The sequence below is a fragment of the Lathyrus oleraceus genome, chromosome 4 (genome assembly GCF_024323335.1).
Source record: "Lathyrus oleraceus cultivar Zhongwan6 chromosome 4, CAAS_Psat_ZW6_1.0, whole genome shotgun sequence".
NCBI classification, from domain to species: domain Eukaryota; kingdom Viridiplantae; phylum Streptophyta; class Magnoliopsida; order Fabales; family Fabaceae; genus Lathyrus; species Lathyrus oleraceus.
In genome coordinates, this window is record NC_066582.1 from 65,555,623 (window position 1) to 65,627,711 (window position 72,089).

A 72,089-nucleotide genomic window follows, 5' to 3' on the forward strand; every position below is an offset into this window, starting at 1 on the left:
AAAGCTTTGGATGTACTTCTTCCAAGACAGTCTGTCTGGAGGATCCCTGGAGTGGTACACCAAGCTGAAATCTTCTGATGTTAAAAGCTGGCAGGATCTTGGTGATGCATTCTTTAAACAATACCGGTTCAACGCTGACATGGCTCCTAGTCGTACCCAGCTGCAGGGTATGTCTCAGAAGCCAAGCGAGGGGTTTAAAGAATACGCACAGAGATGGAGAGAGTTGGCTGCCAGAGTTCAACCTCCACTAGTGGATCGGGAGATGTCTGATCTGTTCATGGGTACCCTGCAGGGGACCTTTGCTGAAAGGATGGTGGGATGCCCAGTTACCAACTTTGGTGACATTGTGGTGGCAGGGGAGAGAATTGAAAGTTGGCTGAGAATGGGGAAAATACAGGGTGGTAATGCTTCGTCATCAGGATCAAAGAAGCCCTTCGGAAATGGCCAAAGGAAGAATGAGGGTGAATCAAGTGCTGTGTATGCCCAGAGAGGACACGGTAGGGATCGTTACTACCAGCACACTGCTGCGGTAACCACCCTTGCTGGTAATCAGTCAGTACGACAGCAACATCAGCCACCTCAACAGAGAGCACAGAGAGCCGGGTACCAAGTGAGGGGAAAAGGGATTGATCGTCAGTTCGATAAGCCGCCCGTAACATATGTTGTTCTGTTCAAGAAGTTGATGGATCTTGGGTTGGTTCAGCCAAGGACGATGGTTCCGTTAAGATCAGATCAGAGGCCTCCTAATTATGATGAGAACGCCCAGTGTGAATTCCATTCTGGTACATCAGGGCATAACATTGAGGGTTGTAGAGCTTTTAAGCATGTTGTCCAGGATCTGGTAGACTCCAAAGCCATCAATTTTGCACCATCACCGAATGTTAATGCTAATCCCATGCCGGCGCATGGTCAGGCGATGGTGGGTGCAATTGCTGAAAATTCGGATCACGCCTTTGCGGTAGGTGAACAGACTGACAGTGACTGCGAGTTTGATGGTTGGATAAAACCGTGCGTACCAGGGATGGAGATCCAGAACTGGAAGGCCTGAAAAGATCATCACGGTCACTCTGCTCGAAGAGTAATATTTTCCTGTTTTCAGTTTTATCTGCATGAAAGCCATACGTTTTGCCCGAAACGTAATGGTCCATTGTAAGGGCCACCTCATGTGTTTCATTTTGCAACATTTTGCATCATTAATAAATGGATGTTTTTCACATTAAAAGCGGTGTTCCATGTTTTTCATTTATTTTTGCAGTTTTAAAATAAATAAAAATGGCAATGTTTGTTTTCATTTTTCTCCCCTTTTTTGATTTGTCTCGTTCCGACTTCGAAAAATAATTCTCCGGATCTCATTGATAACAATTTGGTTACACCTCATATGACTTCGACAATCCGATCTATCATGCCGAAGAAGAAGGCGGAGAAGATTGTGATCTGCTGGAACTAGCCATGGTGTTGAAACAAGAGAAGAAGGTGATTCAGCTGCACGAAGGGCAAGTTGAGCTTGTTAACCTGTATACTGCCGAGGTCAGAAAGGAAATGAAAATTGGGGCCGCTTCAAAGGCAAGTCGAGAGCAGAATGGTAGCCTGTTGAAAGAGCATGTGGATACTTTCGCCTGGTCGTGTCAGGAAATGCCAGGGTCAGATACCAATGTTGTTATAGGCGAGCTACCATTGGGAGAAGACTGTCCTCTAAAGAAGCAGAACGCCGGTGCTACGTATCAAGAGTGACTTTGTTTCATGATATGATTCATCATGAAATCGAATGCTATGTTGATGACACGATAGCAAAGTCCCAAACAGAAGAGGGGCGTCTGGCGGATCTGGCCAAGCTGAGTAGACCAGTTGAGACAATTCAAACTGAGGTTGAATTCAAATAAGTGCACTATCAGAGTGCGGGCCGGTAAGCTGCTGGGGGTTTATTGTAAGTAAGAGAGGAATCGAGGTTGATCCTGTTTTTAAAAAAAAAAAAAAAGGAAAAACAAGAAGTGCCTGAACCGAGAACAAAAAAGAGGTTCGTGCTCTATTAGGTAGATGAACTACATGTCATGGTTCACATCTCCTCTAACAGCCACGGGTGAACCTATACTCAAGCTGTTGAAAAAAAAAGAGATGAAACGGTCAGGTGAAATAATGATTGCCAAGGGGCATTGAGAAATAAAAGAATGTGTTGTAGGAGCCTCCGATTCTGTTGCCTCCCTATGGAGAGAGACTGTTAATCTGGTACTTGACAGCCCTCGAGGGGTCTATGAGGTGCGTATTGGGGCAGCATGACGAGTCTTGTCGAAAAAAGCATGCAATTTACCTTTGCAAAAAGTTTACCGACTGTGAAACAATACATTCACTGTTCGAGAAAACTTGATGTACTTTGGCATAGGCTGCTCGCCGACCGAGACAGTATATGCTGGTTCATACCACTTTGTGGATGTCCAAGATGGATCCGATCAGGTATGTATTTGGGAAGCCAACATTGACCGAACGGGTTGCGAGAGGGCAAATGATTTTGATTGAATACGATATTCAGTATACCTCCCAGGAAGCAATCGAGGGGAGTGTATTGTCTGATTACCTCGCCCAGCAACCCGTAGAGGATTATCAACCGATGAAGTTTGAGTTCCCTGATGAGGACATCTCGAGGTGTTCAAATCGAAAGATTGTGAGGAACCGATCCTGGAGGAGGGGCCTGACCCTGAATCCGAACGGATTCTGATGTCTGATGGGGTTGTTTATGCGAATGGTAACAAAGTTGGTATCGTGTTGATTGCGCTGAAAGGACCCCACATGCCTTGTGCTGCTAGGCTAACATTTGAATGCACCGACAATGCGGCAAGTATGAAGCTGGTATCCTGGGTATCGAACTTCGGTGCGTGTGCCTACTGGGGCAAAGCCTTTTTAAGTTGGTATAGGGAATGGAAGCCGTGCTACCGGTTGAGGTTCAAGTTCCCTCTTTGAGAGTCCTGATGGACGTGAAATTGCAAGAGGCTGAGTGGGTACGGACTCGGTATGAAGAGTTAAGCCTGATCGAGGAAAAGAGGCTGGCAGCCATTTGTCATGGCCAGTTGTATCAGCAGCGGATGAAACGTGCTTTTGACAGAAAGGTACGACCTCGGGTATATCACGTGGGTGGTATGGTGCTGAAAAGGATCCTTCCTCCTCAAAATGATCGTAGGGGCAAATGGACACCTAATTATGAAGGTTCATTCGTGGTCAAGAAGGTTTTCTCTGGCGGAGCCTTGTTATTAACGACCATGGATGGCGAAGATTTTCCATCCCCTGTGAATGCAGACGCAGTTAAAAAATACTTCGTATAAAGAGACCCACTGGACGAAAAGAATAAAATAGTCCAGGCAAAAAAGGGCATCCCGGCGAACCAAAAAATAGAAAGAAAAGGTTCGGGCAAAAATTAGGGATAAAAATAAAAAATGTACACCCGGCAAGTCGAAAACCTGAAAGTTCGGCTTGGGCAAAAAAGGGTATCCCGGTGGACTGAAAACCTGAAAGGGCGGTCCAGGCAAAAGAGGGATTGAAATGAACAGCTGCGTCTGGCATGATCGTTTGCTCTGGTTAAGGCATCATGGATAATACCCGGTAGGGATCAATCAGAAACGTCTTGTTCAGAAGGCAGAAAGCACGGAAAGTCTGAGGACATATGGGGTGTAACCGAGTTGGAACTCGATGAGATCGTGGTTTCACATTGCCATTAGGATAGATTTTTCCTTTTGTGCGCAATTACCTCTTTTCAGGAATTTCTTCCTTTGTATTGCTCAATTTGAGCCACACCTTTTTCAGTCAATAAAATGCATGTTCAGTCAAGTAATTTTGTTTTTGTTTTTCATTACCGCTTTGATTGCAAAAACATCTGATTGTTTGTGATAAAGAATCTTGCATTTTAAGACATACAGGTCCCTTCCAATGCATGTTTATAAGATTGAAAGCTTGAAATCTTATTCGGAAGGTTGAGTGACCCAAGTGTTGAAATCTTGACACGCCTGAGGCACGGTTTTATCTAACGATCTCTTTTGCAGGTGTTGTTAGATATTTTCACTCACTTGCAGGTTGTGATGTGGAAGATTTTGACATCGCAATCCCCGCGGAGTCCAATCAGGGACGAATGAATAAAAGAACGGTGGAAAAGAAGACGGATAGACGTACGACGATCCTGGATATTAATCAAGGAGACTCTTCAAAGTCTAAGATTGAAAAGTCTGTATAAATCCCAGGAGTTCGCTCTCCGTCGAGTACGGAGCGGTCGGGAATACAAGGTGATGAATCAGAAAAGTCCAGACGAGTCTGGAAGTTCTCAAAATTGGAAAGCTGACAGTGGATTTGGACGATGAATACCAAAGGTTCGACGAGTCGACGGGTGTTCGGTACCGGACTTTCCTCACCTCTTCAAGCAGAGTCGTGAGGACTAATTCCCCAGCATATGCAAGGTCTGTGGATTCCCTAGCAGGGCCAGGATGGTTATCACCAGCAGGTTTTAGATTGATGCTTCCCCAGTCGCCAGGCCTGAAGGTTGTTATTTCCCAGCGGAGGTATCTGTGGGTGGTGGTCTCTCAGGCAGAGTTGGGATTGTTGTATCCCCAGCAAGTCAGAGACCGTTGTTTCCCTACAGAGTGCATTGGTGGTTCTTATCCCCAGCGAGGTCCCCCAAGCGGATCGGGTGCAGAGGAGGTTTCCCTAGCAAGGGTTGCCTTTTTCCCAGCAGCAGTGCTATTCCCCAGCAGGGTGGAGATTGATGTGTTGGCAAGTTCCTCAGCAGAGTGCCTCGAGCTCCTCAGAAGAGTCCCTTGAGGGGGATACCTTTTTATGCATGCATCATTTAGGAGATCATAGCATATTGCATAATAAATTGCGTAGCATTTCCATAATTATGGAGCATTGCGCTAAAAATCATCATACATCATTATTGCAAGCATCAGCTAGTCTCAAGCCGTGGTTATCGTTTGAGAGGTGGTTTTTTCCGAAGGCAAAGATGTACTCCGAGGAGTTTTGGTATCATGATCTTGAATCAAAAGTATTCCCCAGTAGTACGATACTGGAGGAAACTTTTCCGTCGGACAGAGATGGAAATGAAGATCGCGATCAGCGCGACTCAAGCCGTGGTTACCATCCAAGAATGGGTTTTGCCGGTCAGTGAAGATGATACTCTAAGGAGTTTGGCATTGTGACGTTGGGTCAACGGTATTCCCCAGTAGTGCGATACTGGAGGAAGATTTATGTCGTGCGAGACAGAAGTTTGAAGATGTTACTCTGAGGAGTTTAGCATTGTGACGTTGGGTCAATGGTATTCCCCCCGGTAGTGCGATATTGGAGGGAGATTTCTGTCGTGCGAGATGGAAGTTGGAATGTGTTACTCTGAGGAGTTCAGCATCGTGATTTTGGGGCAACAATATTTCCCAGTTATTCCCCGGAAAGCGTCTGCCTGGTGTTGACTGTAACACCCTTCTACCCAAACGACATATTTAAATATATTATCAGAGTACAACATGTAGAAGAGTTTACATTTCTTACAACACAACACTTATTGCATTACAACATAAAACATATTATTATATTTTATTAAAACTTCGCAGCGGACAACAACACAAATATTATTATTCATCATATAACAATTCATAATAATGTTTCAACATTATCTCAACAAAACATCTCAACATTTTAGTCATCATAAACAACGTAAATAACAACCAATTATCTATCGAATCCCATAACCCCGGTGTCACATGACCAGAGCATTTGACTCGACTCTGTAGACTAACTCTACACTTATTCTTCAAACCTCAACAATAGCTACTCCTCTTTATCTGCACATTGCTCATCATAGATGAACATAAACACATGCAGAAGGGGTGAGAATTACATTATTAAATAATAATATAACGACAAAATATAGACATAAATATAATTCACATATGCCAACACAGCTCATCATAATCATCATAATCAACATACTCATGAACATCAACAAAACAACACATCAAATGCAATGCACACACCCATGCATGACTCAACACGACTCGGTATACCCATTTTGTGACCAACTACAGGATCACCACTCCCAGATTCCTCACCATAGAATCCGAGTTCCCCACAAGGAACCAAGCCTCTCAACAAGCCCGGAGTCAACAACATCATTGGAACTCAGTCCGTTCATCACTAGGCATCGGCCTTTCATGAATGCATGCACACCAAACATGCATCATAATCAACATAGCAACCACAGCATCATATAGTCATGTTATCATCATCATTAATAGCATGACATACAACTCAACAAAACAACAACAACATTACAACGATATCACATCGTCACATAACACATTTATAAGTACACACGTAAATTCAACATTTCATCATCATAAACACCTCATACACAATCATATAATCACTGTTAATTGTTTATAATACAATTACAGCGACTTACTAAGAGTCTCGCAACTCAACGTACTCAAAAACTCACCAACATTGACTTCACAGCACAGTTCGCACCGCCAACATAGGGACGCGCCGCGAACTCCTCCAATACAGCACAGTTCGCGCCGCGAACGAAGGGTCGCGTCGCGAACAATTATTTCGCTTCAGTACGCGCCGCGAAGCAGGGTTCGCGCAGCGAACGATGAGTTACAGAACTCCTCTGAATCCTGCCCAGTTCGCGCCGCGAACTGGGCTTCGCGCCGCGAATCGCGCGCGAACAGAAGCCCTCTGCTGCAGAATCAACGCAGCTTTGCTTCTCTACTCGCCACAACTCATACCCCACAGCTAACAACCCAATATCAACATTTAACAGTCATATATACACAACATACTTCGATTACAGTGCATATAACGCAACAAAACTCACAGATCGGAGAATTTTCCATCAAAACCCCAACTTTCCCAATCTCCCTAAAATCCCCAAAATTCATCAACAATCCAACATATATCATGAAATTGCTCGCATATTATCGTTTAATAAGGTTCAGACCCCTTACCTCTTTGGATTGAAGGAAACTTTGAGCACTCTTTGGCCTTTTCCTCTTCCTTCTCTTTCTCTTCAGCGTTTCTCCCTCTTTCTCTGACTCTGAGGCAAAACACGTGAAAACAACCTGAGTTCTCACTTTGGCCTCTTTTATCCCATTTCCACTTTTACCCTTCCACTCTTCATATTCCATTTATTTTATTTATTTAATTATTATTAAAATCAATAACATCTATAATAATAATAATAATAATTCCCAATAATTCAACTTTATTTAATTAAATTAATAAAATAATATTAACTCAATTAAATAATTCTCTTATTTTAATCGGGGTGTTACAACTCTCCCCCACTAAAAGAGTTTTCGTCCTCGAAAACATACCTCAAGCAAATAGAGCCGGATACGACTCCTTCATCTGATCTTCACGCTCCCAAGTCAAGCTCTCACCAGCTGGACCTCCCCAAACAACTTTCACTAGAGCAATCTTCTTACCTCTCAGGGTCTTCTCTTCTCGGTCATCTATCCGAATTGGCAACACCTCAACGGTCAAATTATCCCTCACCTGGATATCATCCAACTGAACAACATGCGAAGGATCCGCAATATATTTTCTCAACTGAGATACATGAAACACATCATGCAGATTAGAAAGCGACGGCGGTAAAGCTATCCGATACGCCACTTCCCCAACCCTCTTCAAAATCTGATACGGACCCACAAACCTCGGAGTAAGCTTTTTAGACTTTAAAGCTCTACCCACACCTGTCGTCGGAGTAACTCTCAAGAACACATGATCTCCCTCTTGGAACTCAAGTGCCTTTTTCCTGTTATCATGATAACTCTTCTGACGACTCTGAGAAATCTTCATTTTCTCCTGAATCATCTTAACCCTTTCAGTCGTCTGCTGCACAATCTCAGGTCCGAGTACAACACTCTCACCTGATTCATACCAACACAATGGAGTTCTACACCTCCTACCATACAATGCTTCATATGGAGCCATACCGATACTAGCATGAAAACTATTATTATAAGTAAACTCCACCAACGGCAAATAACTATCCCAAGAACCACTCTGCTCCAACACACAAGCTCTCAACAAATCCTCCAAGGATTGGATAGTTCTTTCAGTCTGACCATCAGTCTGAGGATGATAAGCTGAACTCAACCTCAACTTAGTCCCTAACGCTTTCTGCAAACTTTCCCAAAATCTAGAAGTAAATCTGGGATCTCTATCAGACACAATACTGGATGGAATACCATGTAGCCTCACTATCTCCTCAATATACAACTCCGCCAACTTCTCTAAAGAGTGATTAATCTTCATCGGCAAGAAATGCGCCGACTTAGTCAATCGATCCACAATCACCCAAATAGAATCATTACCTTTCACCGTCCTCGGCAATCCCGTCACAAAATCCATGGAAATGCTATCCCACTTCCATTCAGGAATCTTCAAAGGTTGCATCATACCTGCCGGTTTCTGATGTTCAATCTTTGACTTCTGACAAGTCAAACAGGCATACACAAACTTAGCAACATCTCTTTTCATACCAGCCCACCAAAACAACTTCTTCAAATCTTGATACATTTTAGTTGCACCTGGATGGATACTCAATCCACTCCTATGGCCCTCTTCAAGAATACTCTTTTTCAATTCAGACACCTCAGGAACACAAACTCTACCTTTAAATCGCAGGATGCCATTCTCATCAATCTCAAAATTACCACCATTACCCTGGTTAACCATAGTAATATGATCAACTAGAGCGATGTCAACTTGCTGACCATTCCGAATATCTTCCAGAATTCCACTAGTCAACTTCAGCATACCCAACTTTACACTATCAGCGGAAACTTCACAACCCAAACTCATATCACGGAACTGTTCAATTAACTCAAGTTCCCGAACCATCATCATAGACATATGTAGAGACTTTCTACTCAGCGCATCTGCAACTACATTAGCCTTACCGGGATGATAACTCAATTCAAAGTCAAAATCCTTCAGTAATTCTAACCACCTCCTCTGCCTCATATTTAACTCTTTCTGATCAAACAGATACTTCAGACTCTTGTGATCACTGAACACTTCGAATCTGGAACCATACAGATAATGCCTCCACATTTTCAACACAAATACAACAGCTGCAAGTTCTAGATCATGCGTAGGATAATTCCTCTCATGAACTTTCAACTGTCTAGAAGCATAAGCTACAACTTTACCATTCTGCATCAAAACACCACCAAGACCCATCAAAGAAGCATCACAATAAACAACGAAGGACTCACCAGGATTAGGCAAGATCAACATTGGAGCACCGGTCAACCGCCTCTTCAACTCAACAAAACTCGCTTCACAAGCTGCATCCCACACATACACCTGACCCTTCTTAGTCAACTGCGTCAACGGCAATGCCAACTTAGAGAAGCCCTCAATAAATCTGCGATAATAACCAGCTAACCCCAGAAAACTGCGTATCTCAGTAGCAGACTTCGGAGTCTCCCACTGTAATACATCAACAACTTTAGCAGGATCAACAGAAATCCCACCACTCGAAATCACATGGCCAAGGAAACTCACTTCTTTCAACCAGAACTCACATTTAGATAACTTTGCATATAATTTCTTTTCCCTTAACACCTGCAAAACAATCCTCAGATGTCCTGCATGCTCTTCTTCCGTCTTAGAATATATCAATATATCATCTATGAACACCACAACAAAATTATCAAGGTACGGATGAAATATACGATTCATATATTCCATAAACACACCTGGAGCATTAGACACACCGAACGGCATCACAGTGTATTCATAATGACCATACCTCGTACGGAAAGCAGTCTTCGCAATATCATCTGACTTCACTCGGATCTGATGATAACCCGACCGCAAATCAATCTTACTGAAAACATGAGCTCCAACCAACTGGTCCATCAAATCATCAATCCTCGGCAATGGATACCGATTCTTGATAGTCACCTTATTCAACTGCCGATAATCGACACACAACCTCATCGTACCTTCTTTCTTCTTCACTAACAATACTGGTGCACCCCAAGGAGAAACACTTGGACGCACAAACTTCTTCTCAAGCAATTCTTCAAGTTGCTTCTTCAATTCAACTAATTCAGTTGCCGACATTCTATAAGGAGACATCGACACTGGACTCGTACCTGGTACTAAGTCAATGGCAAATTCGACTTCCCGTTCTGGAGGTAATTCACTTACATCCTCCGGAAACACATCTTGAAATTCACAGACAACAGGCAAATCTACACCCACCACTTTCTTATCCGCTTGCAGAGACGCAAATAAAGCGAATATCTGAGCTTCATCTTTCACAAATTCCCCCACCTGCCTAGCAGATAGAAATCTTGCCTCATCATTCTCACCAACTTCAGAAAACCGCACCGTCTTACTATAGCAGTTGATAAACACGCCATAGAATTCTAGCCAATTCATTCCCAGAATAATATCAATTTGGTGCAAGGGTAAGCACACCAAATCAACCACGAACTCTCTCTCAAAGATCGTCAAATGACAACCTCGACAGACAACAGAAGTCTTCACAGAATCATTAGCAGGAGTATCTATCACCATACTTCCGCCTAGGGACGACATAATCACACCAATCCTGGTCGCACACTCATACGAAATAAACGAATGGGTAGCACCAGTGTCAACAATAGCAAGCAATTCAACATTATTAATCAAGCAAGTACCTTTAATCAGATTATCTTCTTTAGGAGCTTCAGTCCCACTCAGAGCAAACACCCTACCAGTAGTATGAGCTGCAGTAGCCGCCTTCTTCGGTTTCGAGCACTGCGAACTGATATGGCCTTTCTCGCCACAATTAAAACATGTCGGACCAGCATCCTTACATTCCGTAACTCTATGACCCGCCTGACCGCATCGGAAACATCTCAGCACTTTCTTGGTACAGCTATCAGCACGGTGGCCTGGCTCGCCACACTTGAAACATTTACCAGCTATGGGAGATCCTCCCCCACTTGGCTTCTTCGCATCTACCACTTTCTGCTTACCTTTACCATTCGGAGATGCATAAGGACTACCACGATCCTTATTCTTCTTCTCACTAAGACTCTTGTAGTGAGCAGTCCTAGCCTTGCTATCTTCATCAAATATCCTGCACTTGTTAACCAGTGTAGGAAACCTACGAATCTCCTGGTAACCAATGCCTTGTTTGATCTCGGGACGCAACCCGTTCTCAAACTTGACACACTTGGATTCCTCAGCATCAGCATTATTATAATGAGGACAATACTGCACCAGCTCCTCAAACTTCGAAGCGTAATCAGCAACAGACATGTTACCCTGCTTCAGTCCCAGAAATTCCATCTCCTTCTTACATCGCACATCAGCAGGAAAATATTTCTCCAGAAAGGCCGTCTTGAACCTTTCCCAAGTCATCTCAGCACCTGGTACTTCAATCCTCTGTCGAGTGTTATCCCACCAGTTTTCAGCCTCTTCAGATAACATATGCGTACCAAACTGCACCTTCTGTGCTTCAGTACACGTCATCACCCGGAAAATCTTCTCAATTTCCTTCAGCCAAATCTGAGCACCATCTGGATCATAGCGCCCTTTGAATGTAGGAGGGTTATTCTTCAGAAACCTTCCCAAATTCTTAAACTCGTCGACCGGCGGATTCTGCTGCGCCTGCATAGCCTGCGCCATAGCAGCCAAAGCCTCAGCAATCGCACGGTCATTTTCTCCAGCCATACTCTGCACAACACCACTACAACCGTTAAATATCGACAGTGTCATTTACACTAATCGACCAACAGGGAAAACATCACATTATGACTCGACTGGACTGACTATGCTCTGATACCACTAATGTAACACCCTTCTACCCAAACGACATATTTAAATATATTATCAGAGTACAACATGTAGAAGAGTTTACATTTCTTACAACACAACACTTATTGCATTACAACATAAAACATATTATTATATTTTATTAAAACTTCGCAGCGGACAACAACACAAATATTATTATTCATCATATAACAATTCATAATAATGTTTCAACATTATCTCAACAAAACATCTCAACATTTTAGTCATCATAAACAACGTAAATAACAACCAATTATCTATCGAATCCCATAACCCCGGTGTCACATGACCAGAGCATTTGACTCGACTCTGTAGACTAACTCTACACTTATTCTTCAAACCTCAACAATAGCTACTCCTCTTTATCTGCACATTGCTCATCATAGATGAACATAAACACATGCAGAAGGGGTGAGAATTACATTATTAAATAATAATATAACGACAAAATATAGACATAAATATAATTCACATATGCCAACACAGCTCATCATAATCATCATAATCAACATACTCATGAACATCAACAAAACAACACATCAAATGCAATGCACACACCCATGCATGACTCAACACGACTCGGTATACCCATTTTGTGACCAACTACAGGATCACCACTCCCAGATTCCTCACCATAGAATCCGAGTTCCCCACAAGGAACCAAGCCTCTCAACAAGCCCGGAGTCAACAACATCATTGGAACTCAGTCCGTTCATCACTAGGCATCGGCCTTTCATGAATGCATGCACACCAAACATGCATCATAATCAACATAGCAACCACAGCATCATATAGTCATGTTATCATCATCATTAATAGCATGACATACAACTCAACAAAACAACAACAACATTACAACGATATCACATCGTCACATAACACATTTATAAGTACACACGTAAATTCAACATTTCATCATCATAAACACCTCATACACAATCATATAATCACTGTTAATTGTTTATAATACAATTACAGCGACTTACTAAGAGTCTCGCAACTCAACGTACTCAAAAACTCACCAACATTGACTTCACAGCACAGTTCGCACCGCCAACATAGGGACGCGCCGCGAACTCCTCCAATACAGCACAGTTCGCGCCGCGAACGAAGGGTCGCGTCGCGAACAATTATTTCGCTTCAGTACGCGCCGCGAAGCAGGGTTCGCGCAGCGAACGATGAGTTACAGAACTCCTCTGAATCCTGCCCAGTTCGCGCCGCGAACTGGGCTTCGCGCCGCGAATCGCGCGCGAACAGAAGCCCTCTGCTGCAGAATCAGCGCAGCTTTGCTTCTCTACTCGCCACAACTCATACCCCACAGCTAACAACCCAATATCAACATTTAACAGTCATATATACACAACATACTTCGATTACAGTGCATATAACGCAACAAAACTCACAGATCGGAGAATTTTCCATCAAAACCCCAACTTTCCCAATCTCCCTAAAATCCCCAAAATTCATCAACAATCCAACATATATCATGAAATTGCTCGCATATTATCGTTTAATAAGGTTCAGACCCCTTACCTCTTTGGATTGAAGGAAACTCTGAGCACTCTTTGGCCTTTTCCTCTTCCTTCTCTTTCTCTTCAGCGTTTCTCCCTCTTTCTCTGACTCTGAGGCAAAACACGTGAAAACAACCTGAGTTCTCACTTTGGCCTCTTTTATCCCATTTCCACTTTTACCCTTCCACTCTTCATATTCCATTTATTTTATTTATTTAATTATTATTAAAATCAATAACATCTATAATAATAATAATAATAATTCCCAATAATTCAACTTTATTTAATTAAATTAATAAAATAATATTAACTCAATTAAATAATTCTCTTATTTTAATCGGGGTGTTACATTGACATATGTCGATGTCATCCCTGCGATACCAGTAAGTGTCATGATGATCCCTGTAATATCCTTTCTTGGTGTCAAGTAAACAGCATTGTTCGATGTCCAGTAAACGTCGAGTTTCCTCCCAGTCATTGGTATATGTCTGGTCGAGTTTTCTTTGGTGTCAAGTAAACATCGTTGTTTGATGTCCAGTAAACGTCGAGTTTCCTCCCAGTCATCAGTATATGTCTGGTCGAGTATTCTTTGGTGTCAAGTAAACATCATTGTTCGATGTCCAGTAAACGTCGAGTTTCCTCCCAGTCATCAGTTAATGTCTGGTCGAGTATTCTTTGGTGTCAAGTAAACATCATTGTTCGATGTCCAGTAAACGTCGAGTTTCCTCCCAGTCATCAGTTAATGTCTGGTCGAGTATTCTTTGGTGTCAAGTAAACATCATTGTTCGATGTCCAGTAAACGTCGAGTTTCCTCCCAGTCATCAGTTAATGTCTGGTTGAGTTTTCTTTGGTGTCAAGTAAACATCATTGTTCGATGTCCAGTAAACGTCGAGTTTCCTCCTAGTCATCAGTTAATGTCTGGTCGAGTTTTCTTTGGTGTCAAGTAAACATCATTGTTCGATGTCCAGTAAACATCGAGTTTCCTCCCAGTCATTGGTTAATGTCTGGTCGAGTTTTCTTTGGTGTCAGTAAACATCATTGTTCGATGTCCAGTAAACGTCGAGTTTCTTCCCAGTCATCAGTCAATGTCTGGTCGAGTGTCCTCTGATATGTCGCCAATCGGAGTGGCGTTTTGGTGTTACTTCCGGCGTTGCCAGCGGAATTATCACAAGAAACTGGAGAACGAGGTTCAAATGGAGAAAAGGAGACACGAGATGTTTTCTGGAGAACGGGGTTCACAATGGCGATCACAAGTTATCGTCAGGTGACTGGGGTTCAAATGGAGGATGGGGTTCATTATTTTGGCAAACAAGATGTCGGGGTTCAAATGCAATGATCCGGGATCATTCGCGCGAAAGAAAATTTGTTCGGGGTTCAAGAAAAGCAAAAGAGATTATCAATCAGAAAATTTCGGGGTTCAAGAAAAGCATTAAAAAGAGGTGATAATCCCCAGCGGATATGTGGTGTTCAGGCCATGGTTATCCCTGCGTTACCATTTATTTTGGTATACAGGTCGACGTTTCTGTTTCGGTATTCAGGCCGACTTTCTCCGTACCAGACGGATTTTTCTTCAAGATTGTTTCTTTGCCAATTCTGACAGGCACTGTTAATTATTTTCCCATCAGAGTGCAAATTGTTCGTCTGTTCTTGGTATTCAATCACTCTTCATCCTGATCATCTGAAACCGAGGTTATTCATATTGACAGGTTCACAGTGGATTGAATAGGGGCAGCTGTAACACCTCAAAATTTGCCCTCCTCTCTTGGGACTAGCTTAGCATATTGCATTGCATTTCTTAGGTCTTTAGTCATTGCATATTTGCATATCATGTGGAAACAACAATCAAGTCATCCTCCTAAGTCTTGATCAAGAAGATAAAAAGGTTAAGATGCAAGCTGAGGGTTTCATTGAACTGATCACTAACCATCTGGGGGTTGGTGCTTCAAATTAGGGTTTCTTGATTCTTCAAGGAGATTGAGCTTTATCTTGGTTGAAAGGGTACATCATCATCCTCATGGTCTTGTCATCACCAAGAGGATTCCTTATGCTTGATCAGATACCTTGAGATTAGGGTTTTGACCACTGGTCAACCCTAATCATCTACATTGTGCCAATCAGGGCTTGTCAAGGAGATGAGGTTCTCGTTGAGATGGGGATCATCACATGGTTTGGTTGAGCTTATGGAAGCTAGGGTTTCATGTTTGAGCCATTTCATCAGGAGTTTCCAATTGAATTGAAGCAGAAAATGCACTGTTACATTGGTTTTTCATGCACATGAGGGTGGATTGCAAATTGGTCATAAAACTTGGTTTTCACTTAAACACTTGCAATTACACTAAACATGATTAGCAACATGCTTAACATCACATATATAAACTAAATCACAACTGTTTCATTGCTAACCATAACAGAATTGAGATCTAGATCTAGAAATCCCAAAATTCTTCAACTTCTTCTCTCACTTTTTCTCCAAAAATCTCCAAAAACCTTGCATTGATCTTCATGTATCCTTCATCCATGAGCATTTTGGAAGCTAATTGAAGCAGGATCTCATCATTTTCGTGCCAATTCAAGGACTGTTACAAGAGTGTTCAACAATGGCAAATGGAGATTTCATCGTGTTCAAGCACTGTTGAGCTAAAGCCTTGCATTCATTCATCTTCCACATCATCATAGAACTTCTGTTTTGCACTTCCATGGCCTGAAACACGCGGATCAACTTCTGCCAATTCTTGAAGGTGAGTTTTCGACTTTGATAATTCATGCAATTGATATATGTGTTTGATAGATCTTTCTTAGTAGAGTGGACTGCACTTTGTTTCATTGAATTTGGTTGAGAAATGAGGAAGTTACATGGATTAGAAGTTTGATGAGTGAAAATGTTTCCATTCGAATCTTTGAAATTAGGAAGAGTTAGGATAAATTGATCATGGATTCGTGTTGTGCTTGAGAAGACCTTTCCAATGATGTGTGGTTTGTTAATTTTGGTGAACATTTGTTCTTGAGCTATGAATTTGTGAAGAACGCGTATGAACTTAGGGATTTTTTCCAGAAACCTTGTTTTGATCCATATTTTCGCGTTTGGCATGGCTGTTGGTGTTATGAGGCCATGTATTGGACCACGTGTCCTGGCCAGTAGGTAGCGCGCGCAGCATTTCAAAACCGCACCGGCTTCGATCCCTGCCTATGACCATTCCATTTTTACCTAAGCATTTTTTTTCTTCACATATGTTACATGTTTACATGACTTCATTCACATTTTTTTAATTTTTCCTCCAATTGAAAAAATCATAACTCTCCAACAATTAATCCAAATTGACTGGAATTTTTTGTGCCATAATCCTTGTGATCTCTAGTATTTTATGATGATTTTTGCAAAAATTGTGCACGTGTGATTTTTTGAATGGCCTAGGGTTTGTTCACATGTATTCTTCCATGCACCTTGCTTGATGTTTTGATCATGAAATGATGATGCTTAATCCAAAATTCTTGAAATTTTGCATGTGTAAAATATAAATCTCAATGAACATTTTGGTATAGAGTTTGTGATTTTTGCTTTCCTGGTTGATGAGATATGAGCTGTTGAATCTAGGTGTGACAATTTGTGTCACACCATTTCTTGTCTAACTTCCTGATTCTATTTTCCATGCCATATTAACTTGAAATGAGCTGAATTTATGCATGTTGATACTTCTGGATGTTAAGATCAGTTGTGAATTTTTATGGAATTTTTGGATGCATTTCCAATTTGTTTGAGAATTTCCTTTCTGTTTGACCAATTGTGGACTTTTTGTGAGTCATGATCTTATATGATTTTTGAAATTCTTGATATGTATTGGACGGACTTGAAATTTTGTGGAGTGATTATAGACACATTGAAGTTTGTCATGGATTTGATTTGGTGCATTTATCATGTTCCTATTCTGTTTTATGCTTGCTTGAAGTTGATGCATGATTTTGTGCCTTGTATGAGCTTATTTTGCCTTGCTTTGACTTATGGATTTTAATTGACTTGCTTCCAATTGTCCAAATGACTTGAAATTTGGTGTGATGGTGATGTAATGAGTGCTGTTTAGCCATGATATTTCCTGGGATTTATTGAATTATTTTGGATTGAGTTTGGATTGATTCATTCTGTTTGGTCCAATGAGCTTTGAAATTGAATGTTTTGCCTTAGATGCTTTGTAAAATGAAATTGGTGTATGATATGAATGTGAGACCAATTGGAAATTGTTCTTATTTGATTGAACTTGATTTGTGCCAATTTTCATGTTCTGTTTTGAAATATTTCTCCTTCTTTGACCCTAGGCTTTGTCCTAGGGGTTTGCTTCTCATGTTTGAGTTGTGTTTTCAGGACAAAAGGCATATGGCATGGAGGAATTAATTCACTTGGCTTGAGTTGCTTGTTTTGATTGATGTTGATTAACATTAAGTTTGTTTTGTAGGTGGCTTCTAATTCATTTGTGTTGAGCATTGGCTTATGCTTTGCTTGATGCATTGCTTGTGTACAGTTAACTGTTGACTTTTAGTTTGTCTGTTTGACTGTTTGAGCTGTACTGATTATGTTAGATTGATTTCAGGTACATTAGTTGCTATAGTTCATTGTGAACTTGCTTGTGCTGTTGCTTGGTTGCTTAACCAATTGAGGTAGAATCACTAACTTCATGTAGTCTGGAAGACCTGGCCTATTACTTGGCCAGGCACCTGTCTGAAGTCCTCCTTAAGAGGCGATGCTTGTGCTTGTTTATCTTTGTCCCCAAGCAGGAAAAGACCTTTGATAAGGCAATTGGAAGACACAAGAGATGTGCAATCCATCTCCTACTATTCTGTTGAGTCATCCCTTGGCTCACATTACATGTTGATGCCTTTAGGGTATTAACCCAAGATCCTTGTACAGTTGTACAGTCGAGTCAGTCATAAGTGTAGAAGGGTTCCCACTTTCTGAACCCACACTTCCTTTGTCTGAAGCTCTCCCTGGCCAGGGATAAGAGCTGTGAGGCACACCCCTCACTTCCTATTTCATCTGCTTCACCCTAACTCTCAATGTTAGGGTTAAGAGCTAACATCACCCTGATACAGTTGGCTTGCTTTTGCAGCCTAACCCCTGTGTGAGCCCACCTCTGTCTGTATGTAGTGTGTGCTAACTATGAATGTTTGCTTTGTTTGGATTATGCTTGCATGCTTTGCTTTGCCTGTTTAGGATTAGCTTGCAGCCTGTGCAAGTAGATAGAAAACTCAACCTAGGACCATTGTGGAATACATGATAACTATTAGGCTCGAGTCAGTCTCCCTTCTAGTTTGTCATTTCCTAGTCTCTAGTTAGGAGAAAGTTTCTCCCGTTCAGGGGAACTACGTCGCCCTGATCCTCATACCAGATGAGGTACGTAGGCAGGAGGTCACACGAGATCTCTCCGGGCACCCTTTTTCTTTTTGTGTGTGTTTGCTTGACAGTTACTAGGCTCGAGTGCCTGACTCCTTAGTAACTTGTTTGTTTATTAACCCTCTCGTGTGTCGGGATATGGATGTAAGACCAGCGATTGGCTGTCCGTATCCTGAGTGTGTTTGTTTGGTTCGGAATCTGATGTAAGTCCAGCGATTGGCGTTCGGATTCCAGGTTTTCCTGTTTGTGTGGAGTCTGATGTAAGCCCAGTGATTGGCAGTCGGTTTCCTATGTGTGTTTTGTTTGGCGTGCGTGAGCCGAACTACGGCAGCTATGATTCTCATTCCAGATGAGATACGTAGGCATAGGATTAGATATCCTAGTGAGCCCTCTCTCCTCTTCCTCCACTTGTGTTGTCTTCAGTGTGTGCGTGTGATGTTTGTTTTAGCAACCTTTTTCTATCTTTTTGAGCGTGGATCCCGTCGAGTACGACGGATGCGTAGGGGTGCTAATACCTTCGCTTCGCATAACCGACTCCCGATCCCATTCTCTTTGGTCGCGAGACCATGCTTTTCCCAGGTTTACTTCGAGCGTTTCCTTTCCCTCTTTTGGGATAAATAACGCACGGTGGCGGCTCTGTGTTGTTTTGTTTTAGCCCGCCGGTTGTTTTTCGCGGATGCGACAACAGGTACTTTAGTAGCTTTAACTCATTTCTTGAGTTGCTTTGCTTGTGGTTGGCATACCACTTAGGTAATCCCTCTATTCTCCATGTAGTCTAGAAGCCCTGTCGTTTATATTTGGCAGGCATTTGGCTGAGGTCCTCCTTAAGAGGCAATGACTGTGTTTGTTTACTTTTATGCCATGTACTTCAAGTCCTCCTAAGTGAAGAGGCAATTGGCATATAGAAGGGATTTGCAATCAATCCCCTGCTATTCAGTTGAGTCTTTCATCTTGCTCGCACTACGTGCTGATGCATTTTGAATAAACACCCGAGATCCTTGTATATAGAGTCAGTCAAGTGGAGTAGAGTCCCACATTCTGGACTCCCACGTTTTCATTGATTGAAGCTCACCCAGGCCCGGGTTAAGAGCTATGAGGTCTTATCCTCATTACCTTTTCATCTGCTCACCCTGACGGTCAATGTCAGTGGTTAAGAGCCCTCAGATACCCTTCTAGTTGGCTTGTTTGTCGAGGTTGATATGATCCCTTGACTAAAGCTCAGCCTTGTATGAGCCAATTGTTTGCATATCGTGTGTGATACATGTTCACCTGTTTGCTTACTTGCTGTTTAGGCTAGCTTGCTTCCTGTGCGAGTTAGGATTAGAGACCTCAACATAGGGATCGTTTGCATGACAACTTCTAGGCTCGAGTCGTAGTCTCCCTAGTAGTCTGTTATCTCCCTAGTCTCTGGTTAGGATAGTTTTTTCCCTGTTAACGGGAACTACGTCGCCCTGATCCTCATACCAGATGAGGTACATAGGCAGGAGATTGAGCTGATCTCTCCGGGCAACCTTTTGCTTTTTCAACCCTTCTTCTTTCCACCCTCTTGTGTGTGTGCTTGGAGTCTGACGTAAGTCCAGCGATTGGCAGTCGACTTCCTGTGTGCGGGTGTTTGTTTGCCTGGAGTCTAACGTAAGTCCAGCGATTGGCAGTCGGTTTCCTGTGTGCGTATGTTTCTTTTGTTTCGAGTCTGATGTAAGTCCAGCGATTGGCATTCGGTTTCCTTGTTTGCTTGTGTGTCTGGAGTTAGATGTAAGACCATCGATTGGCATTCCATTTCCTGTTGTGCGTTTCGTTTGACGTCTCAGGGTCTCCTTTTAGCGTCTTGTTTCGGCGTGCGTTAGCCGAGCTACGAGTGCTCTGATTCTTTCTCTGGTTCAACCAGATACGTATGCATAGGATGCGACATCCTAGCGAGCACGTTTCCCATTCCCCCGAACTACGTTGACTCTGATGTTTGTGTCTGACAAACTACGTAGGCCCCAGATGCGACATCTTGCCGAGTCCGCTTTCTCCGTCTTCTCTCATCTGTGTTCTACTCCAGTTTTGTGTAGTTTTTGAGCAGTCTTTGTAGCAACCTTATTATATTCTTCTGAGCATGGATCCCGTCGAGTACGACGGATGCGTAGGGGTGCTAATACCTTCCCTTCGCATAACCGACTCCCGATCCTAGCAATCTCTGGTCGTAAGACCATTTCCTTTCCAGGTTTACTTTGAGCGTTTCCTTTCCCTCCTTTGGGACAAATAACGCACGGTGGCGGCTCTGTGTCTTTTCCCGCTAGTTTTTCGCGTAATGCGACAGGTGTCACCAACTTTGAGCCTTTTGAATACCTCTGTCTGTAACTCATCATCTGCTTGACGAACTCGGTCTCTCTTCTGATTCAGATTGAATTTCAAGGTTTCCTTCTCCAAAGAGATCTTACCAAGCCTAGATTTGAGATCAACATTCTCTTTCTCTAGGGTCTTGATAACCTTCTTCAATTCATCAACTTCAGAATTTGGATGGTTCTCAGGCTCAAGAGGCTGGACGTTCATGGACAGTTCAGGCGGAAACGAAAAAAAATCTCACTAACTCTGCTTTTGACCCAACTGGTGTAAACTTCCTTGGTGATGCAATTCTTCTTACCTATCTATGCTCTTCTTTGAGGACAAATCGATCCCCATGCCTTGAAAATATTCTTGATTAACTCTGGCTCTTCGACCCCTTCGTATAAGACAAAACCCTCCACACTCTTGAGATCGGGTTTGCCCACCATAGGGTATCCTAGTTGTCGCAATGCTAACCTTGGGTTGTAGTTGATTCCTCCTTTTTTTACCAAGAAGAGGTACATTAGGAAAATCCCCACAGTTGAGGATGAGCTTGACACCATTGTAAACTCGAGAATACCAAGGAATGTCTTCGGCTTTTAAGGACATGATCCGCTGGGACCACTTCAAGTTATCTTTGTTCTCAATAAAAGGGCCTTTGCTGGGTAGATGAAAAATAAACCATCTATACAACAAAGGGGCACAACAGACGATAGTCCCTTTCTTCTTCTGAGTCCTCACATGGATGGAGTAGTAAGTATCAGCGAGAAGAGTAGGAATAGGATTTTGAGTCAGGAGGATATGAATAGCATCCAAGTCTACGAAATCCTCCATACTCGGAAACAATACAATCCCATAGATAAGTAAAGCTATATTGGCGTTGAAGGTCGTCTAACTCCCAACTTCGGTGAAGGCAATAACTTTGTCCACTAGAAACTTAGAGGTGAAGCCAGGAATTCTACCCTTTGGCTTCAGGTTCGTTCTATTTCCTTCTTTCCCATGTGTAGAGCTTCAGCAAGATCTTAATATTTAGGTAGTTCCTTAGTGTGAATGTAGGGCACTTGGTTCTTGATCCTAATACCCAGAATATGCGAGTACACTTCCAATATGGACTCTTGGATTAATGCTTCGCTTCAAATGCTTGGTAAACAAACTGGACTCTTGGATTCCTGGAACAAACATGCATATGCAAAAATTTGGTCATGATGAATGATAATGTAATGATGAAATGATAATAAGTCACATGGATTCAAATCTCTAGTAAGCTCTGAGTAATCTATAAGTGCCACGTGTTGCAAGTTTAAAGGTTTGACGTAACATGAGTATCAAGGTAGGTAGAGTCTATGGTTTCCTGCAATAAAAACCCATATTCCCTTCACAGGTGTGGACTATGCTCCAAGGTGGTCCTTAGAAGGTCTCCCAGAGTCATCGATTCGAAGTGGAAATACCCTTCCGTAGTGAATACTCACAGTACAAAAGTACTTCCAAGTGAATCTAGTCTGGGTGTGGCTCTCGTGACAACCCAACGCGCGAAACGCAGGCGTACACGACTATCCACGAGTCTAACCTATGTGTATACTAAGCTCGATTACAAAGCTTTCCTCTCATGTAATCTAACACATCCCAACAAAAGCACAACAGATATATCCATAATATAAAGCGAGTAAGAGACGCGATAGATAAAAGCGAGTAAAGCTATAAGGTAAGCACCTAAGACTAGCGAGGGAACAACCTAAACTAGGCTCGACTCCTTTTAGAGACTAGGAATACTCAAAGTGTGAAGTATCCCCAGCAGAGTCGCCAGCTGAAGCTAGCGGAAATATACCTAAACGTATCGCACGCTCGAACATACAACAGAGTCGCCATCGAACTTTATTTATCCCCAAATGGAAGAGAAAACATCGATGAAACCCGGGGGAAAGAGATATGTTGGGTAAGAAATTCAGTAATGCAAGGGGAAGGTATTAGCACCCCAAACATCCATGGTAACGTATCGCACGCTCGAACATACAACAGAGTCGCCATCGAACTTTATTTATCCCCAAATGGAAGAGAAAACATCGATGAAACCCGGGGGAAAGAGATATGTTGGGTAAGAAATTCAGTAATGCAAGGGGAAGGTATTAGCACCCCAAACATCCATGGTACTCCATGGGAACCATTTTTATTGTTCTCGCTCGAATAGGTGTTATCTAAAGATTACTCGCAAAAGAATGGGAAAAGGAGAGGAAATACATAAAGTGCTCGGTGAGGATTAGGGCCCCCATGCCTATGTATCCTCATAGTGCAATGAGGAATTCAGAGCTTCGTAGTTCAAAGAACTAATGGTGGGAGATGAAAAGAAGTTGTGACCAAAGTATGGTCTGAACCAAAGGATAATGTTGTTTGAACTCCAGAAAGGGTGAAATCGTGAACCCAAGAGTAAAACTGGTATGCATCAACAAGTGAGGGCCTACAACACTGTGTTGGAATAACCGAAAAAAGAATTGAATTAAGTGTTTGGTTTCATAGCGCAAAGAGCTCTTGGTTCACAAGGAGATACAAGATGAAGCATAAAGGTATATTGTATTTGGCTCATAGATAACTGGTATATCACATGAAGCGAGTGAAGGTAGAATATGAATGAATCATGGAGATAAATGAAGTGAAGTGACCGAAGTCACAGAATAGAGTATCTGGTGATAAGTGACTGAAAAGGTATGGATTGAAACTGAAAGTCAAGGTGTATTGGAATCCATATGAGGGAGGAGTGGGATTCGCACCATAGAGGGAAACAAGCATATTGGCCAAAAACAAGGAATTAAATACTTTTAATTATTCGCACCACTGGGTGAATGTTTTATGATCGAAGGTAGATAATGAATTTTGAAAGATATGAGTTATGCCCTAAGGCGAAGGACGAATAATTAAAAGTATGCTCGCAAAGGATTCGCGTCCTCGTGCCTGCGTATTCTCTAAGGACAGAGATGCACTGATTGAGCTACTTGAAGACCAAGTGACGAAGAGACAGAGAGAGCCAGAGGTTCCACCTTCTAGCATGCCTCAGCCTTCCGTTGCTTGGAAGAAGATTGTTGACCATCTTGTCCTCGAGAAGACTCAGATGAAGGCTTCTTTTGAGACCGAGATCCGTCGCATTCGAAGGAAGTACGCACCTTCAGCCAGATCTTCTGACGTTGTTGTTAGGGATCCTTAGGATGACTAGTCTCCTTTTCTCTTGTATTTTTCATTTGGTTTCTGAAATTGTACTCAGTGTAATCCTTCCAATTTATATAAATAAAAAGAATTTTTTTGTCATATCAAATTGTTGCAATTTAAATATTATATATTTGCAAATGATATAGTAAGTTCCTTAGAAATAAAAATAATCAAGCATTGCATTTCATGCATCATTTGCATAAACAGGTTTTTGCCATGTGTCTGATTGCTATTTCTTCTGTGCTTTAGCCAAGCTGACTCACCGGTACAATACCCGAGCCAATCATCTGAAAATTATGGAACATTTGGAGCAAGAGAACAGAGAGCTGAAGGACGAGATCGCCCGCCTGACTTCCATGATGGAGTCAGTTCTTGCTGCTCAGAGTCAAGCTTCTCTAACACCAGCAACTCGTCCGGTGAGGAATGTTACTTCAGAGGTGACTACCTCTACCATGCATGCTGCCACCGCTCATTTCGCGCCAAACCTGCCTGCCGGATTCCCGTGGGGAATGCCGCCCAACTTTGTACCAGAAGGCTTTGCGCGTACCTTTGCTTCCATGCCGGCATCTATCCCGGTCATGTCCGTGCCACCTCCAGTTGTGCACACTTTGCCCCGCGTAGAGGATATCATCTATCATTCCGAGCCGTATGAGGGTCCGGATGTTTATGAGAAGATGGACGAGATGAAAGATCAATTTCTTGAGCTACGCAAGGAATTGAAGATGCTGAGAGGTAAAGATCTGTTTGGGAAGAGTGCTTCCGAGTTATGTTTGGTGCCCAATGTCAAAATCCTGGTGAAGTTCAAAGTGCCTGACTTTGAAAAATATAAGGGGAACTCTTGTCCGCTCAGTCATCTTGTGATGTATGCCCGCAAGATGTCAACTCAGATAGATAATGACCAATTGCTTATTCACTACTTCCAGGATAGCCTGACTGGTGCTGCACTCCATTGGTATATGGGGTTTAGATAGTGCAAGCATCCGCACTTTCAACGACTTGGGAGAGGCTTTTGTGAAGCAATACAAGTACAATATGGACATGGCGCCAGATAGAGACCAATTAAGGTGTATGTCTCAGAAGGACAAAGAGACATTCAAAGAATACGCGCAAAGATGGAGGGAGTTGGCTGCCCAGATTACTCCTCCTTTGGAAGAGAAAGAGATGACAAAGATCTTCTTGAAAACCCTGAGTTCATTTTATTATGAACGAATGATCGCTAGTGCCCCCAATGATTTTACCGAGATGGTGAATATGGGGATGATACTTGAAGAAGGAGTCTGTGAAGGATGTTTGTCAAGAGATGAGGCGTCAATAAGTAAGAGGTATGGCAGTAGTTTCAGTAAGAAGAAGGATAGTGAAACAAATGCAATTTCCAGTGGGAGGCAAAGGAGGCCTCAGATCAGAAGTAATCCACCACCCCATCAACATCATCATCATCAAGTGTCATCAGTAATTCCGGTATTTTTTAACCAACAAGCAACACCAATTCAACAACAACAACAAAATCAACGTCAACAACAACAACCGCAAAAAAGAACGAACACCTACAACAACAACAATACCAACAACAATGATCATCAACAGAACTTTGAGAGGAAGAAGGTCTCTTTTGAACCGATTCCTATGTCATATGCATAGATGTATCCCTCACTAGTTCTCAAGAACTTAATCCAACCAAGGAACCCATCGCAGATCCCATAACCACTTCCCTGGTGGTATAAACCTGAGCTTCGTTGTGCTTTTCATCAAGGAGCACCCGAACATGATATTGAAAATTGCTATCCATTGAAATATGAGGTTCAAAAACTTATGAAGAGTGGTATGGTTTCCTTTGAGGACCGCGCGCCGAATGTGAAAGCAAACCCTTTGCCTGCTCATGGGAACTCTTCAGTGAATATGGTGGATGGTTGTCCTGGAGAATTCAAGGTTTTTGATGTCCGGTTTATCCGAAGATCCTTGGTGCAAATGCATAAGGATATATGTATGGTGAGTGACTGTGAACATGACCATGATGGTTGTGTTATTTGTAGTGTGAACCCAAGAGGGTGTGATATGGTGAAAAGGGACATCCAACGTCTGATGGATGAAGGCATGATTCAAATCGTTCAATCCTGTCATGTAAATGACGATGTCAATGTCATAGTGCCCGTTTTCAAGCAACAAGAGCGGTTGGTAATTCAGTATGATAGCAACAACAATAAGAATGTCAATCAAAGATCAGTATCGCCGTTGGTAATACGGTTAGCGGGTCCAGTCCCGTATTCATCTGATAAGGTTGTACCATACCAGTACAATGCTACAATGATAGAGAATGGTCAAGAGGTCCCGTTACCTACGACTAGTTCAATGGTGAGCATTGTTGATGTTACAAAGGTGACCCGCAGTGGTCGAGTGTTTGGGTCGGTGGTCCTAGAGGAAACGATTGTTGGTAAGAAGGTGGAAGTACCTAATGTAGAACCAATTGTCTGTTCAAAGGATAAGTCTTGTTAATCCAGCAACTTGAAAGTCAATGATGATGATGAGGTACTCCGATTTATAAAAAGGAGCGAATTTAATGTGGTTGAGCAGCTGCTCCAGACTTCCTCAAAAATCTCAGTGTTGTCTCTGCTTTTGAATTCTGAAGCGCACAGAGAAGCATTACAGAGAGTTCTTGAACAAGCATATGTAGAACAAGATGTTATTGTGGATCAATTTGATCACATTGTGGCTAACATCACTTCATGCAATAATTTGAGCTTCTGTGACGAAGAACTCCCTGTGGAGGGAAGAAATCATAACCTGGCTTTGCATATTTTAATGAACTGTAAGGAAGATGCTTTGTCAAATGTGCTTGTTGACACCGGTTCTTCATTCAATGTGCTTCCGAAATCAACTTTGTCAAAGCTATCTTACCAAGTAGCTCCCATGAGGTATAGTGGGGTAATTGTCAAAGCCTTTGATGGCTCACACAAAATGGTTATTGGTGAAGTGGACCTTCCAGTCAATATAAGTCTAAGTAATTTTCAGATTACTTTTCAAGTAATGGATATCCACCCGGCCTATAACTGTTTATTGGGAAGGCCATGGATTCATGAGGCAGGGGTTGTTACCTCCACTTTGCACCAGAAATTGAAATTTGTCAAGAATGGCAAGCTTGTGATTATTGGAGGAGAGAAAGCGTTGTTGGTTAGCCATCTATCATCTTTCTCATATATTGAAGCTGAGGATGAGGTTGGAACTTCGTTCCAAGCCTTGTCTATTGCTGCTGAGAAGAGAGTTGGGGCACCTATGTCCTTGCTGAAAGATGCTCAGAAGATTGTGGAAGAAGGTACTGTTGATCAGTGGGAGTGCATGGTAGAGGTCTCCGACAACAAAGGCAGAACCGGTGTGGGGTTCCAGAAAGGCTCATCAACTGTTAGATATGAAGATATGCAACTCAGCTTCCGTAGCGAAGGGTTCATTCATGGCAATGAACCACACTTAGCTGTTGTGCTAGAGGATAGCGAAGAGGAAGACTGCACCAACTTTGTAATGCATGGAAGGACATGCAACAATTGGACTGCCGTTGATATTCCTGTTATTTTGCATCGATCTAAGTAATTGCTTTTATATTTTAAAATCCTTCTCCTATGCCTAAGGGAGAAGTGAACATTGTTTGGGCATTTTAAATTGATCATTAATAAAATTAATTTTATTCATCCACATCTTTGATGTTGTTTTTACTTTTTGCTTTACTTTGAAAATGGTAATCACAAAAAACTTAAATAAACAATATAATTGTCCATCTGCATAATATTTGGTCACAAATTCACTTCTCTAAAATCGAAATATCAAATCATTATGCAGGTTGGTTCCTAACCCCATTGAATATAATGCTCCTTCTCCTTCTCCAAATTTTGATTTCCCTGTGTTTGAGGCCGAGGAAGAAAGTGATGTGGAAGTGAGTGAGGAATTGTCTCATCTTCTTGAGCAAGATGAAAAGATTATTCAGCCGTTTGAAGAGCAGATTGAGCTGGTCAACTTGGGTCCCGAGGATGATATGAAGGAAGTCAAGATTGGGTCTCGACTGTGTCCAGATGTCAAGAAGGGGTTGATTGATCTTCTTCGAGAATATTCAGATGTGTTTGCTTGGTCCTATCAAGACATGCCTGGGTTCGATTCTGAGATTGTGGAGCATAGATTGCCGTTGAAGACAGAATGCCCGCCAGTCAAGAAGAAGTTGAGAAGAACGCATCCTGATATGGCAGTGAAGATCAAAGAGGAAGTGCAGAAACAAATTGATGTTGGTTTCCTTGTAACTGCTGAGTATCCGTAATGGGTGGCCAATATTGTGCCTATGCCAAAGAAAGATGGAAAAGTATGCATGTGTGTTGACTATAGAGATTTGAATAAAGCCAGTCCGAAAGATGATTTCCCTCTGCCACGCATGGATATGTTGGTAGACAATACTGCTAAATTCAAACTCTTTTCGCTTATGCATGTATTTTCCGGATATAATCAGATCAAGATGGCACCCGAAGATATGGAGAAGACCATATTCATTACACCATGGGGAACATTCTGTTATAAAGTGATGCCTTTCAGTTTAAAGAATGTTGGTGCAACTTACCAGAGAGCAATGACTACTCTTTTTCATGATATGATGCATAAAGAGATTGAAGTTTATGTCGATGACATGATTTCTAAATCAATTGATAAAGAGGAACATGTTGAGCATTTGTTGAAGCTATTCCACTTGAAATCCAAAAAGTGTACTTTTGGTGTTCGTTCTTGTAAGTGGTTGGGCTTTATTGTTAGCGAGAAGGGTATTGAAGTTGATCCTGCCAAGGTCAAAGCAATACAAGAGATGCTTTCGCCCAAAACTGAGAAGCAATTCAGAGGTTTTCTCGGCCGCTTGAATTATATTTCCATATTCATTTCCCACATGACAGCCACACGTGCACCTATATTCAAGCTTCTTCGGAAAGATCAGTCTTGTGATTAGACCGAAGATTTCCAAAAAGCATTTGACAGTATCAAGGAATATTTGCTTGAACCTCCGATTTTGTCTCCACCTGTTGAAGGAAGACCGTTAATCATGTATTTTAATGTGCTCGAAGATAGTATGGGTTGTGTTCTTGGTCAGCAAGATGAGACTAGAAAGAAAGAATTTCCAATTTACTACCTCAGTAATAAGTTCACCGACTGTGAGACTCAGTATTCTATGCTTGAGAAGACTTGTTGCGCATTGGCTTGGGCTGCTAAGCGTCTGCGCCAATATATGTGGAATCATACCACTTGGTTGATATCCAAAATGGATCCAATCAAGTATATATTTGAGAAGCCTGCTTTAATTGGGAGGATTGCCCGTTGGCAGATGTTGTTATCAGAGTATGATATCGAATATCGATCTCAGAAAGCGATCAAAGGTAATATCTTGGCTGACCATTTGGCTCACCAACCAATTGAAGATTACTAGTCAGTGCAGTATGATTTTCCTGATGAAGAGATTTTGTACTTGAACAAGGGCCAGAACCTGGTCCCGTTGGGGCATGGTATTTGATAGAGCTGTTAATCAATATGGAAATGGCATTTGGGCAGTGATTATTACTCCTCAAGGCACGCATATACCATTTACAGCCAGATTGACTTTCAAGTGTAGAAACAACATGGCAGAATATGAAGCTTGCATTATGGGGCTTGAAGAGGCCATGAATCTCCGAATCAAGTATTTGGATGTCTTTGGTGATTCCGCTTTGGTTGTGAATCAAATCAAAGGAGAATGGGAGACAAATCAACCCGGTTTAGTACCGTATAGAGATTACGCGAGGAGGATTTCAACTTTCTTTACAAAGGTTGAATTTCATCATATTCCTCGAGATGAAAATCGGATGGCAAATGCTCTTGCAACATTGGCATCAATGGTTGTAGTGAAGTATTAGAATGAAGTTCCCAATTCATCTGTGATGCGTCTTGATAGGCCAACTCATGTGTTTGCTGTTGAAGAGGTCAAAGATGAGAAGTCGTGGTATTACGACATCAAATGTTTCCTCCAAAGTCAGATTTACCCGTCTGGGGCATCTTTGAAAAATAAGAAGACTTTGAGAAGATTAGCCGGTAATTTCTACTTGAATGATGATATACTGTACAAGAGAAACTTTGATATGGTTTTGCTCAAATGCGTGGATAGACACGAAGCAGACTTGTTGATGACTAAAGTGCATGAAGGTTCCTTTGGTACTCATTCCAATGGACATGCTATGGCAAAGAAAATGTTGTGAGCAGGTTACTATTGGCTTACAATGGAATCTTGCTGTTGCAAGTTTGTGAAGAAATTCCACAAGTGTCAAATTTATGCTAATATGATTCATGTTCCTCCGACACTATTGAATGTTATCTCTTCCCCATGGCCCTTCTCCATGTGGGGAATTGATATGATTGGGATGATTGAGCCCAAAGCTTCAAATGGACATTGTTTCATTTTAGTGGCAATTGATTACTTCACCAAATGGTTTGAAGCGGCATCGTATGCAAATGTAACCAAACAAGTTGTTGTAAGATTTATCAAGAATCAGATCATATGCCGCTATGGTGTGCCAAGTAAGATCATTACTGATAATGGATCGAACTTGAATAACAATATGGTGGAAGCTCTTTGCAAAGACTTCAAGATTTCACATCATAATTCTTCTCCCTACAAACCCAAGATGAATGGGGTTGTTGAAGTTGCATATAAGAACATCAAGAAGTTTATCCAAAAGATGGTTGTCACATACAAGGATTGGCATGAGATGCTCCCATTTACTTTGCATGGGTATCGTACATCCGTCCGCACTTCAACAGGGGCAACCCATTTCTCTCTTGTGTATGGTACGGAAGCAGTGCTCCCCGTAGGGGTTGAGATTCCTCATTGCGTGTGCTCATAGAAGCCAAGTTGACTGAAGCTGAATGGTGTCAGACCAGGTTTGACTAGCTGAATTTGATTGAAGATAAGAGATTGACTGCCATGTGTCATGCTCAGTTATATCAACAGAGGATGAAGGCTTTTGATAAGAAGGTCAAACCTCGAGTGTTCATAGAAGGTGACCTTGTGCTCAAAAAGATTTTGACGTTTAAGCCAGATTCCAGAGGAAAATGGGCTCCCAATTATGAAGGCCCATATGTTGTTAAGAGAGCCTTTTCCGGCGGTGCACTAATTCTTACAACTATGGATGGTGAAGAGTTCACTCATCCGGTAAACGCAGATGCAATCAAGAAATACTTCGTCTAAAAAAAATAAAAGAACAACTCGGTAAGTTGAAAACCTGAAAGGGCGGCTTAGGCAAAAATGAGCGTCTCGGTGGATTGAAAACCCGAAAGGGCGATCCAGGCAAAAAAATTAGAGTAATAAAACAGAAAGAATTTCCCGATAAGTTGAGCACCCCACCTTGGGGAAACTTATGCAAAAATTAGGGATTATGGCAAGTAACTGCGTTATGTTGATCTTTAGTGATTTTGAAGACTTGTTTGAGCACAAGGGTTGACATTAGTTCATCCCCAGCAGCGGTCAAGAGCACAGTGGATATCAAGAGTTGGTAGAGGGATTAAGGATCATTTGTATTCAATGTAAACTTTTCCACATAAATTACCATTTTCAACTTTGTAAAATCTTTGGAGTCTTGTCATTTACAGACTACCATCCTATTAAATAAAGTTGAACTTTTATCCAATTGTTTTTACTCTCATTTACTTCAGCCAATAGTTTTAAATTTTATTATGATCATTTAGAAATTAAATTTTTAAATCAAAATCAAGTTTTCTTTAATATAAAAGCAAGAATTTTTCCAAAGCAAGTAAAAGGAATATCAACATCATTTCAATGGATAGCAAGTCCTTAAGTGTGAAGCATCAGAGGTTCCCCAAGCAGTTAACCTTTCAGGTATCCCTAGACATTAGCGTTGATTCATTTCCTCAATGGAATTTCGTTACCCCCAGCTGATTTGGTTGATCCATATACCCTACGGCGTGTTATTTTCCCCGATAGAATTTCTGCCATCCCCAGCGGAGTTTGTACATCCCTAACGGAGTTTGTACATCCCCAGCGAAGTTCGTATCTCCTCAGCAAGGTTAATCTTTAGAGATAGTTGATCTTCCCCAGTAGATCGCTTTGGTGTCCCCACCAGTCGCCATTTATTTTTTGCTCCCAGTCAGAGTTTCCTCCTGGTTCCTGAACAGCTTTTGTTGATTATTTCTCTATAGGGTTGTCTCCCATTGTTTTATGGTGTTGACCTAAAATTCCTCATATATTGGATTGTTTTGTCAACATAATCATCATATCTACGTATACATATAAATTCATATGATTTCATAAATTCATATCCTGCATCTTCATATCTGATTTGTTTGAGATTCTCATTCTATGTTATGGAGGTACTATCCCCATACCAAATCTGGTGTCAGTCCTCCTTCAATTGTATAGTGTCAGCCCCTTAAGCAGAAAGACTTTAACCTTTCTCTGTTTCCCCACTGAGTTTGTTTCCTCGTGGATGGTTGTTATTTCGGTTTCCTCTCCAGTAGATTTTCTGGATGGAATTACTCCCCTTGAGTTATGTCCTCATTGGGTTGAGTCTTGATTGACCGTTTTTATTTCTAGCTCTTACCTAGATAGATGCTTTGGTCCCCTAAGAGTCTATTACCCAATAACTGGTAATATTCTTCTTAGTTTGCAGTTTGTTACTTCTTGCCCAATACCCGGAAAAAGTACCCTTTTTCTCCTCAGTGGAGTTCCCAGAAAGTATATCCTTGATATGTTCATCTTAACCGGTGACGGATGTCTTTCCCTTCCCCCGCAGGAGTCTATCCTAGATATGTTCACTTTAACTAGTGACGGATATTCTCATCTTCGGTATTCTACCCAGTAAAAGGGTATGTTATAATCCCTATTTTGTTCCTCAGAGAGTTAATCCTTGATATGTTCATCCTAACCGATGACGGGTTTCCTTCATTTGGTGGTTTTCTATCCAGTAACCGGTAGTTGTAAATCCTACTTTTCCCCTGTGCGGAGTTAATCCTTGATATGTTCACTTTAATCAGTGACATATTTTCTCTTCTTTGGTATTCTATCCAGTAACTGATAGATGTAATCCCTATTTTTGCTCCCCTTTTCAGAGTCTATCCTTGATATGTTCATCTTAACCGGTGACGAATTTTCTCTTTGATTGGTTTTCTACCCAGTAACCGGTAGTTGTAAATCCTACTTTGTCCCCTCGTAGAGTTTATCCTTGATATGTTCATCCTAACCGGTGACGGATTCTCTCTCCGACGGTTTTCTATCCAGATTTCGATAGATGTAATTCCTACCCTTTTTCTTTAGTTGGTATATCCTTGATATGTTCATCCTAACCGATGAAGGATATCCTCCTTTACATTTCCCAGGAAAGTCTATCCTTGATATGTTCATCCTAATAGGTGACAGATTTTCTTCCCTGTCGAGTTTATCCTTGATATGTTCATCCTAACCGATGATGGATACTCTCACCCTTGGTCTTCTGCCTAGTAACTGGTAGTTATAAATCCTATGTTCCGCAGTTGTCCCCAGCAAGGCTATTCTTACCCAGTAACCGGTAATGAATTTCCCCTCCTGAAGTTCCCAGCGAGTCATCCTTGATATGTTCATCCTAACCGATGACGGATGTTCTCTCTATCAGATCTTTATTATCTCCTTGCCCAGTAACATGTAGTAGATAATAGATTTCTGCTCCTCTTGTGTTGAAGTTTATTTCTTCCCCAGTTGAGTTGAGTGCGCATTTCCTTAGTGAAATCGTTGTTCCCCTGCACGAGTCGAGTACTTCAGTTTTATCCTGACTTATTCGTATCCCCTGCAGATGTCGTGTTTTCCCTGGCTGAGTCTTTCCATTTTGTATGGAATCCCTCTAGTCCCCCTAGTAGTCGTAAGTCGTAGCCTGGCCTACGTATAACTCCTTTTTATCCCCCAGAGTCTCTGTCTCCCTAGCGTATTTTCCTTAAGGAATGCATTATATTCCTGCGGACTTTTGGTCTCTCTGATTTCTTTTCCTTTGTGGCTCTATTTCCCCACAGAGCATTAAGTTTTGCATTCATGTCATATGCATCATGAGGTCTCTTAAGGACCAAAATTTGTTTCTCTATGTTGTTATTTAAGCCCATTCTACTGATTCGAGTCGAAGATTTTAACCTTCACCTCCTCAGTTAGAGTGTCCTTAAATAGGGCAGCTGTAAGACCCCAATTTTGACCCTAATATCCCTCATGCAATTTCATCCTAAGCATTAGCATTGGGATCATGTCTTGGCATCCTCCTTACCCATCTTTCATTGGGTTTATTTTGGGAGAGATTACCAAGCACTTTGTGATTATATCATACTTGCATATTATCATTTTACTAACTAAAATACCAAAAATATTTCTTTGCATTTGCCTAACTGTTTTTTAGGAAAGGCATGATCTCATTGATTCATCAAGTTCACATCTAGGGTTTGAGACCCTCATGAACAAAGAGCATAACCAATAATTGATTCAAGAATGGTTATTAACATCATATATGAGTCCCAATGATCTCTACATGTTATATTGATCAAGTTTTCTTCAAGAGTTTGAGGGTGATTTGTCTTGGAAACCCAAGTTTGAATAGGTATCTTGAGTAACATCTCCAACCAGCTATCTCACCAATTGATCAAACTTCTCAAGGGGCACTTCAAAATTCATCATCTTATGCATATATGATCTACCATGAACCAAGAAATTCAAGAGAATTGGAAGTTAGCAAGTTGGTTGATGGTGATTGGCCAGATGAATTCATCTGATCAAAACTGGGTCTCCCTAGACCCTATCTCCTACAATTTTAACCATATGAAAATTATTCCAAGATAAAACTTACTCTAAATGACATTCTAAACAACTTTCATGTTTAGACCTAGAGCTAGTTTTTCTTGGAAAATCATTTTCTATGTTGAAACATTATAGGTCATTTTGTCTAAACCCTAATTTGAAAGTCAACTTCCCAAGGCCATAACTTGCTCAATTTTTATGAGATGAAAGACTTACAAGTTTTCATAGTCAAATTAAATGTGTCTACTTCAACTTTTATGTTTGGAGTGGGAGGTAATTCAACTTTTTTGGGCATGTGATATGAGGTTACATTATAGGTCACTTTTGACCTATACCATTGATCAAGTGATTTTTCCAAACTTCAAAAATACATAACTCTATTATTTCAAATCCAAATGACATGAAATTGGTGACCATTTTGAAGGTATTTGAGAGAGATACAACTTTGATGAATACACTTTTCTCATTTGAAGCTCATATAAAAAGTTAAGCAAGGTGGAATATTGAGACATATGGCTTGACACTTAGAAAAAATTTGATATGTCAAAAATTTCCAAACTTCCACCTCAAATTTCTCCAAGTTCCAAGCTCCAAATGAAAAAGTGTTGAACATTAAAGTTGTTCCTCTTGATCTCACCTTTCCAAAGAGCTCAAATTCATTCATTTTGGATAAGAAATGCATAGGCTGCGCATGGCATAAACAGGGTGACATCACTTAGCAATGATCAAACTTCAAACATCAACGTGCACTTGCCTTGCAATCCAAGCTTAATTCAAAACACCCAATATTCATTTGTGTACCTCAAGCAATCGTTTCATGGGCTTGTGCGCGCCCATGCACACTTGCATCACTATTTGCCAAAATTGGAAAGTAATTGGAAGTGTGCAATTATCAATTGTTTCAGCTATAAATAGAGCTTCAATTGCTCAGAAATGAAGACATTCGCGTCAGCTTTGATCCCCCATCTCAAACCCTCACTTTGCAAAGGATAAGCCTTAAAAATTCTCTTGAATTTGAGATTGAATTTCCACTATTTTAAAATTCAATTCTCCAGGAATCCACAGCTTCTTAACCATTCAATCCTTCTCCTGCAAGCAAGTGGAGTGAGACCAAGCATAAGCAAGATCAAGATCAATTGAATCCAGACCTCCATTGAAGGTATTTTCCAGAAATTTTGAACTCTTCGATTCTCTCAAATTCTTGCTCAATTCTATTGATTCTTTGGTTGTCTGAAGTCCTACCAATGTAGCCAAGAAGATTGAGTTGCTTTGAGGACAAATCGAAGCAACTCAGTTCATGTACCTCAAATTTCAACTCCATGTATCTCTCAATATACTTGGAGTTAGAGTGAATTGGGGTCAGATTCGAGCTCAGTGCCATTTTTTCTTTAAGATCATGTCCTTGTTTTTCTTTTTGGTGATGGTTTATGGTGGACCAGTCCGGTGAGGTCCACTGGAGAAGATGACCTGAGCTCTGGCTCCGGCGATGAGTTGGCAAGGCTCTGAACCACATGATTCGTTCCTTTTGTTTTAATCATGAGCGTTGGTTTTAATTACCACCTATGCAGCGCTGTTGACTCAAGTCCATGTGGAACACGCGCTAGGGACCATCTCATATGCCACCTCAATTAATGAGGGAGATCAGATGGTCCACGTATTTTTGATTTTCTAAATTTTCATTTTATTTGCATTATTTTCAATAATTCATATTAAATTCAATATTGATCCAAAAATATGGGACTTTCACCAAAAAATTTCAAATACTTTTCTCTTTCATATTCTGAATTAAAATTATTTTTTGGATCATTATTAATATTTTTCATGAATTAATTGATTTTGAATTTGTTTTTAATTGTTTAAAAATATGAATTTTTTTCTCCAAGGTCCTTTGACCTTGTTTGACCTATGATAAATCTCATGGTCATTTCTCTGGTGTTTTGATGAGATTTTAGGAATTTGACAAAATATATTTGATTTAAATGCACTATTTTATTATTTTTAATTGAATAAATGCCAATTATTTTTGTTGACCATTTGTATTTGACTTGTTTGAGTTTGCTTGTTGTTGTTGGGGCTTGGTCAAGGTTGATTTGACTTTGTCCAATTAATATCATTGGATTTAGGGGATTGATGGAATGTACATTCCATCTCCCAAAATGAATGAATGATATTAATTTGGTAAAAATCCTCATTTGAACAATTTGTGATTTTCATTCATCCCCTTCCTACTTCATCTCATTCCTCTTCTTCATTCATTCATTCCATTTGGCCTATGACATCTCAAAGTCCTAATGCTAGTTGATTGAAAAATTAACATGAGTATGGATGAGATTAGGCCACACCTTTTGCATATTTTTTGTGTGTTGTATGTTTCATGAGCATAGTCCATTATACTATGTCTCTAACATGCATTAACACCAAAATTCTATTGCCCGACCTCAAATAGTTGTGACTTCTACATAAGTCCAATTACGATTGCTTAACATAGCGCTAAATTTGTGACATTAAAGGCATAAGCATTCTAGTTAGTGAGATTGTAAGTCTCCCCTCTTTCATGGTATTGCGTGGAAACTTGGCCTTCTTTCCTTCCTTTGGAAGATGTTTTGGCTCAAGGATCCATGCTTGTGATAAGTGGGTTTAGTGTTCTCCATGAATGTCTTAAAATAAAAAGCAAAGCAATACTAACTTCTAACCTACTAACTACTAACTTTTAAATTTCAAGCTTTTACTTTAATGCAATTTACTTTTAGCAATTTATTCCATTTTGCCATTGTTCATATCATTCTAATTGTTTATGTTAATGTAATTTTAACTTTGTCCATTTGGACCATATTGTGTGATATATTTTGTTTGTGTATACTTTGCTTGTTTGTGTGGTCTTTGACCATTATTGTACCTAAGAATAACAAAAACCCTAAAAAACTTTTGAGTGGACTGTTGGCTTGATCTTGGACAGATGGACTTAGACTCTAGGAAACCTTCCTATGCTAATGGACTTGGCCAGTGCCAACTTGTTGAAGAACCAAGTGCTTGCAATTTGAAATCCATCTGATACATCTTTGAAGATCTCTCTAAGATTCATCTACAACATGATCATTGTGAAGCTGTTATTTTGAACCAGTGACTTGTGGAATTCATCTGTTACATAGGTTATTTTTGAAGAAGATCATGGAATGGATAAGCTTGGATGAGGCCATCTTTATTTGATGCCTTTCTCTTCAAGATAATATAATTGTGCATTTGTGTGTTGCTTGATTCTAAAAAGTCCAAGGGAATTCTGGGTTTCTATTGACATTTTTGTCTATTGGATTGCTACCCATTTGGTCAGATCTTTTCAACTCTAAACTTTTAATTTTTTTCATAGGGTAGCCTCTTCATCTTCTCCCCATTTCTTTAATTTCAAAATCTCTCCCTCTATTTTCAAAATCCTCTTTGTGTGAACTACTTTTGTTCTAAAACTTTGACCACTTTTGCAAAAAGATAGAAACTTTGGCCTTATGCCATTGCATTTTCAAAATTCTTTTCTTAAATCAAACTTGTAAATGAACTTAACTATACTTGACTTAAACTTTCAAAAAGCCAAAAAGAACTAACTCATTCAAATCATTTTAGGCCTTTGTGCCTTTCAAATTCAAATTTTGTTAAAATCAATGCATCCACTTTGAAATTTGTATCATGAACTACGAGGTTTTGATCCCTCATTTTTATGTTGGTACGTATGCACAAGTCCAAAGGTCTTGCCAAACACAAAAATATAATTTATGAATTATTTTCTCATCCCCCATTCTATTTGTTTGTAAACATCACTTTGTACAAAATACATATGCACACAAAAAGGGCTCCCTAGGAGTACCTAGGACACTTTGGGTGCTAACACCTTCCCTCTGTGTAACCAACCCCCTTACCTGTGATCTCTGACTTTTATTAGTTTTTATTTGAAAACTTCTTACTTTTTGGGTTTTGTTCGTACTTTTTCCCTTTTCCCTTGGAAACAATAAAAGCGCGGTGGCAACTCTTGTTAATTGATCTCTAGCTTGTCAATAGCTTGATGATCATGAATTTCCCGCTACACATCTCATGTCAATCTTTGTATGTCACAACCATCTTCTGAATGATCTTCTTAATGTTCTTGTTTGCAGCTTCAACAACCCCGTTCATCTTGGGTCTGTAGGGAGAAGAATTATGATGTGTAATGTTGAAGTCTTTACAAAGACCTTCCACCATGTTATTATTCAAGTTCGATCCATTATCAGTAATAATCTTACTTGGCACACCATAACGACATATAATATGATTCTTGATAAATTGAACCATAACCTGCTTGGTAACATTCGCATACGATGCCGCTTCAAACCACTTTGTAAAGTAGTCAATAGTCACCAGAATGAAACGATGTTCGTTTGAAGCTTTGGGCTCAATCATACCAATCATATCAATTCCCCACATGGAGAAGGGCCATGGAGAGGAAATTAAATTCAACAGTGTCGGAGGAACATGAATCTTATCTGCATAAACTTGACACTTGTGACATTTCTTCACAAACTTGCAACAATCAGATTACATTGCCAGTCAATAGTAGCCTGCTCTCAACATATTTTTTGCCATAGCATGTCCATTGGAATGAGTACCAAAGGAACCTTCATGCACTTCAGTCATTAATAGGTCTGCTTCGTGTCTATCCATGCATCTGAGCAAAACCATATCAAAATTTCTCTTATAAATCACATCACCATTCAGGTAGAAGTTGTCGTCTAATCTTCTCAAAGTCTTCTTATCTTTTAAAGATGCCCCCAGATGGGTAAATCTGACTATAGAGGAAGCATTTGATATCAGAATACCATGGTTTTTCATCTTTGACTTCTTCAATAGAAAACACATGAGTTGTTCTATCAAGGCGCATCACAGTCAAATTAGGAACTTCATTCCAAAAATTCACCACAGTTATTGAAGCCAACATTGGAAGAGCACCTTCCATCCGATTTTCATCCCGAGGGATATAATGAAACCCAACCTTTGTAAAGAAAGTTGAAATCCTCCTTGCATAATCTCTATATGGTATCAAACCTGGTTAATTTGTTTCCCATTCACCTTTGATCTGATTGACTACTAAAGTTGAATCTCCATAGTGTAAGACCCCAATTTAAACCCTAAGATCCCTCATGATACCTCATCATTTGCATTGGCTTTAGGATCACACATTGGCATCCTCCTTACCCCTCATTCATTAGGTTTGCATTGGGAAAGATCACCAAGCAAATTTTATTGTATCATACTTTATTTGTCATTATTTACTAACCAAAATACCAAAAATATGTTTATGTATAGCTTTGTTTCTTTTGTAGGTAGTGTGTGCATCCACCAATGCCTCATCAAGCTAACAACTAGGTTTTGGGACCCTCAATGCAAGGAGATCAATCTAGAGAGTATTCACATTGATTATATACATCATATATGGGTTCCCATGATCTTCATTTATCATTTTGATCAAGAATTCATCAAGAGTTTGAAGTTTGTTTGCCTTATAAGCCTTATATCATCTGGGTATATTGTGTGACTTCCTTAGCAAGTTTCTTCAAAATTTGATCAAATATATCAAGGTATACTTCATTATACATCATCTTATGCATATGTGATCCTCCATGAGTCCCAAAGATCGAGAGAACTTCAAGTTTTTAAGTTGGTTCAAGGTGGTTGACTAGAGAAAGTCAACTGGTCAAAACTGGGGTTCACTAGAGCCCATCTCCTACAATTATTGTCATATGAAAACGGTTCCAAGATAAAAGTTACTACTTATGACATTAAAAAAAAATCATGTTGAGTTCAAGATCTAGTTTTTCTTGGAAAGTCATTTCTTATGGTGAAATATTATAGGGCATTTTGTTTGTGCCCTAGTTAGGAGGTCAACTTCCAAGGACCATAACTTGCTATATTATTATGAGATGAAGGTCATCTAAGTTTCATGATTAATTTCAAGATGTACTATACAACTTTGAGTCTCTGAGAAACTCCAAATTCAACTTACAAGGGCATACGCCAAGAGGAAACATTATACGTCGTTTTGGGCCATTACCATTGAACAATCAATTTTCCTCAACTTCTAAAATCCATAACTCCTTCATGCCAAATCCATAATTGGTAAAATTTGTGACTAATTTGAATATGATTGAAAGAGCTACAACTTTTATGAAGGAACATTTTCCATTTGAAGCTCATAGAAAACAATATTCAAGGTGGAAGAAGTGAACATTTGACTTGGGACTTAGAAAAAATTCAATTATCTTTGATTTCCCAAACTTCCACCTCAAAATTCATCATGATCCAATCTTCAAATGGAAAATTGTTCAAAAAGAAAGTTGTTCCCCTTCATATCACCTTTCCAAAAAGTTTAGAATCACTTTATTTGGGCAAGTTTTGAATGACTTGTGCATGGTTACTCTTCATGGTTACATTTGAATGAATCTCATGACCACTTCTCAATAAAGCATTTGCAACCAAAGACAAGAAGAGAAATGAGGTAGAGATTATATTGTAGGTTCAAGATATAGTATGGAATCTGATCTTAGTTGATAAGGTGACAAGGTGTGAGAAGAGTATCACCATAAAAACGAGAAGGGGCATTGTTGTGAAGTGAAAAAGTTCGTGTAGTTTCAACTAAATTCTGATTCTTCCATTAAGCGATAGTGTTTTGTAGTGGTGTGTGAGTACATGATGATTGGTGAATAATCCCCTGTGATGTTAAAAAATACTAAAACTTGGATGACATCTATTTAGGAGCATTATATGTGCGTAAAGTTTGGATGGACGTGTCAAACTGGTTCTTAATTTCAGCATAAAATTCTTGGAATATATGGAAAACATCTGAATCATTTTTCATCAAAAATAACCAAGTACATCATAAAAATTCATCTATGAAAGTTTCAAAGCAATAATAACCTAAAGTTGACCTCACACAACTAGGACCCCAATATCATAATGAACTAAAGAAAAAGGGAACACGACACTTTTATTTACTCGTAGATAATAGGTGTGACGAGTATGTTTTCCTAAATGGCACGACTGACACTCAAATGACAAAAGCTTAGAAAAACTAGGAACTAAAACAAGCATAAGGCTAGGGTGGCCCAAACGTTGATGTGTAAGGTTTTGAGATGCAACAGAAGTACATGCCACCGACGATGATAAATGATATAATCCTCCAGACTCACTCTCTACTCTAATCGTCCATCTTTTAAGTTGATTTTGGATATAAACAAATATATCAATAAAAAGAACTGAACTATCCAAGGTACAAGTGAACTTGTTAACAAATATTAGATTGAAAGTGTAGCACCTCTCATTTGTACATTCATTTCATTGGTAGGTCATAAGCATTGCATATCATGTTGCATTTCATCAGTCAGGACTGGTCAGGAGATTCAACTGTGCAAGGCAACAAGAGCATTTTCCATGAGATGAAAGACCTATGCTTGTTCTAGAGAGCTCATGTGAATCAAGGATCATTTTGAAGCAGTTTGACCAAGTGTTGAAGGTTCAAAAGCCACAGTACATGTCCAATTCAGCTAAGGCCCATAAAAGTCAACTGCAAAGTCAACTGTGGATTTGGAGGTGGGAAGTGATTAGAGATACTTCATTCATGTTCAAACAAGTCTCATTTGACATTTCAAACACTCACATTGAAGAATTTGAAGTCAAGTCAAGAATTTCCCAAAATAGAAAGTGACCTATAATTTGAAATTTCCAAAAATGGAAAGGTTTTGGACCAAGTTCAACTCAATTTTACATCATCAAGAAAGCTTCAAATGAAATTTTGTCCAACATGAAAGTTGAAGATATTTCTCTCCCATTTCCAAAAAGTCCAAGATCATGGATTTATGATGTGTGGTTGAGGAGATATGATCCAATCATGGCAAAGTGTGCTTAAAAATTCAAATGGGCATAACTTTTGAACCAAGGCTCCAATTTTGGTGGTTCTTTTTGCATTTTGTTCCTCATAACATGTAGTTTCCAAAACATCCATTATATTGCATGAATTTCACTTGCATGATCATGTGCTCATTCATGAAGTTTTTAGAAGAAAAATTTCTAAAATCAATTTGGTTGATTATATGCATGAGATACCAATTCCAAAGTGTGCATGGACTTTGTTTAAGTGGTTTTGGGCCTTATTTTGGTACTGTTCACGCATGCACCTCATGCATGAGGTGAAAATCTAATTTTGTGCACACACCTTGCAACTTGCTAATCTCAATTGGTTTTGGCTTAAACATGTTTTCAGTATCATTAGCAAGACATATATATTGTTAATCACAACTGCATTTGGCATTACACAAGCTTTTCAGATCTAGAAAATTTGAATTTCCAAAAACTCTCTCAAAAAAGAACTCCAAAATTCTTCACATACACATCATTTTTCGTGGCAAATTGTTGATCCTGGTGAAGTCTAGGGTAAGAACCAACCATTGCTTTGCTCAAATCATGCCAGAACCATACACACATTAAGCTTGAAGGTGATAATGGAAATTCGAAATTGAGCTGGATTCAAGAGGAATTAAGCATCCATGCACGCACAAAGCTTCATACCAAAGTTGATAGAGTGGAATTGGACATTGCTGAGCTTTGAACCTGCTGTTTTAACCAACTGTTCTTCAAGAAGGTAAAATTTCGACCTCACTTATTCTCAAATTCATGGTTATATTATTGTAGATCTTGTTCTCCTGGTAATTCTGGTGAAAGAATCGTGTGATTTGAGGCATTATTGACTGAGTTAGGGTTGATTCAAGTTTTATGCATGAACTTTCTCTTGCTCGATTCTCTCTTGATACGTAGAATTAGGTTTAGCTCATGTTTGATCTATGATCTCCATAAGAAATGCTATGTGTTGATGTTATTGTTTTGGATTTCTGGAAATTTTTCTGGAAATGTGTATGAGTTTCGCTACTGTTCATCTTCTTCCTCATGAAGAAGATGAAGTTCAGAGGATAGCCACGAGTTTGCTACGAATTTGCTACGGATCTTGGATTTAGCTACGAATTCTGGGCGTGTTAGTGTTTTCCAATTGAAACGATGTCGTTTTAGGCTTAGCGCGCAAATTCAAATTTGGACCGTGTTCGATTCTGGCCTGGCTCCATAATTCAAATGCTTCATCATTTTGATGCTTTCCATCCATTATTTCATGCCTTGGCCATGTTTTGATTTCAAAATTTTCCCAAACTTCATAAAATCATAACAAATTGAAAACTCATCCAATTTAATCCCAATTTTTTGCAAAATGCTCCTTATTCTGTCTAGTTTTTTATGATCATAAATTGGAAAATTATGCATGGCTGGATTTTATTTGGTGCTAGGTTAAGTGAGCATGTATCCATTTTTGATCTTGCCTTGCTTATCTTGTTGTGAAATGCTTGTTGTTAATCCAATGAACTTGAAATTTTGCATGCTGATTCTAGACACATTGATGGACATTTTGGTTTTGGTTTGACATTTTTCTCATGCTCAATTTCTGTTTTATGCTTGGGTTAACATGGTGTGACAATTTGTGTCACACACTTGGTTGTCTAACTTGTACAATGTGATTTCCATGCCAAATGATCTCCAATGCTTCTGATTTTTTGTGTGATGGATGTTGTGGATGTCTTGATTGCTCATGAATTTTTCCAGAATTATTTGAATCATTTATGTTTTGATTGAGAATTTTCATTCATGTTGATCATTTGGATGCCTTGAATTGGTCTTTGACTTCACTTGCTTGTTACATGGACTTGCTTATTGATGATGATTTGGTCCTTTTTAGGACTTGTTCTTGAGTGATTAAATATGATTCATGTTAAGTTTGAGGTTCTGTTTTGGATTTTTGATCCTCTTTTGACCCTAGGCTTTGACCTAGTGGTTTGGACTTACCATTTGGGTTGTGAATTTCAGGTTCAAGTGTACATTTCCATGATTGGAGTGGCTCCTTCATTTAAGCTTGGTCAATTGTTGTCATGTGCTAACCTTTGTGTGTTTTGTAGGCTTTGAGAATAATTCACTTGTGCTTGTGGCTTGCTCATTGTTGTCTGATGATGCTTTGTCTGTCTATTTGTTATTAATTGTTGATTGTTTGTCTGTACAGTTGAACTGATTGGCTTAGATTTTTCTACAGGTACCTAAGTTGTTTTAAGTTCATCTGAACTTTGCTTTGCTAGCTTGTGGTTTGCTTACCACTGAGGTATAATCCCTTGATCTTCATGTAGTCTGGAAGATCTACTGTTACTGGTAGGCACCTGTCTGAAGCCCTCCTTAAGAGGCAATGCTTGTGATTGTTTACTGTTGTGCCTTGTACATTCAAAGACCTCCTAAGTGAAGAGGCATTGGCAGATACAAGGGATGTGCAATCCATCCCCTGCTATTCAGTTGTGTCATTCACTTTGCTCACACCATGTGTTGATGCATTGTGAATAAGAACCCAAGATCATGTTGTGTCAGTCATCCGTGGAGAAGAGTTCCTATATTCTGAACTCCCACACTTTCTATTTGATTCAAGCTCTCCCATGCCAGGGATAAGAGCTGTGAGGTCTTACCCTCACTTCCCAGTTCATCTGTTTCACCCTAACTCTCAATGTTAGGGTTAAGAGCTAATCACACCCCATTCCAGTTGGCTTGTTTGTCGAGGTTGACATGACCCCTTGACTAAGGCCTAGCCTTGTGTGAGCCAATTGTTTGCATATAGTGTGTGTTATTTGTGTTTGTGTTATGATTGTGCTGTTTAGGCTAGCTTTCTTCCTGTGCAAGTTAGGATAGAAACCTCAACATAGGGATCGTATGCATGACAACTTCTAGGCTCGAGTCGTAGTCTCCCTAGTAGTCTGTTATCTCCCTTTGTCTCTGGTTAGGTTAGAAGTTCTTTCCCTGTTTAGGGGAACTACGTCGCCCTGATCCTCATGCCAGATGAGGTACGTAGGCAGGAGACTGAGCTGATCTCTCCGAGCACTTTCTTTTCCTTTTGTGTGTGTTTGTTATCCTTTTCTGGTTTGAGTCTGATGTAAGTCCAGCGATTGACATTCGGTTTCCAGTTTCTTTGTTTGGAGTCTGACATAAGTCTAGCGATTGGCAGTTGGTTTCCAGTGTGTGTTTGTTGGTTCGGAGTCTGATGTAAGTCTAGCGATTGGCATTCGGTTTCCATGTTTGCCTGTTTGTGTGGAGTCTGACGTAAGTCCAGCGATTGGCAGTCGGTTTCCTGTGTGGGTTTTGTTTGGCGTGTGTTAGCCGAGCTACGAGTGCTCTGGTTCTTCCTTTGGTTAGAGAAGATACGTATGCATAGGATGCGACATCCTAGCGAGCATGTTTTCCCCTGTTCCCGAACTACGTCGACTCTGATGTCTGTGCTTGACAGACTACGTAGGCCCAGGATGCGATATCCTGCCGAGTCCCGTTTCTTCCATCATTTCTGTGTTTCCTTCCGGCGTGTGTGCAGTTTGTGAGCAGTTTTAGCAACCTTTCTTCTATTCTTTCTGAGCGTGGATCCCGTCGAGTACGACGGATGCGTAGGGGTGCTAATGTCTTCCCTTCGCATAACCGACTCCCGATCCCATCAATCTCTGGTCGTGAGACCATTCCTTTCTAGGTTTACTTCGAGCGTTTCCTTTCCCTCCTTTGGGATAAATAACGCACGGTGGCGGCTCTGTTGTTTTGTTTTCCCGCCGGTTTTTCGCGTAATGCGATAGAAAGGAATATAAGGAATATATAACACATAATCTAAAGACAAGTTTGAAAGTGAGTATGCCCAACCAAGGCCTTGAACTTTAAATTTTGACTCATCTACCATAATGATATAAGGCAAAAAATCAGAGTAAGACAAATGAGATAAAAGAAATTTATCATTAATCATATGATAAGAGGCACCAGAGTCAAGTACCCAAGGACCTAGGGACGACGACGTAGATACAAAGGCTGTGAGATTACCAGACTGAGCAATAATGATAGAATATGATGGTTGATGGGATGCTTTGAATTGAAGGAACTCATTTTAATCAGCGGCCAGAGTAATAACATCTTTGGTGATATTCGACTGAGAAATAGCAACAACCTTATGTTGTCATTGTTGTTTTGTTCCCTTGCCTTTGTATGACATTCATCTTCAATATGATCATTGCGATTACAATAGTTTTAAAGAATACCATGGCGTTGGCCACCACATCCTGCGTTCCGTCCACTATGATTGTGGTAGTCAGAAGCAAGAGCAAACAATTCAATGGGGGATGGAGTAAAGATCGGTCCAAAAACATAAGGTGTACCCAAGCGTAATAATTATTCACTAACTGATTCATAGTCAGTAATAGTGGATTTCGATAAAATTTGGTTACGTACGCAATCAAGTTCTGGTGGCAGTTCGATAAGTATCATGATCATGAAAAACTTATTGCGTTGTTCTTCATGAGTTGTTGCATCATTTTTAAAAGGCATTAGGGTTGACAAATTAGCCTTCAACAAATCAAGATTACTAAGATAAGCTTGCATATCCATATTCTCTAATTTCAAATAGTTGAGATTAAGGATGACAATGTAGAGACAATAGACATCATTGGAGAAGATATTCTTAGCATTTTCCCAAACCTCGTAGAAAATGTAAAGGCTTGATATTGCTGTGGATATTAGGTGTTATGGAAAACCATGATACGATGCATAAAGAGGCATTAGTTTGCTTCCATTTAGTGAGATGGATGATCGCAATATCATTCAATTATTTGATCAAATGATCTTCAAGTACTTAACCATGAAACCATAACTTGACAACACCAACCCATATGATGTAGTTGGCTACCCCGACTAGTTTCTCGCACGGGATGAGCGGAATTTTGGTAAAAATGACGAAATCAATGCGGAGAGATCTCCCATGAGAGTTGGTGGTTGAAAAAACATGCTAACAAGGTCACAATGAATGACAAAATATGGAGAAACAAGAAAAAAAGCATATCGAACATAGTGCGCGTCGGATTCATATGCCTGGACTTTGGTAACGTGTGGGGGTGGTGCAACGTCGATTAGAGAGAGAGTATTTCGTCGACGGGTTCAGAAGAGAGTTGTGAACCTAGTGGTGGCTAAACACCAGTGATTGGACGAATGATGGCAGAAAACAGAGACCCACAATAGTCGTGTGTATTTTGAACAACAGATTTACTAGAGCAAAATAGAAGAGATTGTGAAAACCTTAACTTATGAGAACATTGAAATTGTATGTTATGTGCAAATCAATTTCATACACAAAGCTGGATAGTTTTAATTAAAACAATCAGGTCATGCAACATCTCGAGAACTGGATTCCACTCAAAGAAAATGGTTGGCCTCAGCTCAAACGAAATGCTCAATAGTGGCATTATTGGGAAATCTTCCTGTGTTGAAACATCATGGATTCCAACTAGATGCCACATCACAATGTCCTTGTTCTCAATATATCTATCCCTCAAATTTTAATTAATCAATTTTAATTAATTAGTATAAAAAACAAGTCTTACTAAGATCATTTTGTTAAGAATACGTTAAAATTAACGAGTATTAATCACTATTAATATTGTAATTGATTGTACTAATTATATTACTTCATTATGTCGGCTCATATAAATATAAATATGTACTTAGTGTGAGTAAATGTAGTTTGTTTTTGTTTGTTGAATGTCCAAGAAAAATGTATCGGTCCCAACTATTCTAGTGCCTTCATATTTTTTAGATTTGTTCTATAATTGATCTGCAAACAGTAAAATGAATGTACTACACAACCCGACAGGGCTCTTTTGATTTGCAGTATTTTTACTTTGTGGCACGGGATAGCTTTAAGCCCCATTGTGTGGTCCGCTACTGCAAAGTTATACGAGTAAAGTCCTAGCGCAAGATTCCCTTTGGAGTATCCGCGTCACGTGTAAAATCATAATTGCTCATAATATTCGAAGATTATCTTTAAAAATATCTGTTCACACACCCTTCAACAAAATTGGATGAACTATTTTTATTTTCTCAAAATTTTATCTAAAGATGTATCGTCATATATTTTAAGAGGGAGTTCGGAGATATATCCCTATAAATACCACTAATTCAAAATTTAGTGGACGTTATAGAGATGTATCTCCGGATGCATTTTATATATTAAACCATTCTAGATCCTTCACTCTTCCTCTTTCATTTTCTGAATACTCACTCAAAAAACTCTTTTGAGCTCGTTTGCTGCAAACCATTTTATAAGTCCATTTGAGCAAGTTTCATCAAGTCCATTCACTCTATTCTACTTCATTTGCTGCAAAGTTGCTCAAAACTTCTCATCCACAACTCTAATTTGGTAAGATTCTCATCTCATTTCTTTTTTTGAGATTTGAACGATGTTTTAGGTAATATATGTTGTTTAAGTTGCATTAGATAGTAGTAAACTCGAAATAGGTAGCTAATAGAGACATGTGATACCATTAAATTGGAGGTTAGGGAAGCAAAGGGGGTTATGTCATTGAAGAAAATCGTAAGTTCAACCGTTATAAGTCTTTAGTCAAATAAGAGTCCTAGTTTTTAGGATAGTTTGTTGAATTGATTTAGTCAAGTTTGTTTTCTTATTTCTAGCTAGAAGTGTGTTGTAGTTTGTTACTGCACGTTCATTTTGTTCCCTATTTATTTTACAATATTTCACAAGGAATAAACAAGTCATTCTTAGTACTGTTAGTTGTTTTCTATTGAATTCTTATTGCATCTAACAAGCTGGTATCAGAGCGTGACTTGAGAAAGATGGGTTCAGAAGCAAACTTTATTTCAACGTCCATTCCAAAGTTCGACGGTGACTACGATCATTGGAGCATGGTCATGGAGAATCTTCTTCGGTCCAAGGAGTAATGGGTTGTTATCGAATCGGGCTACATCCAGCCTACAAGTATGGATGGGATGATGTCGACGCAAAAACAAAACCTAGAGGAGTTGAAGCTGAAGGATTTGAAAGCTAAGAATTACTTGTTTCAGTCACTTGACAAGTCAATTCTAAAGACGATTATGCAGAAGGAGACATCCAAACAGCTATGGGATTCCATGAAGATGAAGTGTCAAGGTAATGTTCGAGTGAAGAGAGCTCAGCTCAATCGTCTACGCTGGGACTTTGAGGTTCTGGCAATGAAGCAGGGAGAATCAATAAATGATTACTTTGGTCGAGTAATGACGGTTGCAAATGACATGAGGAATTATAGGGAAGATGTGAGTGATGTCAAGATTATTGAGAAGATTTTGAGAACACTTACTGATAAATGGAACTACATTGTTTGTTCCATTGAGGAAGCCAAGGACATAGATCAACTCTCTGTGGATGCCTTGCAAAGTTCTCTGGTCGTTCATGAGCAAAAATTCAAAGGAGATGGAGGAGAAGAACATGCTTTGAAAGTGACTCATGAAGGCTATGGTGGAAGAGGACGAGGAAAAGATGCTTTCAGAGGAGGCCGAGGACAAGGTAGAGGCAAGGGTCGCGTAAACTGGAGCAAAGATACGGTTGAGTGTTATAAATGTCATAAGCTTGGACACTTTCCGTATGAGTGTCAAGCAAAATTTGCAAATTTGGATGAATCGGAAGAGGTGGTGCTAATCGCATATACCGATACGCTTGGAGGTGATCGAGACGATGTATGGTTTATTGACTCTGGATGTAGCAATCACATGTGTGGTGATTCATCTCTCTTCTGTGATTTAGAAAAGGGGTTCAACAAGGTGGTAAGATTGGGGAATTGTGCAAGCATGAATGTTGTTGGAAAGGGAAGTGTTTGATTGACCGTAAAAGGAGTGAATCACCTTGTACGGGATGTGTATTATGTACCGGGGTTGAAGAATAATCTTCTCAGTGTTGGGCAGCTGCAAGAAAAGGGTTTGGTTGTACTGATACGGTCAAATATGTGTCAGATTTATCACCACGCAAAGGGATTGATTTTCAAAACCACCATGGCTGCCAATCAAATGTTTGTGTTGCTGTCGAACACTCGATCAGTCAAACAGGAAAGATATGAAGAGTGTCTCCAAGTAATCACTCAAGACGTGGCTCATTTATGGCATCGAAGAATGAAACCATGGATGCCTAAATGAGATCAATTAGGAAGAATGAAACTTGGGATCTTATTGAGCTTCCTAAAGGAGATAAAAGAATAGGAGTCAAATGGATGTACGAAACAAAATTGAATGAGCTCGGAGAAATGGATAAACACAAGGCTCGCTTGGTCGCAAAAGGGTATGCTCGGGAATGCGGAGTTGATTATGAAGAAGTATATGATCTCGTAGCCCGCATGGATATAGTTCGAATGACTTTAGCACTTGCAGAACAAAGAAGATGGTGTGTGTTTCAGCTAGACGTGAAATCAACTTTCCTTCACGGGAAGTTAATTGAGAATGTGTACATGGAGCAGCAAAGAGGTTATTAAATAAAGAATGAGGAACATAAGGTGTACAAGCTCAACAAAGCTCTGTACGGACTCAAGCAGGCACCACGAGCATGGTTCAGCCGGATTGAATCATATTTCAGAAAGGAAGGTTTTGGGAAGGAGGACAGCGAGCAAACTTTGTTTACCAAAGTCAATAAACAAGGTAAACATTTAATCATTAGCTTGTATGTTGATGATTTAATTTATACTGGAGATGATGAGAATATGATGGTTGAATTCAAAGAGTCCATGATGAAGGAATTTGATATGACAGACTTGGGTAAGATGAAGTATTTTCTTGGTATTGAGGTAGTTCAGTTTGATGGTGGTATATTCATCAGTCAGGCAAAGTACGTGATGGAAGTGTTGAGGCGTTTTGGAATGGAGCATAGCAATTCCGTTGAAAATCCAATGATTTCAGGATTCAAAATCTCCAAAGATGAAAATGGTATTAAGATGGATGGTTCATTCTTCAAGCAGCTGATTGGGAGCATGATGTACTTGACCGCTACGAGACCGGATATAATGTATGCAGTAAGCTTATTAAGTAGGTATATGTCAAGGCCTACAGAAGTTCATCATTCGGCAGCCAAGAGAATTCTACGTTACTTGCAAGGTACAACAATGTTTGGCATTCTTTATAGAAGGGGAGGAAGTCATGAGTTGATTGGTTTTACTAACAGCGATTATGCCGGATCAGCGAAAGATAGAAGAAGCACCTCAGGCTATGTTTTTATGCTAAGTGGAGCAGTTGTGACTTGGTCTTCTTTAAAGAAACCGATCGTAACACTAAGCACAACCGAAGTTGAATTCATTGCACCTATAGGAAGTAGTTGTCAACCAATATGGATGCAACGGGTGCTAAAGAAGATTGGATACATGGGTAGTGAGAGTACTGTAATCTTTTGTGACAATAGCTCAACAATTAAGTTGGCGAGGAATCCGGTGATGCACGGCAAGCGCAAGCACATTGATGTGCACTACCATTTCATACGAGAGCTAGTGAATGATGGAGTTGTGCAACTTCAGTTTTGTAGTACAAGGCAGCAGATAGCCGATATTTTCACCAAATCGCTCAAATTGGAGCTATTTCGGGAGCTAAGAATGAGGCTTGGAGTATGTGAACTACCACATGTTAACTAGCTGCAAATGCAGTCTAGTTCAAGGGAGGGAATGATAAGTCTTTAGTCAAATAAGAGTCCTAGTTTTTAGGATAGTTTATTGAATTGATTTAGTCAAGTTTGTTTCCTTATTTCTAGCTAAAAGTGGGTTGTAGTTTGTTACTGCACGTTCATTTTGTTCCCTATTTATTTTACATCATTTCACAAGGAAGAAATAAGTCATTCACAGTATTGTTAGTTGTTTTCTATTGAATTCTTATTGCATCTAACAATCTGCAGATGCATTTCCTGATTTTTCTTTGTGTTATTTTCAGAGATGTGTCTCCGGATTTGTGTCTGGCGGTATTTTGGTTGAATTTTGATGTGACTTTCTGGTTTTATTACATGTGATAAGCATGAAAATAACCCATATAGAATTAGGCTCGACCATGTCTCATAATACGCGTCTATACGAAGTGAGAGGGCCAGGGGAAGGGCCACGAGTCGATGATACCTCGTTTGATGGTTCACAAGGTTAAAGTTCATAACCATCTAGTTTTACTTCCTGTAGTCGCCTGTCTCAGGCTTCTAGTTCACAGGGTCACATGTTCTTAACGAGAACACTTTTTATTAATATTTTATCTGAACTATTTTCAGGGATGGATCATCTCCCACTTTCCTCGCATCACCTAGTGGGAACCCGTGCCTACCTACATTGAGGATTGACCATGTGTTTCCGCCTTTACACCATACTGGGGGAATAATACGATCTATTCCGGGTGTATCTTGACCGTGATATAGTAGATGACATTGCCTTATGCCCATATGATGTCACAACCAGATGCATCAACTAGGCCTTATTTTGTTATACTCTGGATGAATGGCATGTGAGTCAGGTATGATGTATTCGTATCTTCCCGAGCGAGTGATGCGTCAGTATGGATATCTGCAGATTATTCCAACACACCCCTCAAGATCCGCTACTCCCACCATCCATCATAGATATCTCGATGCAATACTTAAAGATTTCGAGAGTCACTTTGTACTATAAGAGTATCACAAGGTTCCAGCTCTTGTATAATGGGCTTATGTTGACGACTACATGACATGTTTTTATAGGGTGTCACACTCTATCATGACACTTGGTGTTAGCTAAGATTTTCGACATAAGGAAAAATCTCAGCATGAGCATGAGTTAAGGGCAGTGAAATGTTTAATGATGTGTACATTGTAGAAGTCTCAAAGAGAAGAAAAAAATGGGAATTAGTATTCCTGGAATGTGTTTAGAAGATTGTTCGATAACTACATTTTCGACAGCGGCAAGCGCGTCGAAGCGACAATTATTTGAGCATGCAAAAGCATTATGTTCAAAAAAAATCATTAACTACTTTCCTAAAGACACGTTGAGGGAATGTATGGATGAAATGCATGCAAAAGTCTATGTGGCTAAAGCTGAAGAATGGAATGTTAGGAAGAAGTTATTTAGTATTAGTATATATAAAGTTTCTAGTGTTAGAATTAGGGGTGCCCGTTTTTTTCATCACATAATTTCACATACACTTAAAGTACCAGCGTTAGAGAAACGAGTTTGATTGAGAGAATGTATGAACTCTAAAACACCATCTTTACTTCAAAATAAAGTCTTTAAATTCCTTTACAATTTCTACCCATTTGTCTCCATTTTTATCTTACATGCATTATCGCTTTACAAGTTTATTCATACAATTTCCTTTTTCTTTATTTACTGTAGAAATCCTACTTTTACATATTTTCAAAAACGATGTCGACCAAGTCGAAATCAATTTTTTTCAACCAACACTATAAAAGTACACCTTTTTAGCATTATGTTCTAGGATTCTCTAGTTGATCCTGCAAATAATTTTTAATTTACAGACTAGAGATTGTTTATGAAATTTAAGTGTAAACACCTGGAAGACCACCTAGGTCATCTAATCTAGAGGTACTTGAGGCTAGGGATGACCACACCTAGGACGTAAGAAGCCTATGTCGGTGTCTTGTAGATATTATGCATCGGGATTAGAGGCATAATTTTTTTAGGAAGTCAGTCCTCACTTGGCCCTCTTAGAAGGTATTATTGTTGAGGCTTGGAATATCTTGTAGTACATGCAGAGAAGTCTGAGGGTTAGGCATACTCATTAGTTTATGTTTGGTTGTGTTGTTTTTGTATTTTTTTGGTCGATACATTTTGATTTTAATTTAATTAATGTGTGACTTTCTAACTTCATTTTAGTTTAATATAAATTGATTTTACTTTAATATAACTTGGTCTAAAAAAATTACAATGTTGGGACAATGTTTTTGCCTTGAAACCTTTCAGGGGTGTATCCATAGATGTATCTTTGAAATATCTCTTGTGTGAAATTAACACACTCCTAATATCTTTTAAATGACTTCAGGGGATTTTTCGGAGATACATCTCCTGATACACCACTGGAAATTTACGAAGATACATCTTTAGACCATATTTTAGCAAAAAAATGGGTGTCTTTGGAAAATTACGAAGACTAGTATGACTTTAGGTGCGTCCGGAGATGCCTTTCTGGACACGAGATTCCACAAGATTCAAGTTAAAGAAGTGAACTTAAGAGAATAAATGTTTAACAAAATAATGGAGGACCATTGAAGACCACCATAATCAGAATGTTAATGGAGACATTTATAAGGAAAACGCATCTCAATGCTCCCATAGCAAGATTAAAATTGAAAGATAAGAGAGCTTCTTGAAATGTCTTAGGCTTACAAGAATAAGTGGTTAAATGGTGGCGATTGTTTATCCCAATTATCTTGATGTTGATGGTATCTCTCAACGAATGTGATCAAGGTGTTGACGTTGATGGTATCCTTTTTACCAATCGATTCACACAACTTACCATTCGATTAATTCGTTCAAAAATAGTTTTTAAAAGGTTTGGATAGATTTTTAATCACTTGGCTTGACTTAGAAAATGATTATCATGATAAAAATATTTGAAAGGATATTTTTAGGTGTGTGTGAGAGTTTTCTTAGTACTTCTAAGCTACTTCCTTACTTTTATAATACTTGGGTCACTCCGATAAACAAACAAACATGACCTGGAAAGCTTACACACTTTATTCGAGGCTTCAAGATTCTTTTCTAGATTTTTTGTGATGATATAAGAAATTTTATCTTGAGCTTCCTTTTGTTGATGAGGCATGCTATGTTTTTTGGCTAGATCACCATCATCAAGGTTTAAAGCCACCAACTTCGATCATTGTTTTCGTCATCAAAACTTCAAATCATGCTCTTAATGCCATTTATATTGGAGTTGATAAAAATATCTACAATATGATCAATACATGCATTAGTCCTAAAAGTTCGTATGTCAAAACTTCAACTTCTTCCCACAAAATTTAAAAGCCTGAAAACACGGAAGGACAAAACTATATCGGAATGTTTGAATTTGTGACATTTGTAACAACTCATTTTCTCTTTGTTCAATTTAATATGATCTTAAAGAATAATAACACGATATGTTGTTTAAATAACAAAATCCTAAAATTAATCATAAATTTTAAATACCATAATTCACCCCCTCCCTCTTGTGCTTGAAGTCACTTGTCCAATAATCCCTGCTTCAATAGGTGTCATGTCAAAGGTATTGTTAGTGTGTTGCTCTGGATGCAATCTTCCTTCCATTGAGTCATCTAAGGATTTTGTTGACGTGGGAGTGTGTACTTCTTATTCTCTTATCGTTTCAGAAGTCTCCATATTTTCCCTTGCTATTCTTCACTTTGTAGACTTGGTTCTTCATACTTCTTTCTTGATGTAGGTGCTTCAGTAGAGCTTGGTAGTGATCCCATAGTTATTGAACTTAGTGGACAAGAAATTTACCCATCCTGATTCTCTAGATTTTTTATGCTGACACCTTGAGATTGAAATTGATTATTTGTCTCCTGAATAAGTTATTTGAGAATGTCTTCCAACTAGTTATTTTCTTATGAAGCCACTGCATGTTTTGGTGCAGAAAAAGAAGGTCGAATTTGTGATGCTTGGGCTTTATTTGATTTTGATTATTGCTCCATGATAATCTTGGGTGATTACTCCATTCAGGGTGGTATGTAATGTTGTATGGATTTTTATACTTCCATTTTCCCACATAGTTCACTAAAAATTGATTTGGTGAACATTTCTTGAATAGATTAGATTCTCCATAATAAGCACGTGCAAGTTAAGTGGCGTTAGTAACAACTTTGAGCGGCTCCTCTATTGGCGCGTCATACCTTATCATTAAAATTTTCATCATTTGATGAATTTAGGCCATTTTAGAAGCAAGAACTATGGTCTTTGTAACTTCATGCATACTAGTTGGCTTCTGTAGCGATGCATTCATGACCATCGAGCTATGGATAAACCCGACGTCAATTGAAAAATTAAAGTCGCCACCGCGCCTTATTTGTTTCCAAAGGAAAAGGGAAAAGTACGAATAAAACCTAAATATAAGAAGCTTTCAAATAAAAGCTAATAAAATGCAAGAGATTACAGGTAAGGGGGTTGGTTACACCGAGGGGAGGTATTAGCACCCAAAGTGTCCTAGGTACTCCTAGGGAGCCCTTTTTTGTGTGCGGGTGTTTTTGTTGAAAAGATGTTTGATAAAAATGGAATGGGGGGATGATAAAAGAATTCATTAATTATACTTTTGTGTTTGACAAGACCTTCGGTCTTATGCCTACGTACCAACATAAAAATGAGGGATCAAAACCCCGTAGTTCATGGTAAAAAATTCAAAAAAGGTTGGTGAATTGATTTTAACAAAAGTTTAGCATAGAAAGGCACAAAGATGGCCAAAGATTTTAATGGGGTTGTTAGTTCTTTTTGTCTTTTGAAATTAAAGTCAGTATAGTTAAGTTTATTTACATGTTTGATTTAAGAAAAATGTTTGAAAATTCAATGACATAAGACCAAAGTTTCTAATTATTAAAACATGAAATGGCTCTTGATGCGCTCAGGAGTTTATTGGCCTTAAATGTTGAAAGATTGCATTGAATTTGCTAAAAGCTGTCAGGAATGCCAATTGCATGGGGGCATACAGCATGTGCCTGCAAGCGAGTTGCATACAATTGTGAAGCCCTGGCCTTTTCGAGGGTGGGCATTGGATGTTATCGGAGAAATAAAACCAGCCTCGTCGAAACAACAAAGGTATGTTTTTGTCAGTATCGACTATTTCACAAAATGGGTCGAAGCCGTGGCATTAACAAATGTAGACTAAGAGGTTGTGATAGATTTTGTCCAAAGTCATATCATCTGCAGATTTGGCATCCCAGAAACAATCACAACTGACCAGGGGTCAGTTTTTACTGGTCGAAAAGTGCAAGATTTTGCAAAAGAAATGGGAATCAAATTACTGACTTCTACCCCCCATTACGCACAGGCGAATGGCCAAGTCGAAGCTGTCAATAAGGTGATCATCAGCCTAATAAAGAAACATATAGGCAAGAATCCAAGAAATTGGCATACGACGTTAGATCAAGCTTTGTGGGCATGTCGAACGTCACTAAAAGAAGCAACTGGAACAACTCCATTTCGACTGGTATATGGGCACGATGTAGTGTTGCCAGTAGAGATTCAGGTTCAGGCAGTCAGAACCCAAAGGCAATATGAAATACCTTCTGAAGATTATTGGAGCATGATGACAGACGAACTGGTCGATTTAGATGAGGAGAGAATGTTAGCCTTGGATTCACTACAAAGGCAGAAAGAAAAAGTCGCCAGAGCCTACAATAAAAAGCTGAAAGGAAAAATGTTCGCTGTCGACGATCTAGTTTGGAGAGTGATCTTGCCTATGGATATAAATGATATAGTTTTTGGTAAATGGTCCCCTAATTGGGAAGGACCATTTAAGGTTTTGCAGGCCTTCTCTAATAACGCCTATGAGGTCGAAGAGTTGGCACCAGATAGGCGAATCTTAAGGGTAAATGGAAAATACTTGAAAAAGTATAGGCCTCTTCTTCAAGAGGTCAAGATTTTGACAGACTAAATTGTTGGTGTAAGCCCTAGAGGCCAATACTTTAGGTACTTGTATCGAATTATTTATTAATTATAAAAGGCTTTTTCTTTATTACGTTTGTTTAATAAAGTCCCTAGAATAGCTAGTCCGTTTAATGCATCAAGTGTGACTTGATCATGAGATCACATTAAACATAAGGACACTATTCTTAAAGTATCCGTATTCGAGCTTTATTGTGAAGTGGGATGACATTAAAGCATTAAGACTATTATGTATATAGACTGATGATCACATCTCATGGATCATGGATAAGGAGTTATCAAGTCTTAAACATAGGTATGAATATTAGGAGTAATATTTATACCGGATTTACCCGCTATGAGAATACTATACAGAAATTTATGCAAAGTGTCATAAGTTATTCTCATGGTGATAATGGTGTATACCACTCTTCGACCTGAAACCACTATGGACCCTAAATGTAGAGTCGAGTGCTTTATTGCTAATCAAACGTTGTCCGTAACTGGATAACCATAAAGACAGTTGATGGGTACTCCACGAAGCATGCTGAGGGACATGAGTGACCTAGATGGAATTTGCCCATCCTGCATAACAGGATAAATGTCTATGGGCCCAATATTGAACTGGACAAGGATGATATGGTCTATGCCTTGTGTTCAATATAGACATAAGGGCAAAAGGGTAATTATACACATAAGTATTATCATAGAAGGTTTTGTCAGATCACATGACATTTTCGTGTCTTGGGTAGCAGTGATGTGTTGCTAGATACCGCTCACTGTTTATTATGTTAAATGCGTGATTTAATATAATTGCCAACGTCACGAAAACCTACAGGGTCACACACAAAGGACGGATTGATGAGAGATAGAGTAACTAAGGAATACCGTAAGGTACGGTGCCCTTAAGTGAATTATAGAACATCGTAAGGTACAGTGTACTTGAGTAGAATACGAAATATGGTAAGGTACCATGGGCTTAAGTGATTTTGGGCATATTATAAAATATGGGCCAAAATACACTTAAGTGGGCTTTTTAGCTTGAAACCCACACAAGTGGTTCTATAAATAGAACCCTTGTGCAGAAGCATTCATGGCGGTTGCATTATTTTCGTTTTCTCTCTCTCTCACTCAAAGCCTTCATTCGTACCAGCTAGCACTGAGATTGAAGGAATCCGTTCGTGTGGACTGAATAGAGACGTTGTCATTGTTCAACGTTCGTGATCGCTCCGTGGATCTGCATCAAAGGTTTTGATCGTCACAAGAGATATGCACGAAAGGTTTCAATCGTCACAAGAGGTAAATAGTCTATCACTGATCATGACCATTCGTAAGGATCTCTAAGGAGAAAATTTCAATTTCCGCTGCGTTTTGGACCGCAATTCTCCTTCAGTGGTATCAGATCCACTTACAAAACCATGAATCGGATAGCTGTTTAATTTATGTACTAGTATGATTAAAAGACAGAATGAATCAATTAATTAAACGGGTAATTAAATTTGGCATCATGAGTGTACGAGTTGGATGATTGATGTTGACTATGCTTCGGTACCGACATTAGTATGGTGAAGCAGCGATACATCGATCGTCCATAGGTTACGCAATTGAGACCGATCAACTTATATATGATATAAGTAATCCTAATGCAAAGTACGGTATATGTGATATATTGTTTCTGTTTCGTTCATTCGAACACTAAGTGGTTGTTTTCCTTTGAGCGATCAATGGTCATTTGCTTCGGAATCCGACATTAGTATGGTGAAGCAATGACCTATTGATCAATCATACTGAATCAACAATCGAGGTGTGTTTGACGGTCTGAAATTGGCGCATTAGGGTTGGTGACGGCATAAGGGTTGTGCCGTCAAAGAGTTGTGAATTTAGGGCTTTTTGGAACACGTTTGTTGATTGTTTCAAAGTGCTGGTTTTTGATCGCGTGACGATCGCCATGGACTTGTGACGATCGTAACAAGCTGGACGTGACGGTCGTCATGGACTTGTGACGATCGTACCAAGCTGGCCGTGACGGTCGTCACGTGCTTTGTGACGGTCGTCACATTCACAAATCCAGAATTCTAGGCGTTTCTGTTTTTGGCCGCGTGACGTTCGTCATGGGCCTGTGACGGTCGTAACAAGCTTGTGACGGTCGTAACATGCTTGTGACGGTCGTCACACTCACAGAGTCAGAATTCTCGGGGTTTCTGTTTTGTGAGTGCGCAAGAGTTGTGTTGATGCAAAACGATGTCCATTTCAAATGAATTGTTCATTAAAATTTTTGGACAGAGGCGCTGCCCCTCCAACCTCGTAAGGGGCGCTGCCCCCTTGACCCCCGTCCGCTGATCGGTCAGCGGAACCACCGTCCGCTGACCGGGCAGCGGAACCCCCGGCTAACTCTACGTAGTATGATCGGTCGCCAAAATTTAATTTGGTTTTAATTAATTAAAGGAATTAAAAATTAATAATAATAATAATGTGTTTGTTATTATTGCCTTGTGGTGATCAGTTATGGCCTTAGTTGTCCTTTATTTTGTTTTGGGTTTTTAAATACGACATGCGTGTCGTGCCTCTCCTTTTAATCTCTTAATGTAACTTCTATTCTCATCTCAATCCCTCGTATGTAAAACGAGTTTCTTCTGTAATGTAATGTTATGAAGAAAGAGAAGAAGACAATGTCAAGAGAAAGATAAGAATTCAATATCAAAGGAGGACAACCTTGAAGATCTTGCTTGGAGAAGCTTAGATCGTTATTAGGTTAGCTTAGGTTCTCTCATTGGCTTGGCAGAACAATTGCGCTAGGGGCCATAACTGTTTCATTATGTATGTTGATGCATGTGTATGTATGTTGATGCATATGAATATATGTTGATGCATGTGAGAGACGATTTATATGATAAATAAGTCGGTGAGATCAGAACAATTGCAATTCCCTCAAACTAAATATTAAGTTTATGCTTTCCAAGTTTTAGCACTCATCAAGACTAGTATCGAATAATGTAGGTTTCGCCTACGCGAGGTGCATGTTCTATATTAGTAAGGTGCGATGGGATAATTGTAATATCCAACTGCCAAGACAATGGGTCAAACTTAACTAAACAAATGATAATAATATTATATATGTTTGCTTTCCAAGTTTTAGCACTCATCAAGACTAGTATCGGATAATGTAGGTTTCGCCTACGCGAGGTGCATGTTCTATATTTGTAAGGTGCGATGGGATAATTGTAATATCCAACTGCTAAAACAATGGCTCAAACTTAATTATAATAAGATTATATATGTTTAGAAGCAAGAGTTGGGAATGATCCATATGATGGATTGGAATAAGGAGTTATTCACCCAACTGAAATTTTCGAGAGTTGTATGAGATACAATTGGAAGGAGTTCCTACCTAAATAACCTAGTTTTGTGTAATCCGCTTACGCGGACTTAGAACGGAGTGAAATATGGATCTCGAACCACTAGAAAATCTTCCAACGGGATTTTCCAAATCAAATGATGAGGGTCATTTGTTTTGAGTAAAATAGTGGGAGCATATTTAATTAAAGGCCTAATTAAATATGTCAATGATACTTATATTTTCATTAATCTCAACAAACACCTCTAACAAACATCTTGCGATCAATCCTTGACAAGGAAAAATTGTCTGGGACAAATTTTCTAGATTGGCACCGAAACCTGAGGATTGTCCTCAAACATAATAGAGAGTTGTATGTCTTGGAGAAACCTGTTCCTGAAGAAGAACCTCCTAGTTCTGCACATAAGGTAGAAAGAGATACTTATAAGAAGCATGTCGATGATGCCAATGAAACTGCTTGTCTCATGCTAGCTACCATGAACTCAGAATTGCAAAAGCAACATAAGAACATGGCAGCGTTCGATATGATCGAACGCCTGAAGATGCTTTATCAAGAGCAAGCAAGGCATGAGAGGTTTGAAGTTTCAAAATCCCTTTTTCAAGGCAAGTTAGCTGAGGGAGAACCTGTAAGTCCCATGTGCTCAAGATGATTGGGTACGTGGAAAACCTTGAAAGGTTGGGTTTACCCCTTGGAAAGGAACTTGCGATTGATTTGATCTTGCAATCGTTGCCAGATAGATTCAGTCAATTTGTACTAAATTTCAATATAAATGATTTGGACAAATCTCTTCCTGAGCTGCTAGCCATGTTAAGAACTGCTGAGCAGAATCTGAAGACAAAAGGGAAGTCCATTCTGATGATCGGAAATGAAAGAGACAGAACAAAAGGCCCACCAAGCAGGGTGATAAAGGGAAAGGCAAGGAAGTTGCCAAACCCAGACCCACTGTTGCTGCTTTGAAGCCTAGTGGAAGGCATAGCAAAGGCAGGCACCTACTTCCATTGCGGTAAGACCGGAGACTGGAAGAGAAACTGCCCAAAGTACTTGGAAGATGACAAAATCTCCATTCACAGGAAAAGGTGAAAGAGCTAATGATCTTTTGGCCCTCATACATACTGATGTATGTGGACCACTGAACATACCAGCCAGAGGAGGTTTTCAGTACTTCATTTACCGATGATTTCAGTAGATACGATTATGTGTATTTAATGAAACACAAATCAGAGTCCTTTGAAAAGTTCAAGGAATTCAAGAATGAAGTACAAAACCAACTGGGTAAGAATATTAAAACTCTTCAATCAGATCGAGGTGGTGAGTATTTAAGCCTAGATTTTGATGACCATCTGAAAGAGTGTGGGATCCTATCCCAACTTACTCCTCCTGAAACACCCCAACGAAATGGTGTATCTGAGAGAAGAAATCGAACCCTGTTGGACATGGTCCGATCCATGATGAGTCACGCCGATCTTCCAAACTCCTTTTGGGGACATGCACTATTGACAGCAGCTTACACACTTAACCGTGTTCCATCCAAAAAGGTTGAGAAGACACCATATGAGATATGGAGTGGTAAGAAACCACATATATCTTACATGAAGATTTGGGGTTGCGAAGTTTATGTGAAACGACAAGTTTCAACTAAGCTTGAGCCCGAATCTGACAAATGCTTCTTTGTAGGGTATCCTAAAGAAACAAGAGGGTATTACTTCTACAATCCTTCTGAGGGCAAAGTGTTTGTCGCTCGAACTGGAGTTTTCCTAGAAAAGGATTTTATTTCCAAAGGAACCAGTGGGAGGAAAGTAGAGCTTGAAGAAATTCAAGAATCACAAAGCATAGATACACCTATGGAGGAATTAGAGCAGGAAACACAAGAAGTTGTGGAAGAGCAACCTGCTCAAGTAGAACAAGACCAGCGTAGGTCAAGCAGGATACGTCAACTACCTGAGAGATATGGATATCTCATAACTGATCAAGGTGATGTATTACTCATGGATCAAGATGAGCTTGTGACCTACCAAGAGGCCATAACTGGTCCCGAGTCTGAGAAGTGGCTAGAAGCCATGAAATCTGAAATGGATTCCATGTACACAGACCAAGTTTGGACCTTTGTAGAGCCTCCTGTAGGAGTTAACCCTATAGGATGCAAGTGGGTCTTCAAAAAGAAGACTGACATGGATGGTAAGGTACATACCTATAAGGCAAGACTGGTTGCAAAAGGATATAAACAAATTCATGGGATTGACTATGATGAAACCTTTTCACCAGTTGCAATGCTTAAATCTGTTCGGATTTTACTTGCTATCGCTGCATATCATGATTATGAAATATGGAAGATGGATGTCAAAACTGCTTTCCTTAATGGAAATCTTCTTGAGGATGTGTACATGACACAACCTGAAGGATTTGACATACCAGAGGAAGCCCAAAAGATATGTAAGTTACAAAGATCAATCTATGGATTGAAGCAAGCTTCCAGAAGCTGGAATATTCGTTTTGATGAAACAGTAAAACAATATGGATTCATCAAGAACGAAGATGAGCCTTGTGTCTACAAGAAGGTTAGTGGGAGCATGATCGTCTTCCTGGTATTATATGTAGATGACATATTACTCATTGGAAACGATATCCCTACCCTACAACAAGTAAAGTCTTGGTTGGGGAAATGCTTTTCTATGGAGGACCTAGGTGAAGCAGCCTATATATTAGGAATCAGAATCTATAGAGATAGATCACAAAAACTGCTTGGCCTAAGTCAGAGTACATACATAGACAAAGTGTTGAGACGCTTTAATATGCATGATTCCAAGAAAGGATTCATACCTATGCAACATGGTCTGTGTCTATTAAAAACACAATCCCCTTTAACCAAGGAAGAAAGGGATCGCATGAATAAGATTCCATATGCATCTGCAATAGGATCTATCATGTATGCCATGTTATATACTCGATCAGATGTCTCGTATGCTTTAAGTGCAACGAGTAGGTACCAATCTGATCCTGGTGATGCTCACTGGGTAGCTGTCAAGAATATCCTTAAGTATTTAAGAAGGACTAAGGACTCATTCTTGATATATGGAGGTCAGGAAGAGTTGGCTGTAATTGGATACACCGATGCTAGCTTCCAGACAGATAAGGATGACTTTAGATCGCAATCTAGTTATGTATTTTGCTTAAACGGTGGCGCTGTGAGCTGGAAAAGTTCAAAGCAAGAAACAGTTGCTGATTCTACAACCGAGGCCGAGTATATTGCTGCCTCAAGTGCAGCAAAGGAAGCTGTTTGGATCAAAAAGTTCCTAGCATTGTGGATCCCATTGGTCTCTACTGTGATAACAATGGTGCTATCGCACAAGCCAAGGAGCCTAGATCTCACCAACGATCCAAACACATACTTAGGCGTTATCATCTCATTCGAGAGATAATAGATAGAGGAGATGTGAAAATATGCAGAGTACCTACACTTGACAATATTGCTGACCCACTGACAAAGCCTCTTGTGCAGCAGAAGCATGATGGCCATACTAGATCTATGGGTATTAAGGGTATGCCTGATTGGCTCTAATGCTAGTGGGGGATTGTTGGTGTAAGCCCTAGAGACCAATACTTTTGGTACTTGTATCGAATTATTTATTAATTATAAAAGGCTTTTTCTTTATTACATTTGTTTAATAAAGTCCCTAGAATAGCTAGTCCGTTTAATGCATCAAGTGTGACTTGATCATGAGATCACATTAAACATAAGGACACTATTCTTAAAGTATCCGTATTCGAGCTTTATTGTGAAGTGGGATGACATTAAAGCATTAAGACTATTATGTATATAGACTGATGATCACATCTCATGGATCATGGATAAGGAGTTATCAAGTCTTAAACATAGGTATGAATATTAGGAGTAATATTTATACCGGATTGACCCGCTATGAGAATACTATATAGAAAGTTATGCAAAGTGTCATAAGTTATTCTCATGGTGATAATGGTGTATACCACTCTTCGACCTGAAACCGCTATGGACCCTAGATGTAGAGTCGAGTGCTTTATTGCTAATCAAACGTTGTCCGTAACTGGATAACCATAAAGACAGGTGATGGGTACTCCACGAAGCATGATGAGGGACATGAGTGACCTAGATGGAATTTGCCCATCCTGCATAACAGGATAAATGTCTATGGGCCCAATATTGAATTGGACAAGGATGATATGGTCTATGCCTTGTGTTCAATATAGACATAAGGGCAAAAGGGTAATTATACACATAAGTATTATCACAGAAGGTTTTGTCAGATCACATGACATTTTCGTGTCTTGGGTAGCAGTAATGTGTTGCTAGATACCGCTCACTGTTTATTATGTTAAATGCGTGATTTAATATAATTGCCAACGTCACGAAAACCTACAGGGTCACACACAAAGGACGGATTGATGAGAGATAGAGTAACTAAGGAATACCGTAAGGTACGGTGCCCTTAAGTGAATTATAGAACATCGTAAGGTACGGTGTACTTGAGTAGAATACGAAATATGGTAAGGTACCATGGGCTTAAGTGATTTTGGGCATATTATAAGATATGGGCCAAAATACACTTAAGTGGGCTTTTTAGCTTGAAGCCCGCACAAGTGGTTCTATAAATAGAACCCTTGTGCAGAAACATTCATGGCGGTTGCATTATTTTCGTTTTCTCTCTCTCTCTCACTCAAAGCCTTCATTCGTACCAGCTAGCACTGAGATTGAAGGAATTCGTTCGTGTGGACTGAGTAGAGACGTTGTCATCGTTCAACGTTCGTGATCGCTCTGTGGATCTGCATCAAAGGTTTTGATCGTCACAAGAGATCTGCACGAAAGGTTTCAATCGTCACAAGAGGTAAATATTCTATCACTGATCATGACCATTCGTAAGGATCTCTAAGGAGAAAATTTTAATTTCCGCTGCGTTTTGGACCGCAGTTCTCCTTCATAAATGACTGTCGAATAAACTATGTTGGAGAAAACTATGTTTGAAACCAGCTACAAAAGGCATAGAAAATAAATATACACAGTGCTGAAATAGAATGATGACATTAAATTGGCAAAAAGCCATTGTTCAAATATTACACAAAAATAAAAGCGGTCAAAGTTGGCCGAATTTGGATTGAAAAGATTTAAGCTCAAAGTTATAATGGAGAGACGTAGGTTCCAAGGTGTCGGCCTGGGCTTTAAGTTGTTCAAACTTCTTCTCGACAGTCGAAAGCTCTTCAGCTACCGCTAAGGCATCGTCGGTGGTCTGCTCCACAATGGCCTGGGCAGGCTTTATAACTTCGTCGATAAAGCACGACTCCTCCTTAGCAATTGACTCCAACTCACTGTCCAAAGTAGCAATTTGACGCTGAAGGGCATCAATTCGCTGGCGTATCTCAGCGGCCCTTGTTTGTTTGGAGGTCAACTCTTTTTTCTTCTCCTCAATAGTCCCTAGCAATTTGGTGACCTCTGCGTCGGCATTCATCACCAACTCCCACTTTTCCTTCAAAAATGCCTCAGTAGATGCAATCTGGCGTTCATTTTCCCTAACGATGTCGAGATAACGCAGCATGGGAACCAGAAGTTGTTCTAAAGCGGCCGTTGCACGCTTGGCATATTCTGAGAGCTGAAGATCTTTAAATTGGGCAAGCATACGTAAGATCTCTGGACCGAAAGTAGGGTCATGCATGAGCACAAAAGGGAGGTTAGGATTCAAGGCGTGAAAGCGAACTTTGTCCATTAAAGCTTTGGTCTTCGTTGCCTCAGAACCCATTTTTCCAGAGTGGTGAAGTTGCTCAGAGTCAGAAGAAGCATCACGCGACCTCACTAGGTTACGGAGCCTAGAAATTGATTCGAAGGCAGAAGGCTTTATCGCCAGTCCCTAAAAAGATGAAGGAGAAGCATCCGACAGAAGAGTAGTTTGAGAAGGTGGGTTTTTAGTGGTGTCGACATCCACTGGTCCCCTTGGATCCTGCAAAGGCAAGGAAGCTGAAGAAAGACTAGAGTCAGAACTAGTCGAACCGGAATCCGTGTACGTTGCAGGACTAGTGACTGAGTCAGAGTCACTATCACTAATCTGGATAGGGAAGTCAATGAACTCAATAGCGGTGTCGACAGATTTTAGTGGGTGAGCTGGAGAAGAAGCCGGCGACGAAGGAGTATAGTCGGCGACAGGGTGAGATGGCTCAGCAGAAGCATCAGCCTGTTGTAAGGAAAAAGATGTTTGTAAGAGAAGTACAATAATCCAAGGGAAAGATAGTAAAACAAGTGATTACCTATGTCGATGTAGGGGAAACAGCATCTGGATTTTCTTTCCCCAAGACAGCAGCAACGGGGGTGCTAGTCGACTGCGAAACCCCCACAGCTAGATCAGGGGCCTTGTTAAGAATGGAAGTGTCGACCACAATAGTGTCGGCATCTAAAGCAGGAGCCTCTGGAGTGAGCACTTTATGGTGTCTCTTTTTCTTGGTTTCACCACTCCTAGAGGGAGAATCATACTTCTTCCTTTTGTGGCCCTGATGGCTTTTGGATTTGTGGGAGTGCTGAGAAGATGGTTGGGAAGTCGGCTGAAGACATGAAGAGAGGTTATAAGCAGATATTCTAGTCAGAAGATCAGACAAGCCGACAAGAAATACCTCAGATCCTGTGGCGGAAGAGCGTTTGTGTTTTTTGGATTTTTTGGAGTAAGAGGGGACAATGGGGTCTGTCGAATGTGGTTGACCCTGCACATAAGTAAGAAGTTAGAGACCACGTAGTGTTTCCCTTAAAAATCACAAGAATGAGTGAGACTGCTCCATATAGGTGCATACCGAAGAACTGGGTTTTTTCAAGACTTGAGCAATAGGGCGCTCATCATCATCAGAGGATTTCTCAGGAGCAGCCTGCAAAAGGGAAATGACGGTTAAGAATAAAAACCGAGGCAAAAGAAAACGACAACTCAGCCAGAGTCGAACCTGAGCCTCTTGTGTCGAAAGGGTGGGTTCGTTGGCAGGAGCATGATCCACAGGGTCTAGAGGGATCGCTGCAAATAAATATAAGAAACACAAGTGAGCAGCGAAATCCAATTGAAAGGAGGTGTTAGCTTTCCAGAAAAGTGTTACCAAGTTGTGTGGATTCGAACACGCTAACATATTGAGGATCAATATGAAGTGGCCCTGAGTAGTCAGGCAGATAATGCTTCGTCAAGACCACTTTGTCATCCTTTTTTTTATAGGCATTTTGTACGTGTGAAATGAGACAATAAAACCACTCTAGAACCGAATGGCCAAAGACCAAAGCCAAGGGGATAGATGGCAAAGGAGGGAACTTGATGTTTCCAAAATGAAGGGCATAAAGATACTTGTCTTTCGCGTAACCAGGGATTTTAAGTTTTGGGAGCTTGTCGGTTACCTTCTCCTTTAATTCGGCCGCGGCCTCAAAGATGGTCCGACGGAGATTATCTGGTCGATACACAACTTGGAAATAGTTCTGGAAAGCGCGAATTTGTTTGGCATGGAGAGCCTTACACTTGGTCGAGTTCGCCTGCAAATAAACAAAAGCTTGAGTTAGTTCAGATAGTTTGGCCTCAGGAGCGCCAATATAAATAGCAAGATACGACTGCCACCAATCATCAAACTTTTTGGTGCAGAAGAAGGTTGGTCGAAAGGGAGTGGAATGGAGTTTTGGTCGGTTTTCCCAGAGGGTCTCAAGATCTTCCTGGATCATACTCCAGGGCTGATCACAAAGGATATTTGTGAGTAATTCAGGAGAAGAGTACATGGACTTGGGAATAAATTGGCAAAGGCCAAATTGTCTAGCCACCAAGTTAGGCTGATAGGCAACTAGGCCAGGGTTGCTACTGGAGGTTTCAGCCGACAGAAATCGAGGGACCAAAAGACGTCTCCAGATGAGGGAGGTTTCATTTCTATGCTCATCTTCAGTCGGAGGAAAAGCCCTGGTGAACCATGCAGGACCTTCAGTTCGACGGCTGAAAGGGGCCATAGAAGGGAGAAAGTTGGCGCGGGTCAGCATGATGTTGAACAAGAGGCGAAACACCTTAAGGTCAGGGAAGGTCTTGTCGATGGGCGTCAGAGGGATCAATCGCTTCCAAATGAGTTGTCGTTCCTCTGGGGGACACGCAACCCTTCTCATCCCATAGGGGGCTATGTCTTTAGAGAAAGTGGCATTGAGCCACAACTGTAAGAACCAAAAAAGTCCATGGACCAACACATTTTTATTCTTTGAATTCTCAGGGTCAAAGAGTTTGATTTGACAGACGTCTTCAGACAGAGATTCATAAAGTGAAGCTAAAATTAATTGGCCCGGGGAGATATCACGCTCTTGGTGCAGTTGGGTTGCCAGGAGAGCAAAATGTTTGGCTATCTACATAGATTTGGAGCAGAAAACTAAGCGAGACAGCCAAAGAGTCAGGAAAGCCATATGTTCTTCGTCGCTCACAGGGCCTGAAGAGGTGGCATGGTGATCAATGAAATTGTTGTACGTCGGCTTGCAAGAGTCACCAATGTCAAACCGCAGAGAGATTGGTGCTACGGCTTCACAGTCGAAGACTTCTCCAGTCGGTTTTAAGCCAGTGATGGCAGCAATATCCAAGAGTGTCGGCGTAATCATGCCACACTTGGTATGGAAAGAGTTGGTCGAACTATCCCAAAATTAGAGGGCAGCCAGTAACATGCCACAAGATTGGGGAGGGCCACAACGGGCAATCTGTAGAAGGGTGTAGATGCCTGTCCTTTTCCAATGGTCGATTTTCTCTGATTCTAATCGATCCATCCAGGCGCAAAACTTAGGACAGTTCTTGGGAGGAGCAGTCCTAAAATTCCTGTCGACATAACGAAGGGAAAAAGGCTTTTGGGCAGAAACCAAGGGTTCAGAGAGATGACTGGTGGGAAAAAGGGAATTTGTTCTGGTTATCTCAGGGCAGCGATTTTCTGGAAGAGGACCTAAAAATGCTAAAGGTTCGTCAGCCAAGGAGAAATGGATCAATACCTGAGAACGCCAGATTTTTGCCTTCTCTTCTGCAAATGGAGGCTCAGGAACGTACTCCTTACCGTCAATGGTGAGAGTACGTGTGAGTTTAGCAGTGGAGGGAAATGCTTTACTTTTACTGGAGCTAGCCATGGAAGAAGTGGAAGTTTTTTGGAGAAGAAGAGTTTTTGAACAGAGTGCAGGAGATTATTGTGTGCTAATGCAAAAGGGAGAAAAAAGGAAAGAAAAAGAAAGAACAAGGGTTTTATAGGGGTTAAACCCTGAGAAAAAAAGAGTGAACGTTTGATCTTCTATTTTCGACACGTATACCCATGTTCCGTCGTCTGCAGACACGTGGAGGAGAGAAGGCAGTTGTGACGGTAAACACGTTTCAGTCATAAAGGCGTGAAATGATGGAGACGTGATTTTGTGTGTCTCGAGGAAAAAGGAAATGTTCGTCATGATTCTATGACGTCATCAGCGTGAGACAAACAGGTGTCCTACTAAGTAGAAGTGGAAGTAGTAAGGAGCAAGTCGACATCTCAAAGATGCCATCATCTCACAAACATCAACATTCGAAAATGGCATCTCTGGGGGGCATTTTGTTACCACGAGAAATCTCTAAGGCATGTTGAAGGCGTAATTAATGAAAGGGTCTTGTGAATTTAGGGTTTATACCCCATCAAAGGGTGAAGATGTGCCTGAGATAAGAAAGAGCTAAGAAAAACGTAAGTTATCAAGGGATGAAGCTGACAGAAGAAGCGCGTTTGGTCGAAAGGCCATTTCGTCGACCGAAGTGAAGCTTGGGACTTAAGGAATTTTGGATCGTGCCAAGCATATAGAAGACAGTGTCTCCCTAAATACCTGGGCGGGAGAAATTTGAAATTGGAAAATGACTAGCAGTTACAAGAAGAATAAAGCGCCTGAATATGGAGCAGTTTGCAGAACGTGGATAGAGCGGTTTGCAGATCGTGTGGCACGACGTCTGCTAGTTTTTAGGAGTTTTGGCCTGTAGGCAGTTTCTTTAGTTTAGTATAAATAGGATATCCCATGAGGGGCTCGAGGTGTTCACCTTGTACTAAAAATCACTTGTAAGAAACTTCTCATTCCCAGTGCGAGGAAGCAAGAGTTTTTAAGAGTGCTATGTACGTGAATTACCACATTTATTTCAATGCAACTTCCTTACTTTTCAATTATTCCCGTTGAACATTGTATTTTAATTTCATTTACTTTTGAGTTATCAC